The sequence below is a fragment of the Oncorhynchus masou genome, chromosome 10 (assembly GCF_036934945.1).
Source record: "Oncorhynchus masou masou isolate Uvic2021 chromosome 10, UVic_Omas_1.1, whole genome shotgun sequence".
Lineage (NCBI taxonomy): Eukaryota > Metazoa > Chordata > Actinopteri > Salmoniformes > Salmonidae > Oncorhynchus > Oncorhynchus masou.
The window spans coordinates 26,068,215-26,140,303 of NC_088221.1; the positions used below are offsets into that span (position 1 = coordinate 26,068,215).

Consider the following 72,089-nt stretch of genomic DNA (forward strand, 5'->3'; position numbering starts at 1 on the left):
TTTTAAAATGTCTCAAGGTAAGGTATCTAGTATTAGTGTAACAAGTTTGATAGTTGTCATAAAATTGAACAATTATCAGCTGGACTACTAGGAGTAAACCGAAGCTACTGTATATGCCTTTGAACTTTCAATATGCAGCACCAAAGGGCAGCCTGCCCACACCACAAGCTGTTGAGTGATAGCTGTGCCTTTTTGTCAGCACCACTATTATGCACACAAGTGCGGTAAAATGACATGCAATTATTTTACCCGAAGCATGACCAGTGTTGGCACCAAGACATAAACCTACAATTTTGTTGGCACCATGACTTAAACCTACAATTTCATGCATTACGACAAAACCGGTAGATTCCTCTGTTGCCCAGTGGCCTTTCATATAGATGGGTTAGCGGACAACGTCACGAAAACAATGTCTGCGCTTCCATGGGACAGCATGTTTCTGTGATTCTGGATGGCCAGATTACAAGCAAGATTGACAAAACTCCCATGTGGGGAATTGTAAGTAGCTCCTTTCATATTGTTCTTGATACTATAGCTTGTTTTGACGGATGTCATGTAATTGTTCAAATGTGTTTGTTTAAAAAAAGATATTGGAGACGAAATATAGTTTACATGTTGTCAACAATTTAAACCAATTTGTTTTGCCCCATAGCTGGGCAAGTAGACAATGGACCTGATCGGACAGTTTAGAGCCTCTGCTCTTTTCTGTCCATAAGAAACATAGTTGCGCACGCGTCGGTTTAGTTTTGTAACAACTAACCCGTCCATTCACTCGGTCCTGATTTGAGTAGACTCTCACAGGTAGGCGGGATTTTACCCGGACCAGCTCTAAATACACCCGTAATAGACACGCAATGATATACACGGACCGTGAGAGTAAAAGTGTGCAATCTAGCTATCAAAGTAACGCCCGCAGACTCCACCACACAGAGAGAGGTAAACTATGAAATGTATTGTATAAGACAACGTTTCAGGGTGATGCAGTCGATCCACGAAATGGCCGCGTTTTACATCGCTGTGATATTTAAAGTAGAAATTGACCACCAATATTGAATTTTAAAAGCTTTTATTAAATGAAGTGCACTTTAATATAGACCACACGGAGAGTCGTTTTTTTATGTGAATAAGGATTCTGCATTTTGACTTGTCCCTTGGTGCACCCTCTGTGGCATCTAGGAAGATTTCAACCACAAAATGTCTCAAGTTTTTACCATCATTGTAAAGCTAGTTATTTTGTTGCTTTGACAAATTAATTTCTGAATATTATTTAATGTGATTCATTTACTTTTGTCTCTCATTTTAAGGTAAACCCTGTTTTGTGAACTGAACTCATCTTAATATGGTGAAACTATTGCCTTTTTTAAATATTCGTTTCAAAAGAAACATTGAAGATATAATAGTCAAATCATAGTGTAAAAGCAGATGAGCTGGTTCTACTCTTTGTGGTCATTTGCTGGTGTCTCTTTGTGGCCATTTGCTGGTGTTTCGTGATGGGGAAACGAATTGATTCTAGCATAACATGTCAACGCTGTTATGCATAGACAGGCTAGACATGATAACCAAACTTTGCATCTGCACTGTTTTTGTAAAGTGTCTGTACATTGTTAAAAGTCCTCCTTGTGGATAGAGTTGCATGGTTTGTTTAACTTTAATCATTGGTGTTTGTTTGGCTTACATTTTAAAGTGAAAAATCTGAGTCTCAGCATCACTCTGTTACCTTGGAATTGGCCTCGCACTTAATAAGCACATAGTGTTGTTCTTTATTTGACCTCTTGAGATGGGAACTTTAAAAAAAATGAATATAATGGTCAAATCAAGGTTTTTTTCTCCATTTTTTCACCTCCCTGTACCTCTGAACCCCTTCCTGACGAATCTGATAGTGGGGGTGCAGCCCAAAGTTTTGAAAGCACTGGTCTAAGTGTTCATAGGATAACAGGTTATTTTTCACAATAACTATTTCAAAGCTGGCAAGTGGCATAAACTTATTCAAGAAAGTGAAGTGATTGCATTTTACAACACACCCCTTTCCATTTTAGGCAAAACTCAAAACAGCCTTTGTTTTTCTTTGAGGTGGGCTTTATTCAATTGGATATTTCAAAAGCAAAGGCTGTTCATGATCATTTATCCTCAATGGACTCAATTGTAGCCTCGGTCTGGTAGAGCATGGCAACCATTGAATCAAAGGAAAGGCTTGTGTGTAATGGGCGTGGCTGATCCCTTGATGATGGAACGATGCCCTGCATTTTGCCTTAAAATTTCTAATTTAGTTAACTGATCCTATATCTGCACTTCAAAGGCAGATTTCAATACTGGCTTATCCCAAATTCATGTGTGTCATCTTTCCTAGGAGACAGAGCGTAAGATGAGACTCCTATAAACCACTCAAGAAGCGTGTTCAGACCGTAAGTTACATTTTTTTGTATGATGGAACAGACCGAGGTTACTTGGAACTATTTTAGTTAGTGACTTACCCTGGTCTTGGAGCTTTGAACTTTGAACCCAGTCCCCCAGTCCAATGCCTCTCTACTCTGCCCAAAGCAGACTATGATGTGTGAGTCCTCCCTGTTGCGATGCCTGCAGCTGTGTGTGTCCCTACTGATGGTGGTCAGACTGCAGTGTGAGTGGACATAGCACACGAAATATTGACACATTTTTATTAGGAAGTTCACATATATTGTGGCAATGCACGTTTCCACCAACCAATATGTTGTATACAGTGCTAGACATTTTACATGCCACAAGTGCATGAGTTGTTTGACTGATCTGTGAACCCTGTTGTCCCCACCCCTATCCGTGTCCCAGGCAAGGTAACGGCTCCTGAGCGCGTGGAGGCCCCAGTGGAGCTCCCCTTCACTCTGTCCTGCATGGTATCCAAGGGGCGTGGGGACACCCTTAAACAGGTGCGCTGGCTGGATGTCCAGAACAAGACTCTGTTGACCTACGAGCCCAGCCAGAAGGACAGCGTGAGCGGTCAGCAGCATGTCGAGCTGGCTCCCTCCCACAAGGACACCTCAGCCATCACCATCCGCAGGGTGGGCTTCAGAGACGAGGGCTGCTACACATGCATTTTTGACCTGTACCCGGCGGGATCGCAGGAGGGACACACCTGCCTCACCGTCACATGTAAGTAGAGGAGACCATTCAGATTGACTCTGTGCCATTGCGGTGTCACTCTTTGATAGTAGTCTAAGGGTTACACCTGAGTACATGAGCATGTGCCAATCATTGTTTCATCATTTTCCCTTCCTGTGTGCCTCTTTCCTGCCCTCCTTCCCTCCCTCCTTCTGAATTGGTGATCTTAGAGGAGTTAATATGACTGAGAGGAACAGAAAGAAAGGACTGAATGTTCTGGTCAGCAGCTTCGGCACTCTGATAAAGTTTAAGAGGAGCCTGTTATTGTTTCTGAATAAAATGTAGACTTTATTTTCTCCACATCCTTTTTTCTTTTTCTTTGGTGCCCTACGTTGTTCTCAGTGAACTCTCAGTGCATGCTACTTATCTGCGGATTACAAAACAAATCACACGCCTTTCCCTATTCACTCCTCTTTTGATAAACCTCTGTACCAGGGTTCCCAAACTGGCGGGTGATTTTTATTTAATTGTTGGACATAAAAGACTGAAAACACCAACATGCAACATTTTCTCTAGCGTGCCAGTGGCCATCGAAGGTGAGCATTTTCCCACTGAAGTCTGTTACAACGGCGAACTGCAGTCAGGTCAAGACTCTTGCAAGGACGACGAGCACGCAGATCAGCTTCCCTGAGCCAGTTTCTGACAGTTTGTGCAGAAATTATTTGGTGTTGCACACCCACCATTTCATCAGCTGTCTGGGTGGCTAGTCTCAGACAATCCCGCAGGTGTAGAAGCTGGATGTGGAGGTCCTGGCCTGGTTACAGGTGGTCTGCGGTTGGGAGGCCGGATGTATGTACTGTTAAATTCTCTAAAACAACGTTGGAGGCAGCTTATGGTAGAGAAATGAACATTCAATGTTCTGGCATCAGCTCTGGTGGACATTCCTGCAGTCAGCATGCCAATTGCACGCTCCTTCAAAACTTGAGACATCTGTGGCATTCTGTTGTGTGACAAGTCTGCACATTTTACTGGCCTTTTATTGTCCCTGGCACAAGGTGCACCTGTGTAATGATCGTGCTGTTTAATCAGCATCTTGATATGCCACACCTGTTAGGTGGATGGATTATTTTGACAAAGGAGAAATAAAATTATATTTGTCACATGCGCCGAGTAAAACAGGTGTAGACTTTACCGTGAAATCCTTACTTAAGAGCCCTTAACCAAAAATGCAGTTCAAGAAATAGAGTTAAGAAAATATTTACTAAATAAAAAGTAACCAATAAAATAACAATAATGAGGCAGGGGGTACCGGTACAGACTCAATGTGCGGGTGTACAGGTTAGTCGAGGTCATTTGTACATGTAGGTAGGGGTAAAGTGACTATACATGTATAATAAATGCTCACTAACAGGGGTGTAAAAAAAATTGAGCGAAGTGAGCTTTAGATGCGTATGGGAAATTTCTGTAATCTTTTATTTCAGCTCATGAAACATAGGATCAACACTTCAAATGTTGAATTTATATTTTTGTTCAGTGTAGTTTATGATCCCTGTTCTATACTATAGAGATGTCAAGACTCCCATCCCCATGTGTTTGGTTTTATGTTCCCATATCAGCATTTTAAGTAGAAGCTGTGGGAGCATACTCATGTGTTATTGATGGGTCATGTGTGGTTACTAACCACTGACTGAGGAGGGGAGGGGATGCACATACTGACAATCAGAAACAGCTGTTCCAGACAGAAAGTTAGACGTACAGATGGCATACCATAGTGCGTGTGTGTGTACTTGTCTGTCTGCCCGTCTCTCTGTCTGTGTGTCTGCCCTTTTAATCTTGTGTTAGCGTGTTCTTTCCCCCTTCCTCCAGCCCGTGTGACTGCAGAGGGTAACAAGACAGCAGTGAGTGGTAAGGCGGCAGCCCTGTCTTGCTCCTATGGCCTGCCAGAGAAGGTACAGCAAGTGCTGTGGAGACATACAGCAAAGCAGCGGGACTCAAGCGGAGTAGCCTCCTATGCCAAATACAGCGACCCCATGATAGAGCCACCCTACCAGGAGAGGGCCTGGCTGACCCCCTCCCTCTCCCACAGCCAGCTGTCCATCAGACCAGTCATCATCCAGGATGAGGGCTGCTACACCTGCGAGTACCACACCTACCCAGAGGGCACCAAGAGTGCTACCGTCTGCCTCACTGTCTTTGGTAGGGTTAAATTAAACATCCTCCTCACTGTCTATAGTAATGAGATTAAGCTATAGTAATGATACTAGATTATAATGCCAGCATACCTACCTTCAGGTGCTTGTGTTTTACACTCTGCTGTATGGGTGTAACTCAGTGTCAGCCTGAGTAGTGCATGATGTTTGAATCCCCAGCATGATAGTTAATATGATACAGACCTGACTGCTGAACGAACCAGACTGGTGAATGCTCTTTCACTCCATAGAGTACAGACCCTGAGGTGAGGAATAATATGATATGCTGCTATTGTGTTTGGCTGATGGTGGTCAATGTATTCTGAAATATGAGATTACAGCAGTGTTTTTGTTTGCTTTTGCATAGTTTCACCTAGTGAAGAGGGGGAGATAATTTGATGTGGGTGTGAATGTATGTGCTTGTATGGGCTCTGACCTCTGTGTTCACTGACAGCATTCAGTCTTAAATGATGGAAACTATAGTAATGACAGTGAAAGAGGCAGTATAACAATATGCAGCTCCTCCTAGTTTGATTACTGCTGCTACAGTATGCTATAGCATCGAGGTGCTCCCTGAACAGCCATATATTATATATGTGGGCTGGGACTGGGTAGGTCAGGAGTACTGCACCTGCAGTCAGCTCTGAAGGGATCGAGGTAGAAAGGAGTGTCTCTAGACACTGCTTTTCCTGACATGGTTATGGCTGAGATGGAGAGGTACAGTATGTAGGGCTGTGTAATTAATGGATGTTGCTGGTAATGACTCTTCAGTGATGAGATTCAGATGGGATTACATCCAGGTGGATGATTTCCCTGATTTACTGTAAAAAGCATGACACCCATGCACACGTACGCATGCATGCACATACAGTACACACACACACACACACACACATATTGTTCATTTCTGTGTCAAATCAGTGTTTGATTATCATTAGGTTTCTGTCTGTTTAAAGTGGTGTTTGTGTGATTAAGTGAAACAAAAACCCAGGCTGGTGGTGTCTGCCTGAGGGAGCACTGCCAGAGAGTTTACATTAGCACTGAAGAATGGATCTATTAAAGGGAGAGGGGGGAGTAAATTGTGACACCCAAAGTCATGACTGTATTACTGTTTCACACAGACAGTGATCCCTACTGTCTCATCAACTCTCCCTCTTTTGTGGCTTTCACCTTTCTATCTCTCCCTTTTTCTCTCACTCACTCCATCTTTCAGCCCAGTCAAACAGCAAGGCTTTTGTCTCAAATGTAACTGCCAACGATTCCAGCAAAAAAGCGTGAGAGATGCCAGAGATAACAATTGTCTTGCATTTTCTTCACCACTGCCATCTCGCTTTCTCTCTCACACTCTACTTCTATCTCGCTTTCTCTCTCACACTCTCTACTTCTATCTCGCTTTCTCTCTCACACTCTCTACTTCTCTCTCGCTTTCTCTCTCACACTCTCTACTTCTATCTCGCTTTCTCTCTCACACTCTCTACTTCTCTCTCGCTTTCTCTCTCACACTCTCTACTTCTCTCTCACTTTTTTTCTCTCTCTCTCTTTCTCATATTAATGTACCCTATGATATCACAGTGCAAAGTTCCGTTGTTTGAATTCCTCCAGGGTTTGCCCAACTTCTACCACAGATCTTCTCCAGGTTGTTGGTTCATATGATTAAGTGTAGAAGTGCCTGTGAAGACACTGCTGCTGTCAGGGCCATATATCTGAGGCCAATTCCACTGAGTAGCATTCCTTCCACAGCTCTGAGGACACAACATTTTAAACAGAGGCGATGTGTTGCTTATGGAGCTCAAGTACACACGTACAGTGCATTTGGAAAGTATTTAGACCCCCTCGCTTTTTCCACATTTTGTTACCTTACAGCTTATTCTAAAATGGATTTTAAAAATCCATCAAATTCCCTCAGAAATAACCTTGTTTCCATAAGTATTCAGAGCCTTTGCTATGAGACTCGAAATTGAGCTCAGGTGCATCCTGTTTCCATTGATCATCCTTGATCTTTCTACAACTTGATTGGAGTCCACCTGTGGTGAATTCTATTGTTTTGGAAAGGCACACGCCTGTCTGTAAAAGGTCCCACTGTTGACCGTGCTTGTCAGAGCAAAAACCAAGCCATGAGGTTGAAGGAATTGTCCATAGAGCTCCTAGACAGGATTGTGTCGAGGCACAGATCTGGGAAAGCGTAACAAAACATTTCTGCAGCATTTGCATTTATTAGGGATCCCCATTAGCTACTGCTCTTCCTGGGGTCCAAACGCATTAAAGCACTTACATTACATATAAAACAAAAGATACAACAGTACATCATAACATTATTACACCACTACATATCTATACAATACAACATGTTTAATACCACCATGCAACAATTTCACAATGTGTCTCCTCACAATCCACAAGGTGTATTTTTACCTGTTTTTTTAATTGATTCTACTGCTTGCATCAAATCAAATCAAATCAAATTTTATTTGTCACATACACATGGTTAGCAGATGTTAATGCGAGTCTTCAATCTTGTTTCTCATGGTCTGGGAGTCCTTTAGGTGCCTTTTGGCAAACTGCAAGTGGGGTGTCATGTGCCTTTTACAGAGGAGTGTCCTCCGTCTAGCCAGTCTACCATAAAGGCCTGATTGGTGGAGTGCTGCAGAGATGGGAGAACCTTCCAGAAAGACAACCATCTCCACAGAGGAACTCTGGAGCTCCATCAGAGTGACCATTGGGTTCTTGGTCAAATCAAATTCAAATCAAATTTTATTTGTCACATACACATGGTTAGCAGATGTTCATGCGAGTGTAGCGAAATGCTTGTGCTTCTAGTTCCGACAATGCAGTAATAACCAACAAGTAATCTAACTAACAATTCCTAAACTACTGTCTTATACACAGTGTAAGGGGATAAAGAATATGTACATAAGGATATATGAATGAGTGATGGTACAGAGCAGCATAGGCAAGATACAGTAGATGGTATCGAGTACAGTATATACATATGAGATGAGTATGTAAACAAAGTGGCATAGTTAAAGTGGCTAGTGATACATGTATTACATAAGGATGCAGTCGATGATATAGAGTACAGTATATACGTATGCATATGAGATGAATACTGTAGGGTAAGTAACATTATATAAGGTAGCATTGTTTAAAGTGGCTAGTGATATATTTACATCATTTCCCATCAATTCCCATTATTAAAGTGGCTGGAGTTGAGTCAGTGTCAGTGTGTTGGCAGCAGCCACTCAATGTTAGTGGTGGCTGTTTAACAGTCTGATGGCCTTGAGATAGAAGCTGTTTTTCAGTCTCTCGGTCCCAGCTTTGATGCACCTGTACTGACCTCGCCTTCTGGATGATAGCGGGGTGAACAGGCAGTGGCTCCGGTGGTTGATGTCCTTGATGATCTTTATGGCCTTCCTGTAACATCGGGTGGTGTAGGTGTCCTGGAGGGCAGGTAGTTTGCCCCCGGTGATGCGTTGTGCAGACCTCACTACCCTCTGGAGAGCCTTACGGTTGAGGGCGGAGCAGTTGCCGTACCAGGCGGTGATACAGCCCGCCAGGATGCTCTCGATTGTGCATCTGTAGAAGTTTGTGAGTGCTTTTGGTGACAACCCGAATTTCTTCAGCCTCCTGAGGTTGAAGAGGCACTGCTGCGCCTTCTTCACGATGCTGTCTGTGTGAGTGGACCAATTCAGTTTGTCTGTGATGTGTATGCCGAGGAACTTAAAACTTGCTACTCTCTCCACTACTGTTCCATCGATGTGGATAGGGGGGTGTTCCCTCTGCTGTTTCCTGAAGTCCACAATCATCTCCTTAGTTTTGTTGACGTTGAGTGTGAGGTTATTTTCCTGACACCACACTCTGAGGGCCCTCACCTCCTCCCTGTAGGCCGTCTCGTCGTTGTTGGTAATCAAGCCTACCACTGTTGTGTCGTCCGCAAACTTGATGATTGAGTTGGAGGCGTGCGTGGCCACGCAGTCGTGGGTGAACAGGGAGTACAGGAGAGGGCTCAGAACGCACCCTTGTGGGGCCCCAGTGTTTAGGATCAGCGGGGAGGAGATGTTGTTACCTACCCTCACCACCTGGGGGCGGCCCGTCAGGAAGTCCAGTACCCAGTTGCACAGGGCGGGGTCGAGACCCAGGGTCTCGAGCTTGATGACGAGCTTGGAGGGTACTATGGTGTTGAATGCCGAGCTGTAGTCGATGAACAGCATTCTCACATAGGTATTCCTCTTGTCCAGATGGGTTAGGGCAGTGTGCAGTGTGGTTGAGATTGCATCGTCTGTGGACCTATTTGGGCGGTAAGCAAATTGGAGTGGGTCAAGGGTGTCAGGTAGGGTGGAGGTAATATGGTCCTTGACTAGTCTCTCAAAGCACTTCATGATGACGGAAGTGAGTGCTACGGGGCGGTAGTCGTTTAGCTCAGTTACCTTAGCTTTCTTGGGAACAGGAACAATGGTGGCCCTCTTGAAGCATGTGGGAACGGCAGACTGGTATAGGGATTGATTGAATATGTCCGTAAACACACCAGCCAGCTGGTCTGCGCATGCTCTGAGGGCGCGGCTGGGGATGCCGTCTGGGCCTGCAGCCTTGCGAGGGTTAACACGTTTAAATGTTTTACTCACCTCGGCTGCAGTGAAGGAGAGACCGCATGTTTCCGTTGCAGGCCGTGTCAGTGGCACTGTATTGTCCTCAAAGCGGGCAAAAAAGTTATTTAGTCTGCCTGGGAGCAAGACATCCTGGTCCGTGACTGGGCTGGATTTCTTCCTGTAGTCCGTGATTGACTGTAGACCCTGCCACATGCCTCTTGTGTCTGAGCCGTTGAATTGAGATTCTACTTTGTCTTTGTACTGACGCTTAGCTTGTTTGATAGCCTTGCGGAGGGAATAGCTGCACTGTTTGTACTCGGTCATGTTACCAGACACCTTGCCCTGATTAAAAGCAGTGGTTTGCGCTTTCAGTTTCACGCGAATGCTGCCATCAATCCACGGTTTCTGGTTAGGGAATGTTTTAATCGTTGCTATGGGAACGACATCTTCAACGCACGTTCTAATGAACTCGCACACCGAATCAGCGTATTCGTCAATGTTGTTATCTGACGCAATACGAAACATGTCCCAGTCCACGTGATGGAAGCAGTCTTGGAGTGTGGAGTCAGCTTGGTTGGACCAGCGTTGGACAGACCTCAGCGTGGGAGCTTCTTGTTTTAGTTTTTGTCTGTAGGCAGGTATCAGCAAAATGGAGTCGTGGTCAGCTTTTCCGAAAGGGGGCCGGGGCAAAGCCTTATATGCGTCGCGGAAGTTAGAGTAACAGTGATCCAAGGTTTTTCCATCCCTGGTTGCGCAATCGATATGCTGATAAAATTTAGGTAGTCTTGTTTTCAGATTAGCCTTGTTAAAATCCCCAGCAACAATGAATGCAGCCTCCGGATAAATGGTTTCCAGTTTGCAAAGAGTTAAATAAAGTTCGTTCAGAGCCATCAATGTGTCTGCTTGGGGGGGGGGGGATATATACGGCTGTGATTATAATCGAAGAGAATTCTCTTGGTAGATAATGCGGTCTACATTTGATTGTGAGGAATTCTAAATCAGGTGAACAGAAGGATTTGAGTTCCTGTATGTTTCATTCATCGCACCATGTCTCGTTAGCCATAAGGCATACGCCCCCACCCCTCTTCTTACCAGAAAGGTGTTTTGTTTCTGTCGTCGCGATGCGTGGAGAAACCCGTTGGCTGCACCGCTTCGGATAGCGTCTCTCCAGTGAGCCATGTTTCCGTGAAGCACAGAACGTTAGTCTCTGATGTCCCTCTGGAATGCTACCCTTGCTCGGATTTCATCAACCTTGTTGTCAAGAGACTGGACATTGGCAAGAGGATGCTAGGGAGTGGTGCACGGTGTGCCCGTCTCCGGAGTCTGACTAGAAGACCGCCTCGTTTCCCTCTTTTTCGGAATCGTTTTTTTGGGTCGCTGCATGCGATCCATTCCGTTGTCCTGTTTGTAAGGCAGAACACAGGATCCGCGTCGCGAAAAACATATTCTTGGTCGTACTGATGGTGAGTTGACGCTGATCTTATATACAGTAGTTCTTCTCGACTGTATGTAATGAAACCTAAGATGACCTGGGGTACTAATGTAAGAAATAACACGTAAAAAAAAAAACTGCATAGTTTCCTAGGAACGCGAAGCGAGGCGGCCATCTCTGTCGGCGCCGGAAGTAAAGAATCACTTACCTGATGTGGAATAGAGTTCATTCAGCTTGTCAACAGCTCTTACAAAAACAAGTAGTGATGAAGTCAATCTCTCTTCCACTTTGAGCCATGAGAGATTGACATGCATGTCATTAATGTTCACTCTCCGTCTACTTTTAAGGGCCAGCAGTGCTGCCCTGTTCTGAGCCAACTGCATTTTTCCTAAGTCCCACTTTGTGGCACCTGACCAAACTACTGAACAGGGCTTGTAGGATTTGCCTTGTTGATAGTATTGTTAAGAAGGCAGGGCAGCGCTTTATTATGGAGAAACCCTTTATTATGGACCGACTTCTCCCCATTTTAGCTACTGTTGTATCTATGTTATGCCCATGATAGTTTACAATCCATGGTTACTCCAAGCAGTTTAGTCACCTCAACTTTCAAAATGTCTACATTATTCATTATGAGATGTAGTTGATGTTTAGGGTTTAGTGAATGATTTGTCCCAAATACAATGCTTTTAGTTTTGGAAATATTTAGGACTAACTTATTCCTTGCTACCCATTCCGAAACTAACTGCAGCACTTTTAAGTGTTGCAGTCATTTCAGTTGCTGTAGTAGCTGACTTGTATAGTGTTGAGTCATCCGCATACATAGACATACTGGCTTTATTCAATTTGCGCTATTGCGCCTTCTTCACCACACTGTCTGTGTGGGTGGACCTTTTCAGTTTGTCTGTGATGTACAGTGAGGGAAAAGAGTATTTGATCCCCTGCGGATTTTTGTATGTTTGCCCACTGACAAAGAAATGGTCAGTCTATAATTTTAATGGTAGGTTTATTTGAACAGTGAGAGACAGAATAACAACAACAAAAAATCCAGAAAAACGCATGTCAAAAATGTTATAAACTGATTTGCATTTTAATGAGGGAAATAAGTATTTGACCCATCTCAATCAGAAAGATTTCTGTTTCCCAGGTCTATTTTATACAGGTAACGAGCTGAGATTAGGAGCACACTCTTAAAGGGAGTGCTCCTAATCGCAGCTTGTTACCTGTATAAAAGACACCTGTCCACAGAAGCAATCAATCAATCAGATTCCAAACTCTCCACCATGGCCAAGACCAAAGAGTTCTCCAACGATGTCAGGGACAAGATTATAGACCTACACAAGGCTGGAATGGGCTACAAGACCATCGTCAAGCAGATTGGTGAGAAGGTGACAACAGTTGGTGCGATTATTCGCAAATGGAAGAAACACAAAAGAACTGTCAATCTCCCTCGGCCTGGGGCTCCATGCAAGGTCTCACCTCGTGGAGTTGCAATGATCATGAGAACAGTCAGGAATCAGCCCAGACCTACACAGGAGGATCTTGTCAATGATCTCAAGGCAGCTGGGACCATGGTCACCAATAAAACAATTGGTAACACACTACTCTGTGAATGACTGAAATCCTGCAGCGCCTGCAAGGTCCCCCTGCTCAAGAAAGCACATATACATGCCCATCTGAAGTTTGCCAATGAACGTCTGAATGATTCAGAGGACAACTGGGTGAAAGTGTTGTGGTCAGATGAGACCAAAATGGAGCTCTTTGGCATCAACTCAACTCGCCGTGTTTGGAAGAGGATGAATGCTGCCTATGACCCCAAGAACACCATCCCCACTGTCAAAAATGGAGGTGGAAACATTATGCTTTGGGGGTGTTTTTCTGCTAAGGGGACAGGACAACTAGGCCGCATCAAAGGGACGATGGACGGGGCCATGTATCGTCAAATCTTGGGTGAGAACCTCCTTCCCTCAGCCAGGGCATTGAAAATGGGTCGTGGATGGGTATTCCAGCATGACAATGACAAAAAACACACGGCCAAGGCAACAAAGGAGTGGCTCAAGAAGACACACATTAAGGTCCTGGAGTGGCCTAGCCAGTCTCCAGACCTTAATCCCATAGAAAATCTGTGGAGGGAGCTGAAGGTTCGAGTTGCTAAACGTCAGCCTAAAAACCTCAATGACTTGGAGAAGATCTGCAAAGAGGAGTGGGACAAAATCCCTCCTGAGATGTGTGCAAACCTGGTGGCCAACTACAAGAAACATGTGACCTCTGATTGCCAACAAGGGTTTTGCCACCAAGTACTAAGTCATGTTTTGCAGAGGGGTCAAATACTTATTTCCCTCATTAAAATGCAAATCAATTTAACATTTTTGACGTGTTTTTCTGGATTTTTTTTGTTATTCTGTCTCTCACTGTTCAAGTAAACCTACCATTAAAATTATAGACTGATTATTTCTTTGTCCGTGGGCAAACGTACAAAATCAGCAGGGGATCAAAGACTCAAGGCTGTAATCGCTGCCAAAGCTGCTTAAACAAAGTACTGACTAAAGGGTCTGAATACTTATGTAAATGTGATATTTCCATTTATTTTTAATACATTTTCACAAATGTCTAAACCTGTTTTTGCTTTTGTCATTATGGGGTATTGTGTGTAGATTGAGGGGGGGAAACAATTTTATCCGTTTTAGAATGAGGCTGTAACGTAACAGAATGTGAAAGTCAAGGGGTCTAAATACTTTACGAATGCACTGTATTCACAAGCTTAATGTATTCACACATTGATATCATCTGTGACATTGATTCTCTGCCCAAATAAGTTTGGATATCCTCTTTATCTTTCTTAAGTGTACTCCGTTATTGACATCAGAATCACAAAACTAGACACGACAGTGGTTAACTTGGTGTAACCCAACTAAAGCTTTTAGATTTTCTTTTGTGTTCCAGGTAATCAAAAAGAGTCTCTATCCAGGACCTAGTCATAATAACAGTAGATCACCCACCTGAAAAACATTGATTCAGTAAACCCAATATTGATTTTTGGTTGCATCTGTGTCTTCCCCAGTACTGCCCAAACCCCAGGTGAGCTACAAGAGCACATCTCCAGGGGTTATTGAGGCCAACTGTACAGCTGTGTCCCGGCCCCCGGCGGAGATAGTGTGGAACGTGGAGAGGGACAACCGAACTATGGGACCCCCTGTGACATCACAGCTCCAGCAGGGGGATGGGACCACCCTGGTCATCAGCACCCTCACTGTCCAATCAGGGCTGCTGAAGGATGTGTCCGTCAAATGTCTTGTCCACCATAAGGGTCTGGAGTCACCCATCGCTGTTTCGATGAACACCAAGAGTGAGTGAGACACGCACACACACTGGAAGGATGCAAATATCTCAATTTTTATTTGCTCCGAGCTTACACTTGTTTTTAAGTTAGCTACTTTTGGAAAATGTAGCCTGACCAAACCAGACCAAAGCCAAGAATACTGATCTCTGAGGGATGGATGAACATTGTCTGGCAAACAATAATGACTTATCGTAAACAGTGTGTAAGAGTTTAGATCTGTTCTGTTGAAGTCATTGCCAAGCAGGTTTAGTTTACACACCCAAAGGGTCTCCTCCAAAATGATTGTCTCCCTTGATAAAGATGAGCAAAAAGGACTATGAAATAAATGATACAAATACTGAGATGTATTGCTATTTCGTTTAACAAGTCATTTTTTCTCTCTCAAAAAGATAAGGGTCAAAATGATTGGCACCCCTGTTTCATTACTTTATGCAACTTCCCTTGTGAGGATAACGGCACTGAGCCTTTTTCTACAGTTTTATGAGATTGGAGAACACATTGGGAGGGATCTTAGACCATTCCTCCATACAAAATCTTTACAAACCCTTTAAATTCTTTGGTCTGCGCTTGTGCCCTCTTCAATTCAAACCCCAGGTTTTCAATGGGATTGAAGTCTGGAAACTGATTTGGCCACTGCGAAATTTAGATTTTGTGGTGAAAGTACCATTTATTTGGGGATTCTGACTTGTGCTTGGGGTCGTTGTCTTGCAAGTTTCAGCTTCCTTTCAGAGGCAACCAGCCCAATAAGATAAAAAAAATCATCACCATATTTTATTGTAGATATTAGGATATTTCCTGCACAGGCATCCTTTTCGATGCCAAATCCACTGCTGGTGTACGTGACCAAAACTATATTTTCGACTTATCTGACCATTGCACCGAGTTCCCATCCTAGTGCAAGTGCCGTTTTGCAAACTCAAAGCGTTTTACATTCTTGGTTGCTCCCAATTAAGCCTTTTTTTCTGACAACCCTTCCAGAAAGACTATTGGTGTGCAGGTTGCGTCTAATTGTAGATTTGGAGACCCCAATATGCGACAAGTTCTGTAGTTCTCAAAGCTCTCCCCCCATTTGGCAAATCTGATTACAATTCTATCCTCCTGATTCTTGCTTACAATTAAAGCAGGAAGCACCAGTTACTCGGTCTATAAAAAGTGGTCAGATGAAGATGCTAAACTACAGGACTGTTTTGCTAGCACAGACTGGAATATGTTCCGGGATTCTTCCGATGGCATTGAGGAGTACACCGCATCAGTCACTGGCTTTATCAAGAAGTTCATCGATGACGTCATCCCCACAGTGACTGTAAATACATACCCCAACCAGAAGCAATGGATTACAGGCAACATTCTCACAGAGCTGCCGCTTTCAAGGAGTGGGACTCTAACCCGGACGCTTATAAGAAATCCCGCTATGCCCTCCGATGAACCATCAAACAGGCAAGCTTCAATACAGGACTAAGATCGAATCATACTACACTGGCTCCGACACTCGTCGGATGTGGCAGGGCTTGCAAACTATTACAGACTACAAAGGGAAGCACAGCCGAGAGCTGCCCAGTGACACGAGCCGACCAGACGAGCTAAATAACTTCTTTGCTCGCGTCGAGGCAAGTAACACTGAAACATGCTTGAGAGCATCAGCTGTTCCGCATGACTGTGATCACGCTCTCCGCAGCCGATGTGAATAAGACATTCAAACAGGTCAACGTTCACAAGGCCGCTGGGCCTCATGGATTACCAGGACGTGTACTCCGAGCATGCGCTGAGCAACTGGCAGGTGTCTTCACTGACATTTTCAGCCTCTCCACGTCTGTCTGTAATACCAACATGTTTCAAGCAGACCACCATAGTGTTCTTGGGCACAGGGACTAAGGTAACCTGCCAAAATGTCTACCAACCCATAGCACTCACGTCTGTAGCCATGAAATGCTTTGAAAGGCAGTTCTATGGTTCACATCAACCCCATTATCCCAGAAAGCCTAGACCCATTCCAATTTGCATACCACACCAACAGATCCACAGATGATGCAATCCCTATTGCTCTCCACACTGCCCTTTCCCACCTGGACAAAATGAACACCTATATGAGAATGCTATTCATTGACTACAGCTTAGCATTCAACACCATAGTGCACTCAAAGCTCATCACTAAGCTAAGGATCCTGGGACTAAACACTTTCCTCTGCAACCTGGATCCTAGACTTCCTGACGGGCCGCCCCCCAGGTGGTAAGGGTAGGTAACAACATCCGCCACGCTGATCCTCAACACGGGGGCCCCTCAGGGGTGCATGCTCAGTCCCCTCCTGTACTCCCTGTTCACTCATGACTGTCCGGCAAGGCACGACTCCAACACCACCATTAAGTTTGCCGATGACACAACAGTGGTAGGCCTGATCACCGGCAACAACGAGACAGCCTATAGGGAGGAGGTCAGAGACCTGACCATGTGCTGCAAGGACCACAACCTCTCACTCAATGTGATCAAGTATAAGGATATGATTGTGGACTACAGGAAAAGGAGGGCTGAGCACGCCTCCATTCTCATCGATGGGGCTTTGGCGTCCTTGGCGTCCACATCACCGACAAACCAAGCACACCAAGACAGTCGTGAAGAGGGCATGACAAAACCTATTCTTCCTAAAGTCTGAAAAGATTTGGCATGGTTCCTCAAATCATCAAAAGGTTTTACAGCTGCACCATCGAGAGCATCCTGACTGATTGCATCCCTGCCTGGTATGGCAACTGCTCGGCCTCTGACTGCAAGGCACTACAGAGGGTAGTGCGTACGGTCCAGTACATAACTGGGGTCAAGCTTCCTGCCATCCAGGGCCTATATATTCCAGGCAGTGTCAGAGGAAGGACCTAACAATTGTCAAGGACTCCAGCCACATTTGTCATAGACTGTTCTCTCTGCTGTACCGGAGCGCCAAATCTAGGTCCAAGAGGCTTCTAAACAGCTTCTACCCCCAAGCCATAAGACTCCTGAACATCTAATCAAATGGCTACATCGACATTTTGCACCCCCCTACACTGCTGCTACTCTTGTATTATCTATGAATAGCCACTTTAATAATACTACCTGCATTGTACATAATTGCTTCAATTACCTCTCCACCGGTGCCCCCACATTATTTACTGCTCTTTAATTATTTGTTTTTCTTTTTGGTATTTTATTAAAACTGCATTGTTGCTTAAGGGCTTGTAAGTAAGCATTTCACTATAAGGTCTACACCTGTTGTATTCTGTGCATTTGACAAATACAATTTGATTTTATTTGTATCTGTAGCCCTTGGATATCCTTTGCCTCCTAAACCACCTTCCGAACTGTGTGAGGACAAGATACTGTACATATGCGTCCTTTTACAGCAAGTTTACCACGGTTCCAGTGGTTTAAATTTCATATTATTACCCTAGTATTGGTAAGTGGTATATTTATTTACATCAAAACATTTTTTTTTACCCATTGTTGGATTTTTGAAGGCCATGTAAACCTAGCTGTTAAGAGTGTTGAGCCAGTAATCGAAAGATTGCTGGTTAGAATCCCCAAGCCGACTACGTGAAGAATCTGTCTATGCCTTTGAGCAGAGCACTTAACCCTCATTGCTCCTGTAAGTTGCTTTGGATAAGAGCGTCTGCAAAATTACTTAAATGTAATGTAAATGTCTAAAAAAAATTGTTCTTTGCCTTTCCCCATGGTAATGGATGACAAAGGGTTTTATACCCCAGTGAAACGGGAAGCCATGGAAGGCCACAATTCTGCTGTTTCTTAAACTGAGATTAATTTAAACTACTATGTTATTACTGATTTTATTTTATTAATATGAATATTTAGGGGTGCTGATAATGACACCTATCTGTTTGAGATTAGTTGTATTAGTTGTTCAACAAAATCTCTCTCAAAGTAATTGTATTAATGTAAAATAATATAATTTCCCATTATTTTGTTGTTGCATACAATATACCGTAGCTCAGTATTTGTTTTGTTTATTTTTGTACTTTTTGCTCCATCTTTATCAATTGTACCAATAATTTGGGAGGAGACTGTACATAATGAAATAAAAACTATGTTAATCTGAAGCTGTTTAAACCAATTAACATTCTTGATACTTTTATGAAGTTTGATTTGTTGCCAGATTTTTTTCCTCTCTCAATTCTCTCTCGCGCACTGAATCTGTCTCTCGATCCTCTGTCTCACCTGTTTCACTCTATCGCTGTTCTTTCTCCCTCCCTCCCTGTCTAGTTGGGACAGCTTTGACCATCCTGATCTCGGTGACCACTGTAGCTGCTCTGCTGGTCATAAGTCTCTGCTTCTGCCTCTGGAAGTGTTTCTTGCGGAAAGAAGACGGTGAGTGTGTGTGTCCCCCTCCATCGACCGATCTCAATGGACAGCCATAAGAGTCCTTATCCAATAACAATACTTTTTAACTCTGTCCCAGAGGAAAGCGGGAGAAAGGTCCTCCTCGGTTTCTGTATGAGAAATGTTCTGACCTCATTGACCTTGCTGGCTATTTTTGAGCGCTCAGGCTAATAGTTGTCACCAACATGATTCCATGCAGCTGCGATAAGGTTTTTCTCCAGGAATCAATCAGGGTGTGTTTCCGTGGGAATTGTGTAACTACAGTGTGTTTGTCCTGTGTGTTTCTCATGAGTGAGTGCTACAGTATATTGTTCCGGGTCCTTCAGTTTCCTGGTATGTTCTTGCATGTGTTGGAAGTTTTCCTAACTGCCTCACCACCTTGACATTCATTTCAAAGGAAGTTGATCTTGAATGACCTGGTCGCTGCTGTTTGGATGAGAGGTTAATGATACCACGGTGTGTGTGTGGCTGGTGCCACCCTCATAATACAATACTACTGTTTGGATGAGAGGTTTATTGTGTGTGTGTGTGTGTGTGTGGAAACACCCTCATAGTACAATAGAAGATGGATATGAGGTCATTATTACCTTCATTAATTGTGTGTGTTTGAGCATGTACAGTAGGCATGGAAACACCCTGGGATTTAAGTGAACCAATTGTGTGCCAGATGGCAAAAGGAAGTGTGATACCGGGGGACAAAAGGGTTATGGAATTATGCATCCTTGAAAATATTGAACCTGTGGTTGGCATTTGTATGATTTATGATGCTATAAAGTAAAGAGGACCATTGTTTGCTAAATATAACCAGAAACGGGGACAAAGGTGTATACATTCCTGGCTCTTAAAATTGCCAGGCATGACTTGTGAGTTGGAGGAATTGAACTCTGTCCATGTCCCTATGCTGACAGCTGTTTCCAGTCACTAGAGTAAATACAAATATGAAACATTGCAGCTGGCCAGATAGAGCTGTTTTAACTCATCTGTTTTAGATGCTATAGTTCTTCTAAATGGTACAGAGAACCAATACAAGAAGCTACCATCCCAACTCCACATGGGGGGAATTGAGTCTGCTTGCCAATTACCTGCACTCAACCTGAAAAGCTACCGAGGATGGTAGGAGTGTCCATAGTGTCAGCTATGTGCCATACTGTATCTTTAATCTGAGTCTAGAGGAAGGTGTTTGTCCTCAGGCCTTGAGGGAAGCCAAAGTCATTCCGCTACACAAGAGGTGTAAAGCGGCCCTTACTGATTCTAACAGCAGACTTATCAGCTCGTTGCCTGCTCTTAGCAAACTTTTGGAAAAAATGGTGTTTGACCAAATACAATGACATTTCTCTGTAAAAAAAATTACTACAGGCTTTTGGCATGCTTATATAGAAGGGCACTCAATATGTACTGCCCTAACACAAATGACTGATGATTGGTTGAAAGAAATATATAATAAGAAGATTGTGGGAGCTGTACTGTTAGATTTCAGTGCAGCCTTTGATATTAATGACCATTACCTGTTTTTGAGAGAATATGTTTTATGGTTTTCAAACCTCTGCTCTGAATCCAATCTAAGAACTCAGGTTTTCTTTCATGAAAGACTCTCTGTCAAACATGTAAGGTGTGGTGTACCGCAGGGCAGCACTTAAGGCCCTTCACTCTTTTAAATATTTTTTTCAATGACCTGGCATTAAACAAAGCCTGTGTGTTCATGTATGCTGATGACTCAACCATATACCTGTCAGCAACCACAGCTAATGAAGTCACTTAAACCCTTAACTTCACTAGGGTAGGGGGCAGCATTCAGAATTTTGGATGAGAAGCATGCCCAAATTAAACAGCCTTCTACTCCGGCCCAGAAGATATGATATGCATATACCTGGTAGATTTGGATAGAAAACATTCTAAAGTTTCCAAAACTATTAAAATGGTGTCTGAGTATAACAGAACTGATTTGGCAGGCGAAAACCTGAGAAAAATCCATTCAGGAAGTGGTTTATTTTTGTAGTTTTCTATTCAATGCCATTACAGTATCCATTGACTTGGGACTCAATTTGCAGAAATTGTTTCAGGCTTGTATTCTTATAAATGAGGGTGTAAGACCAGTCTGAATGAGTGGACCCTACCGTGTCGCAGAGCTTTTTCATGTGCAATCTCGAGAGAGTGCATTTCTTGTTTACCTTTTATATTGACAAAGTTATTGTCCGGTTGAAATATTATAGATCATTTAGGCTATAAACAACCTGAGGATTGAATATAAACATCGTTTGACATGTTTCTATGAACTTTACGGATACAATTTGGATTTTTTTGTCTGCCTGATTTGACTGCGTTTGAGCCTGTGGATTACTGAAGAAAACGCATGAACAAAACGGAGGTTTCTGGATATAAAGAGACTTTTTATCGAACAAAAGGAACATTTATTGAGTAAATGAATGTCTTCTGATTTCCACCATATAAAGATCATCAAAGGTAAGGGATTAATTTTATCTCTATTTCTGAGTTTTGTAACGCTTTTTATTTGTCTGGTTACTGTTTGTAATAATTTGTCAACTGGGCTATGTTCTGGGCTAGGTAAGCTTTTGCCGAAAAGCATTTTATAAATCTGACACCGTGGTTGGATTAACAAGAAATTCATCTTTAAACCTATGTAAAATATGTTTTGTTTTCTGAAATTTTGAAATGAGCATTTTTGTATTTGAATTTGGCGCTCTCCAATCTCATTGGATGATGGCCAGATGGGACGCTAGCGTCTCACATACCCTAGAGAGGTTAACAAGAGGTTGCGTTCAATTCTGGAATGGGTGGCCAGTAATAAACTTATCCTTGACATCTCTAAAACTAAGAATTATATTTGGTACAAATCATTCCGTAAACTCTAGACCTCAGCTGAATCTGGTAATTAATGGTGTGGCTGTTAAACAAGTTTTGGAAACTCAATTACTTGGTATTACTTTAGATTATAATCTGTCATGGTCAAAACATAGATTCAATGGTTGTACAAATGGGGAGAGGTAGTGCATTCAGAAAGTATTCAGACCCCTTAATTTTTTCACATTTTGTTAGGTTAATGCCTTGTTCTAAAATACCGCATAATGACAAAGCAAAACAGGTTTTTATACATTTTTGTTCATTTATAATAAATAACAATCTGAAATCACATTTACATAAGAATTCTGACCTTTTACTCAGTACTTTGTTGAAGCACCTTTGGCAGCGATTACGGCTTTGAGTTTCATTGGGTATGATGCTACAAGCTTGGCACACCTGTGTCATGACTCTCCTATGAGGATCCAAATATCAGGTTACCATGGATCAACTTCTACCAGATCCCTCTCACCCGCAGAGGTGAGGAGTGATGTGGGGGTTTTGTGACACCTCACACCCGGTCGTAAACTTAACAAATGCACTATGTCCATAATAGAAATACTCTACCTTTTTGACACACCACTTCAAAATACAAGTCCGACAGGCTCTAGTTTTGACTTACCTTGATTATTGTCACATCGTGTGGTCAAGTGCTGCAAAAAAATACCTAGTTAAGCTGCAGCTGGCCCAGAACAGAGTGAGATGTCTTGCTCTTCATTGTAATCAGAGGGCTAATATAAATACTATGCATGCCAGTCTCTCTTGACTAAGAGTTGAGGAAAGACAGACTGCATCACCTATTTTTATAAGAAACATTCATGTGTTGAAAATTCCAAACTTACACACATTTCTGACACACACACACTTACCCCACCATAGGTCTTTTCACAGTCCCCAAATCCAGAATAAATTCAAGAAAGTGTTCAGTATTATGTACAGTCGTTATCTCATGGAACTCCCATCTCATATTGCTCAAATGAACAGCAGACCTGGTAAAAAAAAAACAGATGAACCAACATCTCACGGCACAACGTCTCTCCCCTATTTCACCTTGATAGTTGTCTCTGTTATGTAGGCTGTGCTGTTTTTTAAAATTGTATTCATGTAGGTCTGTCCTTGAGCTGTTCTTGATAATCAATGTTCTGTATTATGTCATGTTTTTTGTGGACCCCAGGAGGAGCAGCTGCTGCTTTCGGAACAGCTAATGGGGATCCTAATAAAGTACCTGTAGTGTACTTGCTGCCCTACCTGTGGCCTCTTTCTGTGGGGTAAACTAAATGAACCTGTTTCATCGCTGGTTTTAGCATTGCCACTTTATGGCTCTATGGAGAATGGAGGTATTATACACAAAGGATCGTATGGGGACAATAACAAATAACTGTGGGTACAAGTATAAGACAGACATTTGTGGTGGAGAACCATGGTCAGTCTGCCAGCCAGGTTTAGATGGGTTTAACACTGTATAACACGTTTAATTGAGCACAATATTCTGATTTTAAAATGAGACAGAATAAGTCTCCGAAATCTTCCCAGAGTCCTCACACAGTGCCAGTAAATTAGAGGGGAGAATTTGAGTTATGTGTTGATTGTCTGTGTGTTTCCTTGATACTTGTTAACACACTTTCAGAGGCAGTTATAGGCCTGAAGTGCAAACTTGATTTAAATGCTTGGTTGGTCTCACTGCGTTATGGAGCCTCTATTACACATTGACCATCTGAACCCAATGACCCAGCACTGACTTCTATCTGACCTTGTTCATTTCATTTACAGTTATTATATAATGTAATTTTGGTCTACTTGTGTCAGGACCCGGTTACGAACCTGGGTCTCCGGAGTGAGAAACAGTCACTTAACCAACTGAGCCACAAATAGTCAGCAGAACCCAGAAGATGAGGCAGACACAGCAGTACTTAAGACGGTGTATTTAATAAAGTAAAAAGGAGAAGTCCTTCAATACAAAATGGCAAATCCAAAAGGTGGTAGGTATAGCTCAAAAAAGCCTCAAGAGATACTCAAAAAACAGAATTCCACAAGAGCGTCCACCGGAATCGACAAGAATACACAGAACACTAGGGCTGGGTGCTAACATACAAACACAGAGCACAGAACTGAGGGAAACTAAGGGTTTAAATACAATCAGGGGAAACGAGGCACAGGTGCAAATAATAATGGGAATCAAGGGAAAAAACATAAGGTCAAAAAGCACAATGGGGGCATCTAGTGACCAAAACCCGGAACAACCCTGGCCAAATCCTGACAACTTGCTTTAGTGTATCGTATCTCTCTCTTTCCTCTCTCACCCTCGCTCTCTCCTCTGCACAGATGGAGTCTAAAAGGAGGAAGTGAAACTCAGCCACTCAACGACTGTTCCTCAACATTCTACTGCACTTTCAGAAGTGAAGCAAGGCCAACCTCAAGGCACACAGAATACAATCTGTCGTGACCAACATCACAGGGTCACTGAGAAACTGAATCCATCAACACAACATCTTTTGTTTAGTCACAATGGTTCGTATACACGAGTTTGAAGTGTTTCAGAATAGAAGTGCTGATATGCATTCAGATTTCCCTTTTAGATCGTAATGAATAAGATAATAGTGACTGAGGAGACCTGATTCTAGATCTGCACACCCACTCAGACTATTTTGTGAATACTGGACAGTATGATCACCACAGATCCTAACAGAACAGATCTGAACCTAACCTTGTCCTCCGCAACCCTAATTGTTATCCATATCTATCATGAAGTATTTTGTTCTTGGAACTGCCTTGGTTTCATTGTGCCATTTTAAAGTATGTTCCCAAGATGAATGTGGTTTTCACGACCTAATGGACCGAGGTTGTGGGAAAACTCTGAATGAAGTGAAAATACATTTTAGTATTCAGTGATCCTAATGTCTTACAATGCACTGAATGCAGATGAGTAAAATTGTGTTGGATTTTACACTTTAATGTCCCACTTTAGACCACTGCAACGCAGCACCTGTGGAAGACCTACCCTGTTTGAATCCCCCAGAATACATTATTTTGATTCTACTCTTAATGTACTCTTAATTTATCATAGCCTATGAGGCTATCTGTAAGCTTTCAACCCCAGGGCCCAGATTCACAAAACACTTCAAACGCAAAACTTAAGAAGCTTCTTAAGAAAAAAAACAGGTTTGTTAGTACAAATCCTTAAGATTCATGCTTTTCTTACGAACGTCTCATATCTTTTACAAACTTTCTTTTTAAGATGATTGTCGCTAAGCAACTGAACTAGCTCGCTATCTTGCCGGCAAGGGCAATCTTATTAGCATATTTCTTACTGCAATAACTGGAGAGAAAATTGGGGGTGGGGTATTTAAAAACAATCAATACTGGAACTTTCAGATGAAGTTTGAGTCAAGTTCAAATGCTTTCATTATCTTATTTTCTCACTGCCATCCATTTATGAGCAGGCTTTAGCAATCTCGGAATTATTAAGAACATTTCCAAGAAGAAATCCACTGACTTTATTTTCAAGAATCACATTTCTTAACAATTTTCTTAGGAAGAAACTTAAGAACATTTTCAATAACTTTATTGAGGAATAGCAACTTTTTGTAAAAAAAATTCAGTATAAAGTGAAGAAAAAATGCACTTAAGAATACATTTCCTTTTAAAGATTGTTTTGTGAATCTGGGCCCAAATCTCAGACATACTGTAGACCTCTTACTCAGAACTGTAGCAGGGTTGGAGAGTGTGTGGTAGACTATGGTCAGATAAAATTATTTTATAGCCATTTGAGGGTGAATAAATGTGGGTATAAGTAAGAATGTCAGCGTGTGTGTGTTTTCATATCAATCAATCAAATGTATTTATAAAGCCCTTTTCAGATGAGCTGATGTCACAAAGTGACAAAGTCACAAAGTGTCACAAATGTCACAAATACTTTTAAACTCAGTTTTTCACAATTCCTGACATTTAATCCTAGTAAATTTCCCTGTTTTAGGTCACTTAGGATCACCACTTTATTTTAAGAATGTGAAATGTCAGAATAATTGTAAAGAGATTTATTTCAGCTTTTTATTTCTTTCATCACATTCCCAGTGGATCAGAAGTTTACATTCAATTAGTATTTGGTAGCATTCCCTTTAACTTGGGTCAAACATTTAGGTTAGTTAGCCTTCCACAAGCTTCCCACAATAAGTAGGGAGAATTTTGACCCATTCCTCATGACCAAGCTAGTGTAACTGAGTCAGGTTTGTAGGCCTCCTTGCTCGCACATGCTTTTTCAGTTCTGCCCATGTAGCCGATGTGAAATTGCTAGCTCGTTAGCGGTGGTGCGCGCTAGTGGCGTTTCAATCAGTGACGTCACTTGCTCTGAGACCTTGAAGTAGTGGTTCCCCTTGCTCTGCAAGGGCCGCGGCTTTTGTGGAGTGATGGGCAACGATGCTTCGACGGTGACTGTTGGCGTGTGCAGAGCATCCCTGGTTCGCGCTCAGGTCGGGGCGAGGGGACGGGCGTAAAGTCTGTACTGTTGCACCCACACATTTTCTATAGGATTGAGGTCAGGGCATTGTGATGGCCACTCCAATACCTTTACTTTGTTGTCCTTAAGCCATTTTGCCACAACTTGGAAGTATGCTTGGGATCACTGTCCATTTTGAAGACCCATATGCGACCAAGCTTTAACTTCCTGACTGATTTCTTGATGTTGCTTCAATATACCACATTTTGTTTCCTCGTGATGCCATCTATTTTGTGAAGTACACCAGACCCTCCTGCAGCAAAGCACCCCAACAACATGATGCTGCCCCCCCCCCGTGCTTCACGGTTGGGATGGTGTTCTCCGGGTTGCAAGCCTCCCCTTTTTCCACTAAACATAACTATGGTCATTATGGCCAAACAGTTCTATTTTTGTTTCATCAGACCAGAGGACATTTCTCTAAAAAGTTTTATCTTTTTCCCCATGTGCAGTTGCAATCTGTAGTCTGTTTTTTTATGGCGGTTTTGGAGCAGTGGCTTCTTCCTTGCTGAGTAGCCTTTCAGGTTATGTCGATTTTTATAGGACTCGTTTTACTGTGGATATAGATGCTTTTGTACCTGATTGCTCCTGCATTTTCACAGGGTCCTTTGCTGTTGTTCTGGGATTGATTTGCATTTTTCGCACCAAAGTACATTCATCTCTAGGAGACAGAACCCGTCTCCTTCCTGAGCGGTATGACGGCTGAGTGTTCCCATGGTGTTTATACTTGCGTACTATTGTTTGTACAGATGAACGTGGTGCCCACATGCATTTGGAAATTGCTCCCAAAAATGAACCAGACTTGTGGAGGTCTACAGTTATTTTTCTGAGGTCTTGCCTGATTTCTTTTGATTTTCCCATGATGTCAAGCAAAGAGGGACTGAGTTTGAACGTAGACCTTGAAATGCATCCACGGGTAAACCTCTAATTGACTCAAATGATGTCAATTAGCCTATAAGAAGCTTCTAAAGCAATGACATAGTTTTCTGGAATTTTCCAAGCTGTTTAAAGGCACAGTCTACTTAGGGTATGTAAACTTCTGAACCACTGGAATTGTGATACAGTGAATTGTAAGTGAAATAATCTGTAAACAATTGTTGGAAAAATGACTTGTCATGCACAAAGTAGATGTCCTAACTGACTTGCCAGAATTATAGTTTGTTAATAACAAGAAATTCGTGGACTGGTTGAAAAATGAGTTTTAATGACTCCAACCTAAGTGTATGTAAACTTTCGACTTCAACTGTAGGAAGAATCCAAGAGAGGAACCAGGCTCTGAGGGGTGGCCAGTCCTTTTCTGGCTGCGCCGGGTGGAGATTATAACAGTACATGGCCAAGATGTTCAAACATTAGATATAGATGACCAGCAGGGTCAAATAATAATAATCACAGCGGTTGTAGAATGTGCAACAGGTCAGCACCTCCAGGAGTAAATGTCAGTTGGCTTTTCATAGCCGATCATTCAGAGTTAGAGAGAGAGTCGAAAACAGAAGGTCCGGGACAAGGTAGCACGTCTGGTAAACAGGTCAGGGTTCCATACCCACAAGCAGAACAGTTGACCTGGGGACAGCCACGACCAGGTGGCCTGGGGACAGCGATCTGTTTTCAGATTCAATGGTCAGATGTTTTGATGTGATTTTTAGTAGAATATGCAATGGTGAGATTCTGTGGGTGCCTTCTGAGGAATTCATTATGGCTGGTTGGCTGCCAGTACTGCTATGTTTTTTTTATAAAATGTGTTTGTGGAGGGGGGGGGGCTTTCCTTCTGAATCCCAGCCACCAACACATTTTAAAGTGGCCAGGTCATCAGTATTATTAGGTCTCTGCAGATTCAAGCTTCATGAAATACTGACCTTATTTCATTAACTTGTATAAGCGTAGGACATGAAGCAGTCAAGGTTGATTTGCTTTTTAGGAGAACTGTCATGGTTTGCTATCATATTGCATCGTCTGGTATTTCTCTGAATCGTCATACACATCACTACTTGTTCGGATGTTTATTTCTACTCCATACATTGACTGCTGTGATCCGGGATGTAAGCAATGAATACGTGTGTGGAGGGCTGTCTTACCAGATAACATGCTTTTCATAATGTCAGTCACTTCACATGCAGAAATGCAACTAACCACATTAAAGTTTAACACAGCTCCCCCTGTATGAAGGAAGATGCTGTTGCTTGGAAATGTATGATGTCATGAAATGCAAAATAAAGAAATTAGAAATAGGTGTAGTGTCTTATTGCTTATTGAATACATTTGCAATTCACAAGGAAAATGTCAAGTTGAAATATTTTCTGGAGGTTTTTGATTATGTGCCTCGAATGGAATTCTGAGTGCAGTCTCTGTACACCTGTATTAACCTTAGAGGAAAAAGGTGGAGGTATTCTCTTGGCTGCTGTTTGTTCAGATCTGGCTTCCATATGCACTTTGTTTCAAGTCTGTTTTATCCTGAGCCAGGGGTTCGAGAGGGGTACGGAGCTTTGGAGAACACAGTCACAGCTGCAAATCGTCCAGCATCAATCTGTAAGGCCAGTTCTACAGTGAAGGTGGGTTGGAGTGTTTTAGTTCTGCACCCTTTTCCAATGTTTGTAATAGAGCCTCTAGCATGGCTGGGGATATGATTGTGTGTCTTCAGAACTAAATCAAACATAATAATAATAATAATAATAATCAAACTTGTAATCTGCTGTAACAGTTTTCACAGGCTCATTGTAGACACAAGAAGATTGGATACTTGCTCCACCAGTATAAGGTTTGGAATCTGCCAAGATTCTCATGTTTTCCTCCCATTATGCTGCACTGGCCTCCAGTGACGCAAACAGCTCTTACACTAAGAGATTTATTCTAATGTGCTGCTTGGATTGATTATGTACTAAACCCACAGTAATACGCCTCCCACACACCTTTTCTGCTCTGTCATAAAGAATGACTTCAGTCCGGTTCCAGTCTGCCTTGTCTCTCCAGCTGTCCCCATCTACCACCCCTCCCTCCATCTCTCCCTCCGACGGTGCATTCTCTCCATCCTTCTGGTGGCTGAAAGAGGGCTTTGTCCACTAAATAAAACACACACAGCCACTAGTGTGTCCAGGCCTGCAGATAAGACCAACAGCCAGATATTAGAGCATGGGCCAATTTTATGTATGTGTTTGTTACAAGGGAGAAGGTCAGAGGCAGTGATTGACATACGCTCATATTTGGAGGATGAATTCCATTCAGCCCGATATAAAGGGAGATTCATTAACGCTTTGATGGTCTTTTTAATTACACTATAATATAAACCCCCTTAATTTATATATGTCCTCATGTCTCAGCAGGTCCTAATGTCCTTGTTTTTATCTAAATAAATTATGATTATGGAGCCTTATGCTGTAATAACCAATACGTCCACATGGCGCAGGCAATGGCTTAGTCAGTGACACCGAATGAGAAGGCTGTCGTTTTACGATGCCGTAACATATTCTGTACGTTTTTTCGTTTTTCGTGTTTTTTTACATAATGTGTCTGCCACCGTGCAAGACGGAGCTGATAGAGACGCCCGACAAGGCCCTGTCAAATGGTGATGCTTACTTCTTCCATCCTCGCAGGAGGGAAGGACTGCCCGATCCATGATCTCGCCATCACGGATAATAAAATTGACAACTCCATTGTAATATCTTATGTCTCACCGAGTTGTGGCTCCAAATCAGAGCGCTAAGAACCTTACAGCGTGATCCTGACAACATCCTGTGTGTGTGTGTGTATCCTGTCAGGTGAAAATCATCACTCCCCAATCAATCATCAATTCTCAACTAAACATCACAGTTCTTTCCCCATGGTTTAAAAACCCCATCATTTGTTTGTTCTAGAGCCCAGGCCTCTGTAAATGCCATGTCTGTAGGTTCATGCTTTGTGTCTTAACAACATCCTTTGTCATCACCTGTGAGTATTGTTTTTGGTTATGGTGTTTGTGTTTGAGTGGAAAAGGGGGAAACCAAGACGCGCCCTGCCGTAGGTGAACTTTGTTAAATACACAGGAACTGGGCGGCTGTATTTTTGGTTAGTTAGTTCTGTTGTTAATCCAGGCACTGGGTGTCATCTCCCGTGTGTCTGGATTACTGCAACTTTTCCTTTGTCACAATAATAATTTGCATGGCTGGGCATCCCCCTGCCTGTGCCATTAAACCCCGGGATATGTCATAACTCATCCAGAACGTCATAGCTGAAGTAGCAGCTATTTCCGCACTTCTGGTGTTCAACTTTTTTTTCCCAAAAGATTTTCTGGCTGACCATTATTCAGTATCGATTCCCCCGGATAGTATTAAATGTATTGTTGGAAGAGCAGGTCCTCCGCTGAGCCTCTCCACTGGCTTAAGACCAGATAATGAAGGCTAAAACACCAGACACATCCATTTTGCTCCCCACTGTCAAAGACCATGGTGCTTGCCAGTTCCAACGGAGCTGTGAGTTTGAGATGGAACAGGCGAGAACCGCATGTACCTCCAGGCTCTGATCAGGCCCTGGAACACCCAAACACCTGCTGTGTCCTCAAACACGTTTGAAGGGCACTGCGTTCATCCACCTCTGGCCTGCTCGCCTCCCCACCACTGAGCATTGAAGCCTGAACAGTTCCCTGGTAAAGCCCAAGAGGTTTTGTCAGCCCAGTTTGAATTATGAAGTGGTCAAAACTGTTCGTGCTATGAGCTTGTGCCTGGCCCGACAGAGATTTAGGTCTCATAGAAAATGGTGGAACAAACAAGGGAAATCTGTTTGATAAATGGCCTGCTAGTAAGGTAACGACTCTCTCCGGGAGTTAATCTTGTTGGAAGGACAGCGCATTGAGTCAATCACCACCTTCCGGAGACACCTGAAACCCCACCAGTAGTATCTTCAAGGAATATTGTCATAAAGTAGGACATATGATTAATGATAGGATAAAGGTCTGCAATCCTTCTCAGTCCCCCCCAGTTATGAAAATGATTTAGATGCGGTTAAAACTAGAGATACTGTAATATTGTGGCTGTTCCACTGATGTCAGAAGGTGAATGGGTTTTGTCCCAGTGCCATTGCACTTTGTGAAAGTCTGAGTTAATCAGTGGAATAAGAGCGCCCTATGTTGCCAGTGAAATGACTTAAATGTAAATGTAAATGTTATTTGTAAGTTATTTTGTACATAATGTGTTCTGCTGTCACCGTGTCAGACCAAGAGGGTGAAAAGACTGTTCCAAAGAGGTTTCAAGAGGATGGAGATTCCATGGACAGGTGCGCCCTGTTAATGCCAAGGTCTTGGCTATAACTGCATTCCCTGCACCTACCACCCCACACTGGAGGAATACTTTTCCAGTTGTAAGGATTTTTACTAGATCATTTGAGTGGTCCGCCCGACAAGGCCCTCATCCCCTGCTCTGATTTTGAACAACCGTTCAAACTTGAGGAGAAAGAGAAGGTGGTAAATTTAATAAATTTTGGACAAAGATCTGGGTGTCTTGTATATATTGGATCCGTGATTGTGAATCTACCTTTACCATCGTTGGGTCCTATTTAACCAAAAAGGGTTCGTTGGCAGATGCTTTGTCTCGTGTGTGAAAATGAATGTTTTCAATGGATAATAAAATAGAGGGTTGCTCTTTTAAGGGTGGGAGTGTTACGGATACAGTTATCACCTTTATCCTCAACATCAATCAGAAGACAATAAAAACTGTTTAATATCTTATGTCTCTGTAAATGCCATGTCTGTAGGTCTCTGTGTTTCACTTGCTTTGTGCTTTTGTTTAAACAACTTTGTCATCACATGAATAAATCAAATCAGAGTTTATTTATCACTGTATTTTTGGTTAGTTAGTTAGCTGTTGTTAAAGTAGGCTAGTCTAGCTTAGGGGTGTTTTTGAAAACAACATTAGTGTTTATAAATGTTTAGGTAGACCTTACAGTGAAATGCTTACTTATAGGCCCTAACCAAAAGTGCAATTTTTAAGTAAAAAATTGGTATTAGGTTTACAATAGATAAGTAAAGAAATAAAAACAACAGTAATAAGACTGAAAAATAACAGTAGCGAGGCTATATACACTAGCGAGGCTATATACAGGAATCGGTTAGTCGGGCTAATTGAGGTAGTATGTACATGTAGGTATGGTTAAAGTGACTATGCATATATGATAAACAGAGAGTAGCAGTAGCGTAAAAGAGGGGTTGGCGGGTGGTGGGTGGCGTGACACAATGTAGATAGTCTGGGTAGCCAATGTGCGGGGGCACCGGTTAGTCGGGCTAAACGAGGTAGTATCTACATGAATGTATAGTTAAAGTGACTATGCATATATGATAAACAGAGAGTAGCAGCAGTGTAAAAGAGGGTTTGGGGGGACACAATGCAAATAGTCCGGGTAGCCATTTGATTACCTGTTCAGGAGTCTTATGGCTTGGGGGTAGAAGCTGTTGAGAAGCCTTTTGGACCTAGACTTGGCGCTCCGGTACCACTTGCCATGCGGTAGTAGAGAGAACAGTCTATGACTGGGGTGTCTGGGGTCTTTGACATTTTTAGGGCCTTCATCTGACACCGCCTAGTGTAGAGGTTCTGGATAGCAGGCAGCTTAGCCCCAGTGATGTACTGGGCCGTACGCACTACCCTCTGTAGTGCCTTGTGGTCGGAGGCCGAGCAGTTGCCGTACCAGGCAGTGATGCAACCAGTCAGGATGCTCTCGATGGTGCAGCTGTAGAACCTTTTGAGGATCTGAGTACCCATGCCAAATCTTTTTAGTTTCCTGAGGGGAATAGGCTTTGTCATGCACTCTTTACAACAGTCTTGGTGTGTTTTGACCATTCTAGTTTGTTGGTGATGTGAACACGAAGGAACTTGAAGCTCTCAACTTGCTCCACTACATCCCCGTCGATGAGAATGGGGGCATGCTTGGTCCTTCTTTTCCTGTAGTCCACAATCATCTCCTTAGCCTTGGTAACGTTGAGGGATAGTTTAATTTTCTGGCACCACCCTGCCCACCAGGCTGATTACCAGGACGTGTACTCCGAGCATGTGCTGACCAACTGGCAAGTGTCTTCACTGATATTTTCAACCTGTTCCTGACTGAGTCTGTAATACCAACATGTATCAAACAGACCACCATAGTCTCTGTGCCCAAGAACACTAAGATAACCTGCCTGAATGACTACTGACCCGTAGCACTCACGTCTGTAGCCATGAAGTGCTTTGAAAGACTGGTCATGGCTAACATCAACACCATTATCCCAGAAACCCTAGACCTATTCTAATTTGCATACCACCCCAACAGATTCACAGATGATGCAATCTCTTTGGGCACTCAACACTGCCCGTTCCCACCTGGACAAAAGGAACACTTATGTGAGAATGCTATTCATTGACTTTAGGTTAGCGTTCAACACCATAGTGCCCTCAAAGCTCATCACTAATCTAAGGACCCTGGGACTAAACACCTCCCTCTGCAACTGGATCCTAGACTTCCTGATGGGCCGGGGTGCGTGCTTAGTCCCCTCCTGTACTCCTTGTTCACTCATGACTGCATGGCCAGGCACAACTCCAACACCATCATCAAGTTTGCCAATGACACTGCAGTGGTATGCCTGATAACCAACAACAATGAGACAGCCTATAGGGAGGAGGTCAAAGACCTGGCCGTGTGGTGCCAGGACAACAACCTCTCCCTGAACGTGATCAAGACATGAGTTGATTGTGGGCCATAGGAAAAGAAGGACCAAGCATGCCCCCATTCTCATCGATGGGGCTGCAGTGGTGCAGGTTGAGAGCTTTAAGTTCCTTGATGTCATCAATAGAGAGGAAGGCACTAAAAATTGTCAACGACTCCAGCCATAGACTGTTCTCTCTGCTACTGCATGGCTAGCGGTACCAGAGGCCCAAGTCTAGGTCCAAAATGCATCTTAACAGCTTCTAGTCCAAGCCATAAGACTCCTGAACAGCTAATAAAAAAGCTACCCAGACCCCTTTTACGCTGCTACTCTCTGTTTATGATCTATGCATGGTCACTTTAACTCTACCTACATGTACATATTACCTCAATTACCTCGACTAACCGGTGCCCCCGCATATTTACTCTGTACCGGTACCCCCTGTATATAGCCGTGCTATTGTTATTTTAATGCTGCTTTTTAATTATTTGTTACTTTTATTTTCAATTTTACTTTTATTTTTTTTTCTTAAGTTTTTCTTCTTAACTTCTTTAAGCTTTGCTTGTTAAGGGCTTGTAAGTAAACAATTCACTGTTAGGTCTACACCTGTTATATTTGGCGCATGTGACAAATAGTGAGTAGTGAGTTGCTTTGAATACAAATTACCATCTTGTTGTGGTGGTGGTCTGTTCCCAGCACTTCTTTTAAACTAGGTTACACCACAGTACTTTACAGTAACCTCTCGCTCAGGGTTTTACCAGAACACAACAAGCAGAAGCAGTGTTGGACCAAAGACATTAGACCCAAGCTTTATTTCACATTCTCAAAAACTAGCCACTCTTGCTTCAAGTGGTAATAATGGTCTATGTCGCAATTTCATAATAAAATTAGGGACATTTCTCTGGCACTATTCTCTGTTGAAGGATACTGTATTGTAATTGAGTTGTTGCATAGTAATCATGTAACCTTAACTTGCAGAATTGTTTATTTTGAGGTGTTAAACGAGCATGTTTCAAGTTAATTGACAATAACTTAGACTGGAATTTGTCACTGAAAAAATGTCGCTATTACAATCATGCCACACCCACATCATTTTGCAGTTATGCAAACTATTACCTCTGTCTTCCTATGACCATAGAGACAGTCATATGCACTCACATTACATTCAAATTGAATTTCCATACTGTCTCAAGAGGGAGAACATCTATTTACAGGGACTCACTCAACATTTTACATAAACCATGGAAAGCCCCCAACCTGTAGCCAGCACAAGCATACTAACACCTGCATCTGTGCATATACATACATTCACTCACTCACTCACTCACTCATACTGAGTAAGTCATATACAGGCATATAGACACAGGCACACACACTTAGTCACACACAGGGATATAAAATGTTCGGTATGAGTTATTTTTCCCTGTTATATCCCCAAATCATCACTAATAATCACCAAAGTGTCTCAGTGGTTTCTTCATTAAAATATATATTTTGATAGTCAATAACAAATTATGGTTTATCATCATTATGTGTGAGATAATCTTTGTGATACACACTGCTAATGGGTGTTATTTTGCTCCTCTAACTCTGAGGTGTGACGTGAAGGAGGGTTCACACTCAGAAGAACATATTCTCTAGCTCTAACCCTTGCCCACCTGTCTCACCCCGATCCCCCTACCCCCCCATCTTTAAACCACATTTTATTCTCTGAAATACTGCTGCACTGCGGTTAACACACTGCTCAACATTTCCATGACACCAGGAAGAGTGTGTGTGAGTTACATATATATATGAAAAAATATGAATCTCCCCAAGGAGTAACATTTTCATCCACAAAATCTGTTCAGCTTTCCTCTTTTTCAGTGAGAAGATCCAACAAAGAAGACAAATTAAACAGTAAAACAGTCAGCAGCACTCTGCCGTTATGGTCTGGATGAGGTCTCTTCCAGAGCCTATGGGCTCAGTGGACTCGGATGGCTGCATACTCTGAGCATTCATCATGGGGGGTTGGAATATGGGGGGGGGACCCTCTAGGGGTCTGGTGGTTCAGGCTAGCGTACACAAGGTGGTTTGACCCTTGACCTCCAGCTGTGATATCCGAGGAAGGCAGAGTTCCGTTTGTCATCAGGAGGTTGTGTGCCGATGCCCTGATGATGTGTTTGGCATAGGGACCATTGTTGTAGAGATTGTCGGAGTGGGCAGGGTTTGGTGTGAATGGTGATGATGGAAAGGTTCCCTTAGAGCAGGAGGAGAGGTCTGGACATGGTACTGCCTGTGTGGACATTTCCATTAAACACAGAGAAAAACAATTAGACAAAGTCAGGACAGCAAGGCTTCCATTTTGTACAAATTTAGTGTATTGAGGACAAGTTTTGTCATGATAGTAAATGACACAGTGGTTAATAGTAAGATGATATAAAATTTCCTTACCTGCTCCTTTATGCCGTTATTTGTTGACCTTGTTGGTCCTGTATAACGTGTATATTTTAGAAAGTTAAAGTGACATGTTTGCTGTATTTCAACCTTGTACACAATAAAAGTTTTCAGTATTAAATGGGTCTAATAAATAACATGAGCTGGCGCACACCAAGAGAATATGATTTAGTGTAGAGGTGCTGACTAACGGTGAATAAAGTTATAAAAACAAAGAAAGTCACACACTCCACATGTATAACCTTCCAGTAATGTATTGGGTAAAAGAAACACCAATGTTTCACTGTGCCTTCTTCACCACTTCTTCATCACTGTGCCTTCTTCACCCTGATTACTGGGAGGTTATACATATGGAGTCTGCGACTCTCTTTGTTTTTATAGTACAGTGCCTTGCGAAAGTATTCGGCCCCCTTGAACTTTGCGACCTTTTGCCACATTTCAGGCTTCAAACATTAAGATATAAAACTGTATTTTGTTGTGAAGAATCAACAACAAGTGGGACACAATCAAGGCACTGTATCAAATGGGTAACAGCATTAACAAATGAACATGAAGACCTGTCATATTCAAGTTGCGGTTGAGAAGTTACGCTTTGACGGTGTCCATCACCCATCTCTGACTGACTTTGGTTGATCAATAAGTACATTCAGAAAGTATTCAGACCCCTTGAATTTTTCCACATTCTGTTACGGTACAGCCTCATTCTAAAATAGATTACATTATTTCCCCTCCATAATTCTACACACAATACCCCATAATGACAAAGCAAAAAAAGATTTCCCCCCCAAAAACTGAAATATCACATTCACTTAAGTCTTCAGACCCTTTACTCAGTACAATGTTGAATCACCTTTGGCAGCGATTACAGCCAAGTGTCTTCTTGGATATGATGCTACAAGCTTGGCACCTGTATTTGTGGAGTTTCTCCCATTCTTCTCTGTGTAACGGGTTTCTTCCAACTCCTCCTCTGACGAAGAGGTGGAACAAGGATCGGACCAAAATGCAGCGTGGTTAGTTAGATACATCTTTAATGAAGATGAAACACAAACAATACAAAACAACAAACGTGGAAAACCGAAACAGCGCTATCTGGTGCAACAAACACAGAGACAGGAACAATCACCCACAAACACACAGTGAAACCCAGGCTACCTAAATATGGTTCCCAATCAGAGACAATGACTAACACCTGCCTCTGATTGAGAACCATATCAGGCCAGACATAGAACTGGACAAACAAGACATCCAACATAGAATGCCCACTCAGATCACACCCTGACCAACCAAAACATAGGAACATACAAATAAACTATGGTCAGGGTGTGACAGTACCCCCCCCCAGGTGCGGACTCCGGCCGCAAAACCTGAACCTATCGGGGAGGGTCTGGGTGGGCATCTGGCCGCGGTGGCGGCTCCGGTGCTGGACGTGGCCCACACTTCACCGTAGTCCTCCCCCACCTTGTCCGCTTCTGTGACCTCCTCGCCACGGCAACCCTACTAAATAACACGGGACAGATGGGCAGCTCGGGACAGAGTGGCAGCTCGGGACAGAGGGGCAGCTCGGGACTGAGGGGCAGCTCGGGACTGAGGGGCAGCTCGGGACTGAGGAGCAGCTCGGGACTGAGGAGCAGCTTGGGACAGAGGGGCAGCTCGGGACAGGGGCAGCTCAGCACTGAGGTGCAGCTCAGCACTGAGGGGAAGCTCGGGGCTGAGAGGAAGCCCAGCACTGAGAGGAAGCCCAGTACCGAGAGGAAGCTCAGCCAGGCAGTTGAATCCAGCAGATCCCGGCTGGCTGGCAGTTCTGGCAGATCCTGGCTGACTGACGAATCTGGAAGAGTCTCGTTGACTGGCGGATCTGGAAGAGTCTGGTTGACTAGCAGATATGGAAGAATCTGGTTGACTGGCAGATCTGGAAGAGTCTGGCTGTCCGGCAGATCTGGAAGAGTCCGGCTGACTGGCAGATCTGGAAGAGTCTGGTTGACTGGCAGATCTGGAAGAGTCTGGTTGACTGGCAGATCTGGAAGAGTCTGGTTGACTGGCAGATCTGGAAGAGTCTGGTTGACTGGCAGATCTGGAAGAGTCTGGTTGACTGGTGTGACAGGTTAAAGGAAATATTCATAGCCTGTTATACATTAAAAAGTATTAGTAAATTCATAGTATGTGAGGATCTTAAACCTCTTGAAACTCCCCATCCCGGATCCGGGATTGTGACTAAGCCTCAGGCTCATTAGCATAACGCAACGTTAACGATTTCTGAAAATCGCAAATAAAATTAAAATAATGCGTTTGCTCTCAAGCTTAGCCTTTTCTTAACAACACTGTCATCTCAGATTTTCAAAATATGCTTTTGAACCATAGAAATTGACTAATTTGTGTAAGAGTATGCAAAGCTAGCATAGCATTTTGTGTAGCATGTAGCACGCAACATTTTCACAAAAGCCAGATAACCAAATAAATAAAATCATTTACCTTTGAAGAGCTTCTGATGTTTTCAATGAGGAGACTCCCAGCCACATACCAGATGCGCAGTGTTTCCTGAAAGCGTCTGTGTGTAGGAGAAATCGTTCCGTTTTCTACATTGCGCCTGGCTACCGAAACGAACCGAAAATGCAGTCACCTACAACGTGAAACTTTTTCCGGATTAACTACATAATATCGACCGAAACATGGCAAACGTTGTTTGGAATCAATCCTCAAGGTGTTTTTTCACATATCTCTTCATTGACATGCAGTTCGTGGAAGCTTGCTTCTCTCTCTGTGCCCCATGGAAAAATACTGGCAGGTGACTTTTGCGCACCAATTTCGGCGCAGGACACCGGGCGGACACGTGGTAAATGTGGTCTCTTATGGTCAATCTTCCAATGATCTGCCTACAAATACGTCACAATGCTGCAGACACCTTGGGGAAACGACAGAAAGGGCAGACTCATTCCTCTTGCGTTCACAGCCATATAAGGAGATCATGAAAGACAGAGCCTCAAAAATCCTTGTCATTTCCTGGATGCCAAGTCATCTTGGTTTTGCCTGAAGCTCACGTTAAAGGGCACGCACAGAGAAGATATTTGTATTTCTGGACACGTCAGAGTGTTTTCTTTCGAACAGTAGCAATTATATGCATAGTCGAGCATCTTTTTGTGACAAAATATCTTGTTTAAAACGGGAACGTTTTTCTTCCAAAAATGAAATAGCGCCACCATAGGTGTAAGAGGTTAAAACATCTAAGGTTAAAAAGATGCATTCAGTATTAGTTGATAGAGATTGATAACATTCATATAATTGTGTTAAAGTTCAAATCTGTCAAAGTGTACGAATTGTGAGAGTAATGTGTAAACGTTATATTGATTACCTTATTTTGTAGTGCCTAAAAGTGTTAATCTGTGATCTACGAAATGCTCTTAATCTATGAGCCGGAGATCGATTGCTCTGGTCTCCACCCATATTCCTGGGGAAAATCGCGGTCTTTTCTCATTACACTAAACGTTGAATAGAGAATACAACACCGTATCACTCTCATGATTATTTCTCCCCTGTTTTCAGGGGCGTAACACTGGCAGATCCGGAAGAGTCTGGCTGACTGGCAGATCTGGAAGAGTCTAGCTGACTGGCAGATCTGGAAGAGTCTGGTTGACTGGCAGATCTGGAAGAGTCTGGTTGACTGGCAGATCTGGAAGAGTCTGGTTGTCTGGCAGATCTGGAAGAGTCTGGTTGACTGGCAGATCTGGAAGAGTCTGGATCTGACTGGCAGATCTGGAAGAGTCTGGTTGTCTGGAAGATGTGGAAGAGTCTGGTAGACTGGCAGATCTGGAAGAGTCTGGTTGACTGGCAGATCTGGAAGAGTCTGGTTGACTGGCAGATCTGGAAGAGTCTGGTTGTCTGGCAGATCTGGAAGAGTCTGGTTGACTGGCAGATCTGGAAGAGTCTGGTTGACTGGCAGATCTGGATCCTGGCTGAAGAGATCTGGAAGAGTCTGGCTGACTGGCAGATCTGGAAGAGTCTGGCTGGGCAGATCCGGAAGAGTCTGGCTGACTGGCAGATCCGGAAGAGTCTGGCTGACTGGCAGATCTGGAAGAGTCTGGTTGACTGGCAGATCTGGAAGAGTCTGGCTGACTGGTGGATCCTGGCAGACTGACGGCTCTGGCTGCACCATGCTGACGGACAGCTCTGGCTGCTTCATGCTGACTGGCGGCTCTGGCTGCTCCATGCAGATTGGCAGCTCTGGCGGCTTCTTGCAGACTGGCAGCTCTGGCTGCTCCATGCAGACTAGAAGCTCTGGCAGCTCCCTGCAGACTGGCTGCTCCTTGCAGACTGACAGCTCCTTGCAGACTGGCAGCTCCTTGCAGACTGGCAGCTCCTTGCAGACTGGCAGCTCCATGCAGACTGGCAGCTCCAGCTGCTCCATGCAGACTGACAGCTCTGGCTGCTCTATGCAGACTGACAGCTCTGGCTGCTCCCTGCAGACTGGCAGCCCTGGCTGCGCTAAACAGGCGGGAGACTTCAACAACGCAGGAGAGGAGGAAGGCTCTGGCTGCGCTGAACAGGCGGGAGACTCCAGCAGCGCAGGAGAGGAGGAAGGCTCCGGCAGCGCTGGAGAGGCTAGGCGCACAGTAGGACTGATGCGTGGTGCTGGCACTGGTGGTACTGGGCTGAGGACACGCACAGGAAGCCTGGTGCGGGGAGCTGCCACCAGAGGGCTGGGGTGTGGAGGTGGTACTAGGTAGACCGGACCGTACAGGCGCACTGGAGCTCTTGAGCACCGAGCCTGCCCAACCTTACCTGGTTGAATACTCCCGGTCGCTCTGCCAGTGCGGCAAGGTGGAATAGCCCGCACTGTGCTATGCAGGCGAACCGTGGACACCGAGCGTAAGGCTGGTGCCATGTAAGCCGGCCCAAGGAGACGCACTGGGGACCAGATGCGTACTCCCTGTGAGCCCCCCCCTAGAAATTTTTGGGGCTGACTCTCGGGCTTCCAACCGTGTCGCCGTGCTGCCTCTTCAAACCAGCGCCTCTCCGCTTTCTTCGCCTCCAGTTCTTCCTTGGGACGGCGATATTCTCCAGGCTGTGCCCAGGGTCCTTTTTCGTCCAATGTCTCCTCCCAAGTCCAGAAGTCCTGTTGTCGCTGCTCCTGCTGCCGCAGCTTGTCACCACGCCGCTTGGTCCTGTTGTGGTGGGTGATTCTGTAACGGGTTTCTTCCAACTCCTCCTCTGACGAAGAGGTAGAACAAGGATCGGACCAAGATGCAGCGTGTTTAGTTAGATACATCTTTAATGAAGATGAAACATGAACAATACAAAACAACAAACGTGGAAAACCGAAACAGCCCTATCTGGTGCAACAAACACAGAGACAGGAACAATCACCCACAAACACACAGTGAAACCCAGGCTACCTAAATATGGTTCCCAATCAGAGACAATGACTAACACCTGCCTCTGATTGAGAATCATATCAGGCCAGACATAGAACTAGACAAACAAGACATCCAACATAGAATGCCCACTCAGATCACACCCTGACCAACCAAAACATAGAAACAAATAAACTATGGTCAGGGTGTGACACTCTGCAGATCTTAAGCTCTGTCAGGGTGGATGGGGAGCGTCGCTGCCAGCTATTTTCAGGTCTACCCAGATATGTTAGATTGGGTTCAAGTCCGGGCTCTGGCTGGGCCACTCAAGGACATTCAGAGACTTGTCCTGAAGTCACTCCTTCCTTGTCTTGGCTGTGTGCTTAGGGACGTTGTCCTGTTGGAAGATGAAACTTCGCCCCCGTCTGAGTTCGTGAGTGCTTTGGAACAGGTTTTAATCAAATATCTCTCAGTACTTTGCTCCGTAGGGATGGTGCCAGGTTCCTCCAGATGTGACGCTTGACATTAAGGTCCAATAGTTCAATATTGGTTTCATCAGACCAGAGAATCTTGTTTCTTATGGTCTGAGAGTCCTTTAGGTGCCTTTTGGCAAACCCATATCCACAGAGGAACTCTGGAGCTCTGTCAGAGTGACCATTGGGTTCTTGGTTACCTCCCTGACCAAGGCCCTTCTCCCCAGATTGCTCAGTTTGGTCGGGCGGCTAGCTATAGGAAGGGTCTTGTTGGTGCCAAACTTCTACAATTTAAGAATAGTGGAGGTGACTGTGTTCTTAGGGACTCCCCAGATCTGTGCCTCGACACAATCCTGTCTCGGAGCTCTACGGACAATTCCTTCAACCTCATGGCTTGGTTTTTGTTCTGACATGCACTGTCAACTGTGGGACATTATATAGACTGGTGTGTGCCTTTCCAAATCATGTCCAATCAATTTAATGTACCACAGATGGACTCCAATCAAGTTGTAGAAATATCTGAATGGATGATCAATGGAAAAAGGATGTACCTGAGCTCAATTTTTGAATCTCATAGCAAAAGGTTAATTAAATAATGTATTTTTTTTACTAATTTTATAATTTTGTGTGTAGATTGATGGGGATCATTTTTTAACTAATCAATTTTAGAATAAGGCTGTAATGTAACAAAATGTGGAAAAAGTAAAATGGGCTGAATACTTCCGAATGCACTGTACATAGCATACTGTTGAAGGAAATGTTAAGTAAATTGCCAAAATTAGCAAATATCAATCCCTTTCAAATGTAACACAAAAAGTATGTGTGACAAGATATGAAACATCTTGCCTTGAGCATTGCCATGGATGCACCAGGAAGAGGAGACAGAGGACCAGCAGGATGTGGTCAGACCACTGTGGGTCCATCAGGGCAAAGATGCAATGTCTTATGAGATCTCAAGACAGGTCATACTTGTGTCACTCAGTTAGAGCAAACCGCCTGTGATTACACACGCGAGTTGAGTGGTGACACTGAAGATATGTTCTGAATATTTCTCTCTCTCTCTTTCTCGCTATAGGGTTTTTCCACTTCCTGCACTCCTACATATGAGCATACCTACCATAGCTCTCTTGTCTGTTGCTTCTACTTTTGAGCTCTGTTTCCTCTCCCTCACACCTGTGTTGGACTATGATGTATATATATTTTTTAATTCAGTCTCTGCAAGGGTTACCATTGGAGGACTCTGCTCAGTCAATTGATTTATTAATAGTTCACATCCATATGTCCTCTATTATGTGAGACTCATGATGAGGTCCAGTGGGTTACAGTATATTATAGCTATAGGTGCTTTAACTGACAATGAGCTTCAGTGCTCGTGTCACTCAGTTAGAGCAAACCCTCTGTGATTACAAACGTGAGTTGAGTGGAGACACTGAGGATATGTTCTGAATATTTCTCTCTCTCTCTCTCTCTCTCTCTTCTCTCTCTCTCTTCTCTCTCCTCTGCATCTACAGGGTTTTTCCACTTCCTGTCCTCCTACATATGAGCCTACCAACCATAGCTCTCTTGTCTATTGCTTCTACTTTAGAGGTCTGTTCCCTCTCTCTCACACATAGTAGGCCAACACGTATATGTATTTTTAGTGGGTTACAGTATATTATTGTAGGTAATTTTTATGCTCAGTTAAAAATGAAACTTTGCACACTTTTACATGTTAGTAATTTAGCACACACTCTTATCCAGTGCATACATTTTCAATCTTGTCTCCCCGTGGGGATTAAACCCATAACCCTGGCATTGCAAACGCCATGCTCTACCAACTGAGCTACACTTAACAGTTGTATGGTAATCCATGTAGAGGTGTGTGTGTGTGTGGGGGGAGGGGTCCTCTTTGGTTCTCTATTGCTCCTCTATTGTGCGTCAAGCAAGAGGGAACCTGACCATCAGAACAGCTCCTTGAATCCCTACTTCTTGAAGTTTGCTGATGTGTCTAAAAAACACTTGTTTACCCTTTGGTGTGTGTAATTTACTATATTTATACTTGGAATGTTGCTTTTCATCAGCTGCAGCACCCCCTGAAAAATCACACATTCTTAGTAATAACAAAGATTTTTTACATTATTTTTTTCCGCAAAAGTAGGGCACCGGACCTTTACTAGTCCTTTATTAGCAGACCGATATAGGCATTTGTAGAACAGGCAAATAAAAAAAGGTCTGTGCTGGGCCTCCCGAGTGACATAGCCGTCTAAGACATTGCATCGCAGTGTTGCGGCATCACTACAGCCTGTGGTTCGATCCCAGGCTTTGTCACAACTGGCCGTGACCGGGAGTCCTATAGGGTGGTGCACAATTGGCCCAGCGTCTTCCGGGTTAGGGGCGGGTTTGGCGGTTGGGGGGCTTCACTTGGCTCTTTGCGCTCTAGCGACACCTTGTGGCTGGCCGGGCAATTTTTGTGGCTTGTTGTGGATGAACAATGTTTCCTCCGACACATTGGTGCAGCTGGCTTCTGGGTTAACATGTCACATCATGTTTCTGGGGACGCATGACTTGATCTTTCCCTCTCCCGAGCCTGTTGGGGAGTTACAGCGATGAGACAAGATCGTAATTGGTTCTCTAAATATCACGAAATTGGGGTGAAAAGGGGTAGAATTACCCCAGAAATGTAATAACAAAGGTCTGCGCTATGAACACGTGTGTGTGTGTGTGTGTGTGTGTGTGTGCATGCGTGCGTATTACTGTAATTCACCTTGTATTTGTATTTGTTAAGGATCCCCATAACCTGCTACCTTTCTTCATGGGATAAAACAACATTAAGGCAGTTATATAAAATTAAAAATATTATATTTCATAACACTTTTAACAACACATTAAGTTGGTGCCCTCAGGCCACTACTCTACTACCACATATCTACTATTCAAAATATATGTGTGTGTAGAGTGTATGTGTGTGTGTCTCTTTACAGTCCCAACAGTTCCATAAAGTGTATTTTTATCTGTTTCTTAAATCTGATTCTACTGCTTGTATCAGTTACCTGATTGTGAATAGAGTTCCATGTATCCATGGCTCTATGTAGTACTGTGTACCTCCCAGAGTCATTTCTGGACTTGCTAGTAGTTTAAACAGACAGCTCGGTTCATTCAGCATAATAGCATAATCATCTCTACAAAATCAACTAGTGATGAAGTCAGTATCTCTGCTACTTTGAGCCACGAGAGAATGACATGCATATTATTAATGTTAGCTCTCCCTGTACATTTAAGGCCAGCCGTTCTGACTGTTCTGAGCCAATTGTAATTGTCCTATGTCCCTCTTTGTGACACCTGACCACATGATTAGGAAGTAGTCCAGGTGCGACAAAAATAGGGCCTATAGGACTTGCTTTTTTGTAGTGTTATTAAGATACCATAGCAACACTTTATTATGGATAGACTTCTCACCATCTTAATTACTGTTGCATTAACATGTTTTGACCACGACACTTTACAATCCAGCGTTACACCAAGCAGTTTAGTCAGCTCAATTTCTACATTATTCATTACAATATTTAGTTGAGGTTTCGGGATTAGTGAATGATTTGTCCCAAATACAATGATTTCAGTTTTTGAAATATTTAGGACTAACTTATTCTTTGCCACCCATTCTGAAACTGACTGCAGCTCTTTGTTAACTGTTGCAGTAATTTCACTCGCTGTAGCAGCTGACATATATAGCATTGAGTCATCCGCAAACATAGACACACAACTTTACTCAAAGCAAGTTGCATGTCATTAGTAAAGAATGAAAAAAGCAAGGGTCCTAGACAGCTGCCTGGGGAATTCCTGATTCTACCTGTATTATGGTTAAGAGGCTTCAATTAAAGAACACCCACTGTGTTAGACAGGTAACTCTTTATCCACAATATGTGACCGACCGCCTTGATTCGGTCTTAAGTAGCAACATTTTTAATTGTGTGGGTTTTTTTTAACGTTGGATGAAAGCAAAGACAGCTACAAAATTATATATTATACACTGCCTTTGAGGAACAATGGGAAAGTCATTCTGCTTTAAAAGGTTGATAAACTTGTAACCTCACTTTTGAGAAAATGGCCATTGAATGTTTTGGTACCTACTGGAGAGCCCATCTTTGTCTACACCCATTCATCATTGTTCACACCCTCTTAAGCCCCACCCATCTCTTTAAGGGTTGATCTGTCAGTTATTCTGTCAAACTTTCTGTCGAAATTAGAAACGTATAATATCTGAAAATGTAGCTAGACCAACTTACACGTATACATCATGGATGGATGATCTGTCAGTTATTCTGTCAAACTTTCTTTCAAAATTAGAAACGTATAATATCTGAAAATGTAGCTAGACTATCTTACCCGTATACATCATGGATGGATGCTTCTCCCTGTCACAGATGCCATGGTTGCCCTTAGTTTGAAGATGTAATCTGGAGTTGTTTTCTCCATCTCCTTAGCTCCCATACTCTTATTCCACTGATTTCAAAACTCGGTCCTTCAGAAAGTCTAGAGCAACACTTATGCAGTTGTACTACGTGATATATTTCAAAACAAGCCCCGTTAGACAGGATTACCTACAGATACTGACCAGATCAAATAGAGAGAAGTGTGCAATATGGCAGACCTATCCAAACTCATCACTCAGTTCTCTCTCAAAGTTAAATATAAAGGTTATTCCAACAGAGCTACAGTAAACTTTTAGCCAGGTGTGTAACGCCATTAGCCTGCTGAATCTTTTATACCCGCGGCCCAACAAGCTAGAATCAAATCCATTTTTAGCAGTTCCAAGCTAGCCCTCCTAATGTCGTTTGACCCCACATGGACTATGACAGCGTCAGCTCCCGTCAGCTGTCGTAGAACGGTCGGAAGCAGCCTTGTAATGTCCTGTAATCGTGCTCCAGGATAGCACAGGGTTCTTGCCACGGGACCAAGATGTTTCTTACCATAGAGCTGCCAATGATAACAGCTGGTGCAATGGCTGAGGTGGTCTGGCCATTCTTTAGCCTTGAGTGGTTTCACAGACCCCTCGAGGAACAAAGGGTGGCTGGGCCCGATGGACCGGAGCCAGCTGTAGTATCCATCGTGGATGATGAATGGGCCAGAGTCTTAGACAGCCTCACTGTCCGATGAGGGGGAGCTCTGAGGATCTGAACCTGAGGTAGAAGCCAGAACAGAGGAATTAGGCTCAGATACCTCTGGATCAGATCTCGAATTGGAAGCCCCCAGGGAAGAAGATGCCAGAACCTCTGTATTCAAGGCAGTGAAGCTGTTTCTAGTCTGTGTCTGGTCCGGGCTTACCTTTGCCAAGGAGGCCCCTATCTCCATGACTAGTTGTTAGGATCGAGAACAGGAACATCCCCCAAGACATATTCCTTCTCAATGCAATTGTAATATTCTGTGGCCCTGATTCCTCATCTCACTACACTCCCCTCACTACACATGTGATGGTCAGGAGGATAGGAATGGTACAGATGCCTGCAATCGTCAGGATATGAGCGATGTTCATCCCCAAATTACCAGACTGCTTCTTGGTAGGAGCTATCATGGTTCTGTACTGTCTCTATAATGCTGACCAGGGGTGAAGCAGAGTTCAATGTGTTCTTTCACGAGATGGAGGCAGATGGTTTCCCCCCTTCAGCTAAACACACAGCCACCCTCCTACTCCCCTCCAACTGCAGCCAGACAGACACACTGGGAGGGGGTGCACACATGTGGGAAGTACGAATCAGGGCCACTGAATATTACAATTGTATTATGAAGGAATATGTCACAGAAAAGATATAAGCATAGGCACAAACGGAATAAAGCTAACAAATACACTAAAGCTTAAAAAAAGGTATGATGAAGACCAGGGCCGGCCTTAGGCGAGACCAAAAATTGCTGCCCCCCAAAAAACTACAATAGTCCCAGTAAACAAAAGTATGTTGAAAAGACGCATAAACTTCCAGACGTTGAAGTTAGGTTTAATGTAGGTTTTGAATGAAAGGTGAAAGGTTCTAGAAATAAGGTTAATTTTTGGTTCCTGAATTAAATGCTTATTTTCCTGATGTTGAAAATATGTATTTTCCAAATGTTGAAATTAGGCTCATTTTTGGTTCTGAATGAAAGTTGAAAATAAGTCATTTATAGAAATCTTGAAAGTTGCCCAAAAGGCGTTGGCGTCGGTCCGTGCTTATTGAGGTGTAGCCTACAGTGTTGTCTGAAATGTAATTTTATGAATGCCCATCTGTGTGGTAAGCCAACCATTTGTAAAAAAAAATAAATAAATAAAAAACTAGACCCAATAGCTGTCGGCTCTGCTTACTGGGGTGTAGCCTACTGGGGTGTAGCCTAATTTTATGAATGCCCATCTATGTGGTAGGCCCACAGTTTGTAAAACAGGCTGTTGCATTATTTTTTATTAGTCCTGATTCCTGTGAGTAATCAATTTGTCTATTTAAGCTCTGAATATCAGCTACCCAACTTCATCAGGAGTTATCCTGATCCTATTTACAATATTTTTACACAGCGGGAAATGCAGAAGTATACTATTTTTCACTGTGATCATCGAGTCAATAGTTGATGGACATAAACTTGAAACTACTGCTCGTGACAATGGGGTGAAGCTCAAATCAAATCAAATGTTTTATTTGTCACATACACATGGTTAGCAGATGTTAATGCGAGTGTAGCGAAATGCTTGTGGGAAGCTCCTGGACAAGTTGTGATTGTCCCATTCCAAATTGTCCATTTTACTTTGACCTGTCCTGTTTTTAGGATGTGTTGTCTGTTAAAATGACAGCTCATTTTTTATTTGACTGAGCACCATTTAGGTTAGGCTATTTGATCGGAGAAACCTGCATGATGTAAAAAGTATCTGTCTCATTACATTGTAATACAGCCTGCCATTTTAGTGGAGTCTGCCACTAGCATAGTCAGTGTAGTCAGCTCAGCTAACCCCATTGAGAACATATCTGTGCCTAAATCTAGGTTTGGCAAAGCTAATTAGCAATCTCACAGGAAAAAAAGACCTCCTCCATCCCTGTCATTATTGAAAGAGATTGTGATATCTCACATCTCAAAATAGGGCTACCTAATGTTAGATCCATCACTTACACGATAGTTATTGTCAATGCACTAATCACTGATCATAATCTTGATGTGATTGGCCTGACTGAAACATGGCTTAAGCCTGATGAATTTACTGTGTTAAAAAAGGCCTCTCCTCCTGGTTACACTAGTTAACATATCCCCCGCGCATCCCGCAAAGGCGGAAGTGTTGCTAACATTTATGATAGCAGATTTCAATCTACAAAAAAATTACTACGTTTTCCTATTTTGATTTTGAGCTTCTAACAATGAAATATATACAGCCTACTCAATCACTTTTTATAGCTACGGTTTACAGGCCTCCTGTGCCGTATACAGCGTTGCTCACTAAGTTCCCTGAATTTCTATCAGACCTTGTAGTCATGGCAGATAATATTCACATTTTTGGTGACTTTAATATTCACATGAAAAAGTCCACAGACACACTCAAAAAGGCTTTCGCAGCCATCATGGACTCAGTGGGATTTGTCCAACATGTCTCTGGACCTACTCACTGAAATAGTCATGCTCTAGACCTAGTTTTATCCTGTGTAATAAATATTGGGGATCTTAATGTTTTCCCCCATAATCCTGTACTATCGGACCATCATTTTATTACGTTTGCAATCACAACAAATAATCTGCTTTGACCCCAAACAAGGAGCATCAAAGCCATGCTATGCATTCTCGGACAACCCAAAGATTCCTAGATGCCCTTCCAGACTCCCTGCACCCACCCAAGGATGTCAGAGTACAAAAATCAGTTAACAGCTTAACCGAGGAACTAAATATAACCTTGTGTAATACCCTGGATGCAGTCGCACCACTAAAAACAAAAACATTTGTCACAAGAAACTAGATCCCTGGTATACAGAAAATACCAGAGCCCTGAAGCAAGCTTCCAGAAAATTGGAACGGAAATGGCGTTCCACCAAACTGGAAGTCTTCTAACTAGCTTGGAAAGACAGTACCGTGCAATACCGAAGAGCCCTCAGTGTTGCTCGATCGTCCTATTTTTCCAACTTAACTGAGGAGAATAAGAACAATCTCAAATTTATTTTTGATACTGTTGCAAGGCTAATTAAAAGGCAGCATTCCCCAAGAGAAGGTGGCCTTCGCTTCAGCAGTGATTAATTCATGAATTTCTTTGATGAAAAGATCATGATCATTAGAAAGCAAATGATGGACTCCCCCTCCTTCTCCAAAGCTCAGTTGTCCTGAGTCTGCACAACCCTGCCAGGACCTAGGATCAATGGAGACATTCAACTTTTTTAATCCTAAAGTATATCTATTGACACATTCATGAAAATAGTAACAGCTTCTAAACCTTCAAGCTGCATACTAGACCCTATTCCAACTCAACTACTGAAAGAGCTGTGCTTCTTCCTGTGCTTGGCCCTCCTATGTTGAACATAATAAATGGCTCTCTATCCACCGGATGTGTACCAAACTCATTAAAAGTGGCAGTAATAAAGCCTCTCTTGAAAACGCCAAACCATGACCCAGAAAATGTAAAAATCTATCGGCCTATATCGAATCTCGCATTCCTCTCAAACATTTTTGAAAAAGCTGTTGCACAGCAACTCACTATCTTCCTGAAGACACACAATGTATACGAAACACATCAGTCTGGTTTTAGACCTCATCCTAGCACTGAGACTGCACTTGTGAAGATGGTAAATTACCTTTTAGTGGCGTCAGACCAAGGCTCTGCATCTGTCCTTGTGCTCCTAGACCTTAGGGCTGCTTTTGACACAATTGGTCAACACGGCAGTGCACAATGGGCCCAGTGCCGTCCAGGTTTAGCAGTCATTGTATTTAAAAATTTGTTCTGAACTGACTTGCCTAGTTAAATGAAACTTGTTTTTGACAGTATGGAGGACAATAGCACAAGGGAGTTTAGAAGGCAGGAATTCAAACTTTTATTCCATAGGCTGGGATCCATACTATGCAGCTGTTCCAAGAGCACATTTTTCACTGGCTGTCCACTGGGTCGTAGGCTATTCATTACACCGATTCTGTTGCAAAACGTTTCTTAATAAGGATCCTACCCTTTTTTTAAATTTTCACCTAAAATGAAATATCCAAAACTAACTGCCTGTAACTCAGGCCTTGAAGCAAGGATATGCATAATCTTGGTACTATTTGAAAGGAAACACTTTGAAGGTTTGTGGAAATGTGAAAGGAATGTAGGAGAATATAACACAATAGATCTGGTAAAAGATAATATACAAATAAAAATAAACGTTATTTTGTATTTTTTGTAACATCATCTTTGAAATGCAAGAGAAAGGCCATAATGTATTATTCCAGCCCAGATAAATTTTTAGATTTTGGCCACTAGATGACAGCAGTGTATATGCAAAGTTTTAGACTGATCCAATGAACCATTGCATTTCTGTTCAAAATTCTGTGTCAAGACTGCCAAAATGTCTCAAATAAAACTGTGAAGGACCTCTGCAATACTCTGGACCGTGATCTCTCTTTTGACGAACATATCAATAAACTTTTTGTCCAAAAATTATGCATAAAAGCTAATCCATGCTTTAGTCACTTCTAGATTAGACTACTGCAATGCTCTACTTTCCCGGCTACCCTGATAAAGCACTGAATAAAGTGCTAAACACTTCTGCTAGAATCTTGACTAGAACCAAAACAATTGATCATATTACAGTGCTAGCCTCTCTACTGGCTTCCTGTTAAGGCTAGGGTTGATTTCAAGGTTTTACTAATAACCTACAAAGCATTACATGGGCTTGCTCCTACCTATCTCTCCGATTTGGTCCACGGCGTACATACCTACATGTATGCTGCAGTCACAAGATGCAGGCCTCCTTATTGTCCCTAGAATTTCTAAACAAAAAGTTGGAGGCAGGGCTTTCTTCTATAGAGCACCATTCTTATGGAATGGTCTGCCTATCCATGTGAGAGACGCAGACATGTTCTCGACCTTTAAGTCTTTTTTGATGACTCATCTTTTCAGTAGGTGCTATGATTGAGTGTAGTCTGGCCCAGTGGTGCGAAGATGAATGAAAAGGCACTGGAGCGACGAACCGCCCTTGCTGTCTCTGCCTGTCCGGTTCCCCTCTCTCCACTGGGATTCTCTGCCTCTGCCTCTATTACGGGGGATGACATACTGGCTTACTAGTGCCCTTCCATGCCATCCCTAGGAGGGGTGCGTCACTTGAGTGGGTTGAGTCACTGACGTGATCTTCCTGTCCGGGTTGGCACCCCCTCTTGTTCGTGCCACGGGGGAGATCTTCGTGGGCTATACTCATCCTTGTCTCAAGGTAGTAAGTTGGTGGTTTGCGGATATCCCTCTAGTGGTGTGAGGACTGTGTTTTGGCAAAGTGGGTCGGGTCATATCCTGCCTGGTTGGCCCTGTCCGGGGGTATTGTCGGACGGGCCCACAGTGTCTCCCGACCCCTCAGCCTCCAGTATCTATGCTGCAATAGTTTATGTGTTGGGGGGCTAGGATCAATCTGTTAAATCTGGTGTAATTCTCCTGTCTTATCCAGTGTCCTCTGTGAATTTAAGTATGCTCCCTCTATGCCTCAGGACAGCCTGGCCCGATGATCCCTTGCTGTCCCCAGGCCACCTGGTCATGCTCCTGCTCCAGTTTCAACTTTTCTGCCTATGGCTATGGAACCCTGACCTGTTTACAGGATGTGCTACCTTGTCCCGAACCTGCTGTTTCGACTCTCTCTCTCTCTTCCACAGGGATGTTTAATTAATGGATGTTGCTGGAAAGGGCTCTTCAGAGACGAGGTTCAGTTGGAATTACTTCCAGGTGGATTCTTTCCCTGACTTACTGTAAAAAGCATGAGAACCATGCACACATACGCACACATGTGCATGCACATAGTACACACACATCGTTCATTTAAAATCCATGTCAAATCAGTTTTGGATTATTATTTGTTTTGTGTTTGAAGATGTGGTGTTTGTGTGATTAAGTGAAACACAAACCCAGGCTGGTGGTGTGTCTGCCTGAGGGAGCACTGACAGAGAGTTTACATTAGCACTGAAGAATGGATCTATTAAATAAAATAATGTCACATACGCCAAAAACAACAGGTGTAGATCTTACAGTGAAATGCTTACTTACAAGCCCTAAACCAACAATGCTGTTTTAAGAAAATACAAAAAAGTAACAAATAACAGTAATAAATCATTATAAAGCAGCAGTAAAATAACAATAATGAGGCTATACACAGGGCGTACCAGTAAGGAGTCAATGTGTGGGGGTACTGGTTAGTCGAGGTAATATGTACATGAAGGTAGAGTTATTAAAGTGACTATGCGTAGATAATAACAGAGAGTAGCAGCTTAGAAGGGGAGGGGGCAATGAAAATAGTCTGGGAAGCCATTTGATTAGATGTTCAGGAGTCTTATGGCTTGGGGGTAGCTGTTTAGAATCCTCTTGGACCTAGACTTGGCGCTCCAGTATTGCTTGCCACGCAGGTAGCAGGGAGAACAGTCTATGAGTGGAGTCTTTGAGGGGGGAAAAGCAAATAGCAGAGAGTACAGTCTATGACTAGGGTGGCTGAAGTTTTTGACCATTTTTAGGGCCTTCCTCTGACACCCCTGGTATAGAGGTCCTGGATGGCAGGAAGCTTCGGCCCCGGTGATGTACTGGGCCGTACGCACTACCCTCTGTAGTGCCTTGCAGTCGGAGGCTGAGCAGTTGCCATACCAGGCAGTGATGCAACAAGTCAGTATGGTCTCGATGGTGAGCTGTAGAACCTTTTGAGGATCTGAGGACCCATGACAAATCTTTTCAGTCTCCTGAGGAGGAGTAGGTTTTGTCATGTCCTCTTCACAACTGTCTTGGTGTGCTTGGACCATATTAGTTTGTTGGTGATGTGGACGCCAAGGAACTTGAAGCTCTCAACCTGCTCCACTACAGCCCCGTCGATGAGAATGGGGGCATTCTCAGTCTTCCTTTTCCTGTAGTCAACAATCATCTCCTTTGTCTTGATCACGTTGAGGGAGAGGTTGTTGTCCTTGCACCACATGGTCACGTCTCTGACCCCCTCCCTATAGGCTGTCTCATCGTTGTCGGTGATCAGCCTATCAGCCTGAACACTGTACTGAGATTATTGCATGGTTTGCTTTTTCCGTAAAGTTTTTTTGAAATCTGACATAGCGGTTGCATTAAGGAGAAGCATATCTCTAATTCCATGTGTAACACTTGTATTTTCATCAACATTTATGATGAGTGTTTCTGTAAATTGATGTGGCTCTGCAAAATCACTGGATGATCACTGGTCATCGGCCAACTTAATGATGTTCTTGGAATCCTGCCTGGTCGGGCAGCCATAAGTGAACTTGGAGTACAGGAGGGGACTGAGCACGCACCCCTGAGGGGCCCATGTGTTGAGGATAAGCGTGGCGGATGTGTTCTTACCTGCCCTTGGGGCACCACCTGGGGGCGGCCCTTCAGGAAATCCAGGATCCAGTTGCAAAGAGAGGTGTTTAGTCCCAGGGTCCTTAGCTTAGTGATGAGCTTTGACTGCACTATGGTGTTGAATGCTGAGCTAATGAATCGCATTCTCACATAGGTGTTCCTTTTGTCTAGGTGTGAAAGGGCAGTGTAGAGTGCAATAGAGATTGCATCATCTGTGGATCTGTTGGGGCGGTATGCTAATTGGAGTGGGTCTAGTGTTTCTGGGAGGATGCTGTTGATGTGAGCCATGACTAGCCTTTCAAAGCACTTCATGGCTTCAGATGTGAGTGCTACTGGGCGGTAGTCATTTTGGCAGGTTACCTTAGTGTTATTGGGCACAGGGACTATGGTTGTCTGCTTGAAACATGCTGGTATTTCAGACTCAGACAGGGAGAGGTTGAAAATGTCAGTGAAGACACTTGCCAGTTGTTCAGCACATGCTCGGAGTACACATTCTGGTAATCCGTCTGGCCCTGTGGCCTTGTGAATGTTGACCTGTTGAAAGGTCTTACTCACATTGGCTGCGGAGAGCGTGATCACACAGTTCTCCTGAATGTTTCAGTGTTACTTGCCTCGAAGTGAGCATAGAATATATTTAGCTTGTCTGGTAGGTTTGTGTCGATGGGCAGCTCTCGGCTGTGCTTCCCTTAGTAGTCTGTAATAGTTTGCAAGCCCTGCCACATCCAACGAGTGTCGGAGCCGGTGTAGTACGATTCGGTCTTAGTCCTATATTGTGGCTTTGCCTGATGGTTTATCGGAGGGCATAGCGAGATTTCTTATAAGCTTCCGGTTTAGAGTTCCACTACCTTGAAAGCTGCAGCTCTATCCATGGCTTTTGATTGGGGTATGTACGTTCAGTCACTGTGGGGGGACGTCATTGATGCACTTATTGATGAAGCGAGTGACTGATGTGGTGTACTCCTCAATGCCATTGGAAGAATCCTGGAACATATTCCAGTCTGTGCTAGCAAAACAGTCCCGTAGTTTAGCATCTGCTTTATCTGACCACTTTATATTGAATGATTCACTGGTGCTTCCTGATTTAATTTTTGCTTGTGAGCAGGAATCAGTAGGATAGAATTGTTGTCAGATTTGCCAAATGGAGGGAGAGGGAGAGCTTTATACATGTCTCTGTGTGTGGAGTAAATGTGGTCGAGAGTTGATTCCCTCTGGTTGCACAATTAACATGCTGATAGAAATGAGGTAAAACTGATTTAAGTTTCCCTGCATTGAAGTCCCCGGCCACTAGGAGTCCCCAGCCACTGAACATTTTCCTGTTTGCTTATGGCGGTATACAGCTATTTGAGTGCTGTCTTAGTGCCAGCATCGGTCTGTGGTGGTATGTAGACAGCTACGAAAGATACAGATGAAAACTCTCAATGTAGATTTTGCTGTCTACAGTTTATCATGAGATACTCTACCTCAGAGGAGCAAAAATCTCAAGACTTCCATAGATATTGTCCACCAGCTGTTTTTTTTACAAATATATATAGACCGCCACCCCTTGTCTTACCAGAGGCTGCTGTTCTATATAGTGTATAACCCACCAGCTGTATGTTATTCATGTCGTTCAGGTACGAAACATAAGATATTACATTTTTTAATGTCCTGTTTGTAGGATATACATGCTTTTTGTTCGTCCCATTTAATTTCCAGCGATTGTGCGTTGGCTAGTAGTACGGATGGCAAATTCAGATTATCCACTCGTTGCCTGATCCTCATAAGGCACCCGATCTCCTTCCGTGAAATCTCTCTCTCTTTCTCCTGTGAATGACGGGAACGAGGGCCTGTTCGGGTGTCTGGAGAAAATCCCTATCGTCCGACTCATTAAAGAAAAATTATATGTCCAATGAAAGGTGAGTTATCTTTGTTCTGATGTTCAGAAGCTGTTTTCGGTCATAAGAGAGGGTAGCAGCAACATTATGTACAAACTACGTTACGAAAAACGCAACAAAAACAAACAAAATAGCACGGTTGGTTAACTTCTTGGTGACAGGGGGGTAGTATTGAGTAGCTTGGATGAATAAGGTGCCCAGAGTAAACTGCCTGCTACTCTGTCCCAGATGCTAATGTATACATATTATAAGTAGTATTGGATAGAAAACACTCTGGCGTTTATAAAACTGTTTGAATGATGTCTGTGAGTATAACAGAACTCATATGGCAGGTGAAAACCTGAGAAAAATCCAACCAGGAAGTGGGAAATCTGAGGTTTGTAGTTTTTCAACTCTTTGCCATTAAAATATACAGTGTAAATGGGCTCATATTGCACTTCCTAAGGCTTCCACTAGATGTCAACAGTCTTTAGAACGTTGTTTGAGACTTCTACTGTGTAGTGGTGGCGAATGAGAGGATTGAGCCAGGTGTCTGGCAGAGTGCCACAGGCTCTGACGCGCGGTCACGAGAGAGTTAGCTGTCGTTCCATTGCTTTTCTATAGACATAGGAATTCTCCGGTTGGAACAATATTGAATATTTATTTTAAAAAACATCCTAAAGATTGATTCTATACTTAGTTTGACAAGTTTCTACAGGCTGTAACGGAACTTTTTGAACTTTTCGTCTGACGTTCGGCTGGACCTGAACGTGCGTTTGAATTTGTTTACCAAGCGCCCTTAACAAAAGAAGCTATTTGGACATAAATTATGAACTTTATCGAACAAATCAAACATTTATTGTGGAACTGGGATTCCTGGGAGTGCATTCTGATGAAGATCATCAAAGGTAAGTGAATATTTATAATGCTATTTCTGACTAATGTTCCCCAATATGGCGGATATCTTTTTGGCTGCTTTGTTGTCTGAACGCTGTACTCAGATTATTGCATGGTTTGCTTTTTCCGTAAAGTTTTTTTGAAATCTGACATAGCGGTTGCATTAAGGAGAAGCATATCTCTAATTCCACGTGTAACACTTGTATTTTCATCAACATTTATGATGAGTGTTTCTGTAAATTGATGTGGCTCTGCAAAATCACTGGATGTTTTAGAACTACTGAACGTAATTTTTTTTTTTTACATAAATATGCATTTTAGCGAACAAAACATACATGTATTGTGTAACATGAAGTCCTATGAGTGTCATCTGATGAAGATCATCAAAGGTTAGTGATTAATTTTATCTCTATTTGTGCTTTTTGTGACTCCTCTCTTTGGCTGGAAAAATGGCTGGGTTTTTCTGTGACTTGGTGGTGACCTAACATAATCGTTTGTAGCGCTCTTGCTGTAAATAATTTTTGAAATCAGACACTGTGGCTGGATTAACAATAATGTTATCTTTAGAATGGTGTAAAATACTTGTATGCTTGAGGAATTTTAATTATGAGATTTTTGTTGTTTTGAATTTGGCGCCCTGCACTTTCACTGGCTGTTGGCGAGGTGGGACGCTTACCGTCCCAGCCAATGAAAAGGCAGCCATCCTCTCCGGCATCATCATACAGAGCGGGGGGTAAAGTGTGACACCCAAAGTCATGACTGTATTACTGTATTGCAGACAGAGCTCCCTACTGTCTCATCAACTCTCCCTCTCTCTCTCTTTCCGTTTTTCTCTCATTCTCACTCTCCCTCACTCTCTCTGTCTTTTCCCTATCAGCCCAGTCAAACAGCAAGGCTTTTGTCTCAAATGGAACTGCCAAGGATTCCAGCAGAAAAGCGTGAGAGATCCCAGAGATACAAATTTTATTGCACTTTCTTCACCACTGCCATCTTACTCTCTCACTTTCAATCTCACACTCTCTACTTCTGTCACTATCACTGTCTCTAGTTCTATTGCTCTCTGTCTGTCTCTCTCTCTCACTCTCTCACTAATGTACTGTATGATATCAAAGTGCAATGTTCTGTTGTCTAAATTCCTCCGGGTCTGCCCAACTTCTACCACAAATCTTCTACAGATTGGTAGTTCATAAATGCCTGTGAAGACACTGCTGCTGTCAGGGCCAAATATCTGTGGCCAATTCCACTGAATTGCAATCTGTCTCAATTCCAATGAATAACATTCTTTCCACAGCTCTGAGAACAGAACATTTTAAACAGAGGCGATATGTTGGTTATGGAACTCAAGAACACAAGTATAGTGCATTTGGAAAGTATTTAGACCCCTTCACTTTTTCCAAATTTTGTTACCTTACAGCCTTATTCGAAAATGTATTACATTTTTTTTAAATCCCTCAAAAATTCCATTAGAAATAACCTTGTTTCCATAAGTATTCAGAGCCTTTGCTATGAGACTTAAAATTGAGCTCAGGTGCATCCTGTTTGCATTGATCATCCTTGAGAGGTTTCTACAACTTGATTGGAGTCCACCTATGGTACATTCAATTGATTGGACATGACTTGGAAAGGCACACACCTGTTGCATAATGTCCCACAGTTAACAAAGCTTGTTAGAGCAAAAACCAAACCGAAGGAATTGTCCGTAGACGTCCGAGACAGGATTGTGTTAAGGCACAGATCTGGGGAAGGGTACCAAAACATTTCTGCAGCATTGAAGGTCCCCAAGAACACAGTGGCCTCCATCATTCTTAAATGGAAGAAGTTGGGAACCACCAAGACTCTTCCTAGAGCTGGCTGCCCTGCCAAACTGAGCAATCGGGGGAGAAGGGCCTTGGTCAGGGAGGTGACGAAGAACCCGATGGTCACTCTGACAGAGCTCCAGAGTTCCTCTGTAGAGATGGGAGAACCTTCCAGTAGGAAAACCCTCTGCAGCACTCCACTAATCAGGCCTTTATGACAGAGTGGCCAGATGGAAACCACTCCTCAGTAAAAGGCACATGAAAGCCCGCTTGCAGTTTGCCAAAAGGCACCTAAAAGACTCTCATACCATGAGAAACAAGATTCTCTGGTCTGATGAAACCAAGATTGAACTATTTGACGTTAATGCCAAGCGTCACGTCTGGAGGAAACCTGGCACCATCCCTACGGTAAAGCATGCTTTTGGCAGCAGCACGCTGTGGGGATGTTTTATCAGCAGCAGGGACTGGTAGACTAGTCAAGATCGAGGGAAAGATGAACGGAGTAAAGTTAAGAGAGATCCTTGATGAAAACCTGCTCAGGACCTCAGACTGGGGCGAAGGTTCACCTTCCAACAGGACAACAACCCTAAGCACAAAGCCAAGACAAAGCAGGAGTGGCTTCGGGACAAGGCTCTGAATGTCATTGAGTGGCCCAGCAAGAGCCCAGACTTGAACCCGATCAAACATTTCTAGAGAGACCTGAAAAGAGATGTGCAGTGATGCTCCCCATCCAGCCTGACAGAGCTTGAGAGGGTCTGCAGAGGCCAATGGGAGAAACTCCCCAAATACATGTGTGCCAAGCTTGTAACATCATACCCAAGAAGACTCAAGGCTATAATCGCTGCCAAAGATGCTTCAACAAAGTTCTGAGTAAAGGGTCTGAATACTTAAATAAATGTGATATTTCAGTTTTTTATTTTAAAATCTGTTTTTGCTTTGTCATTATGGGGTATTGTGTATTGATCAGGGGGAAAAGAATGTAATCCATTTTAGAATGAGGCTGTACCGTAACAGAATGTGGAAAAAGTCAAGGGGTCTGAATACTTTCCAAATGCAATGTATTCACAAGTTTAGTGTATTCACACATTGGTTTTACCTGTGACATTGATTCTCTGCCCAAATAAGTTTGGATATCTTGTACTCCTTCTGTTCATCTTTCTTAACTACACTGAGTTATCGATGTCAGAATCACAAAACTCCCTGTGGAACAGGGAGAGGGACAACCGAACTATGGTACCCCTGTGACATCATAGTTACAGTAGGGGGATGGGACCACCCTGGTCATCAGCACCCTCACTGTCCAATCAGGGCTGCTGAAGGACGTGTCCGTCAAATACCTTGTCCACCATAAGGGTCTGGAGTCACCCATCGCTGTTTCTATGAACACCAAGAGTGAGTGAGACACGCACACACATTGAGAGGATGCAAATATCAAATTTTTTCTTGGCTCAGAGCTTACACTTGTTTTTAAATTAGCTGCTTTTGGAAAAGCGGCCTGACCAAACCAATCCAAAGCTAAGAATATTGATCCCTGAGGGATGGAGGAACGTTGTCGGCCAAACAATAATGACTTATCGTAAACAGTGTGTAAGCGTTTAGATCTGTTTTTGTTGAAGTCATTGCCAAGCAGGTTTCGGTTACACGCCCAAACGGTCACCTTTGAAAAGACGGTCACCAAAAAAGACTATGAAATCAATTATACAAATACTGAGCTATATTGCTATTTCGTTTAACTTCTTGATGCACCCATCCTGTAAGCGGGATAATTTTCATCAACATCCGCTGAATTGCAGAGTGCCAAATTAAAATTAAATTACTAAAAATATAACATTTTCATAAAATCACAAGTGCAATATAGCAAAACACAGCTTAGCTTGTTGTTAATCCACCTGGCGTGTCAGATTTGAAAAAAAAACTTTTCGGCGAAAGCATACCAAGCATTTATGTAAGAACATCTCTCTCAGCAGACAAAACATTACAAACAGCTAGCATCAGGAAGTTTGGTCACGAAAGTCAGAAAAGCAATAAAATGAATCGCTTACCTTTGATGATCTTCGGATGTTTGCACTCCCAGTTACACAATAAATGTTCCTTTTGTTCCATAAAGATTATTTTAATAACGCGCCAACCAAATGGAGGTATTTTGGATGTGTTCAGAAATCCACACGCTCGAGCGGTCACTGCCGGGCAGACGAAAATTCCAAATAGTATCCGCAAAGTTCGTAGAAACATGTCAAACATGTTTTATAATCAATCCTCAGATTGTTTTTACAATATACAATCAATAATATTCCAACTGGACTGTACCTTCTTCAATAGGAGAGAGAAAGAAAAATGTCTGCTCCAAACTGTTGCTCATGAAAATGCTGCTGGCACCCTGCTGGCACGCTGCTGACGCGATGTGATCTTTTTGCTAATTTTTCAAAATAAAAGCTTGAAACTATGTATAAAGACTGTTTAGGAATAGGAAAAGGATTCTGGTTGATATCCATTTAAATGGAGTGAAAGGCAGGCAATGGAACAGAGAACTTTCAGGAAAAACAGCACTTCCGGGTGGATTTTCCTCAGGTTTTCGCCTGCAATATCAGTTCTCTTATACTCACAGACAATATTTTGGCAGTTTTGGAAACTTTTGAGTATTTTTTTATCTGCATATTCTACATTCTGGGGCTGAGAAAATAGGCAGTTTCATTTGGGTACATTTTTCATCCAAACATCAAAATAGTGCCCCGTACACTCAACAGGTTTTAACAAATAATGTTTTTTCTTTGAGAAAGATGAGGGTCAAAATGATTGGCACCCCTGTTTCAATAGTTTTTGCGACTTCCCTTGTGATTATAACTGCGCTGAGCCTTTTTGTATGTTTTATGAGATTGGAGAACACATTGGGAGGGATCTTAGACCATTCCTCCATACAAAATCTTTTTCAAACCCTTGAAATCCTTTGGTCTGCTCTTATGAACTGCCCTCCTCAATTCAAAACCCAATTTTCAATGGGTTTGAAGTCTGGAAACTGAGATGGCTATTGTCAAAATGTTGATTTTGTAGCCAAATAACTTTTTGTTTTGTTTTTTTGACGTGTACTTGGGGTTATTGTCTTGCTGGAAGATCCACTTGCAGCTACGTTTCAGCTTCATGGCAGAGGCAACCAGCCCAATAAGATAAAAAATCATCACCATATTTCACAGGAGATATGAGGTTATTTTCTGCGTAGGCATCCTTTTCGATGCCAAACCCACTGCTGGGGTACATGGCCCAAAAACTATATTTTTGACTAATCTGACCATAGCGCCCGGTTCCCATCCTAGTGCCAGTGCCGTTCAGCAAACTCAAGGCGTTTACATTCTTGGTTGCTCTCAATTAAGCCTTTTTTTCTGGCAACACTTCCAAAAAGCCTATTGGTATGGAGGTCGTGTCTAATTGTAGATTTGGAGACTCCCTCAATCTGTGGCTTTTGGATTTCCTTTGCCTCCTGAACCATCTTTCTTAGTGTGTGGGGACAAGATACTGTATATACACTACCGCTCAAACGTTTGGGCTCACATAAAAATGTCCTTGTTTTTGTACCCACAAAACACCAGTCTCAACGTCAACAGTGAAGAGGCGACTCTGGGACGCTGGCCTTCTAGGCAGAGTTGCGAAGATAAAGCCATATCTCTGACTGGCCAACAAAAAGTAAAGATTAAAATGGGCAAAAGAACACAGACACTGGACCTCTGCCTAGAAGGCCAGGATCCCGGAGTCGCCTCTTCACTGTTGGCGTTGAGACTGGTGTTTTGAGGGTACTATTTAATGAAGCTGACAGTTGAGGACTTGTGAGGCATCTTTCTCAAACTAGACACTCCAATGTACTTGTCCTCTTGCTTACTTGTGCACTGGGGACTCCCAACCCTCTTTCAATTCTGGTTAAAGCCAGTTTGCGCTGTTCTGTGAAGGGAGTAGCACACAGCATTGTACATTGTTTCTTGGCAATTTCTTGCAGGGAATAGCCTTAATTTCTCAGAACAAGAATAGACTGACGAGTTTCAGAAGAAAGTCCTTTGTTTCGGGCCATTTTGAGCCTGCAATCAAACCCACAGATGCTGATGCTCCAGATACTCAACTAGTTTAAAGAAGGCAAGTTTTACTGCTTCTTTCAGCACAACAACAGTTTCCAGCTGTGCTAACATAATTGCAAAAGGGTTTTCTAATGATCAATGAACCTTTTAAAATTATAAACTTGGATTAGCTAACACAACGTGCCAGTCTAAACAAAGGAGTGATGGTTGCTGATAATGGAGCGCTGTACGCCTATGTAGATATTGCATTAAAAATCCAGCTACAATAGTAATTTACAACATTAACAATGTCTACACTGTATTTTTGATCTATTTGATGTTACTTTACTGGACAAAAAAATTGGCTTTTCTTTCAAAAACAAGGACATTTCTAAGTGACCCCAAACTTTTGAACAGTGGTGTGTGTCCTTTTCCAACACATTTACAACTGTTCCAGTGGTTTTAAATGTCTTAATTATTGCCCTAAGTGGTATATTTATTTCTAACAAAAAAAATGTCCCTCTCCATCGACCGATCTCAATGGAGGTGTCCACTTCCCCCATACGAGTCCTTATCCAAGAACAATAATCCAAGAACAATACTTTTTAACTTTGGCCCAGAGGAAAGCAGGACTAATTTCCTCTTTGGTTTCTGTATGAGAAATGTTCAGAACTCATTGACCTTGCTGGCTATTTTTGAGCTCTCTGGCTAATAGTTGTCACCACCTTGATTCCATGCAGCTGGGATGGGTTTTTTCTCCAGGAATCATTCAGGGTGTGTTTCTGTGTGTGCCATGGGAACTGTGTAACTACAGCGTGTTTGTCCTGTGTATGTCTCTTGGGTGAGTGCTACAGTATATTGTTCCGGTTCCTTCAGTTTCCTGGAATGTTCTGGCATGTGTTGAAGTTTTCCTGACTGCCTCACCACTTTGAAATTAATATCAATGGAAGTTAATCGTGTGTGTGTGTGTGTGTGTGTGTGTGGAACCACCCTCATAGTACAATACTACTGTTTGGATGAGCGGTTTATGGTGCCACAGTGTGGTGTGTGTGTGGATACACCCTCATAGTACAATAGTGGGTGGATCTGAGGTCATTATCACCCTCATTAATTGTGTGTGCTTGTGCATGTACCGTAGGCATGGAAACACCCTGGGATTTACCAGTGACACAATTTTGTGTTGGCGCCTTGGTCTCAGTGATGCCAGAAGGCAGAAGGAAGTGTGATACCAGGAGACAAATGGGTTATGGAATTATGCATAATTGGAAATATTGAACCTGTGGTTGGCATTTGTATGATGTATGATGCTCGAAAGACAAAAGTACCATTGTTTTCTAAATATAACCAGAAACCCTCAAAGACCTATTCCTGGCTCTTACAATTCACAGCCAGCATTTATGTTCATTGAAGGAATTGAACTCTCTGTCCATGTCACTCTGCTGACAGCTGTCTCCAGTCACTACAGAGGAATTACAAACATGAAACATTGCTGCTGGCCAGATAGAGCTGTTTTAACTCATCTGTTTTAGATGCTATAGTTCTTCTAAATGGTACAGAGAACCAATACTAGAAGCTACCATCCCAACTCCACATGGGGGAATTGAGTCTGCTTGCCCATTACCTGCACTCAACCTAGAAAGCTACTGAGGATGGGAGCTGACTCTATGGCCACTCCTACAGTATCTGTCATACTGTATCTTTAATCTGAGTCTAGAGGAAGGTATTTCTCCTCAGGCCTGGAGGGAAGCCAAAGTCATTCCACTACCCAGAGGGGTAAAGCAGCCTTTACTGATTCCAACAGCAGACCTATCAGCTTGCTGCCTGCTCTTAGCAAACTGTTGATTGGAAAAAATGGTGTTTGACCAAATACAATGACATTTCTCTGTAAACAAATTGTCAACAGACATTCGGCATGCTTATAGAGAACGGCACTCAATATGTACTGCCCTAACACAAACAAACTGATGATTGGTTGAACGAAATGTATAATAAGAAGATTGTGGAAGCTGTACTGTTAGATTTCAGAGCAGGCTTTGATATTATTAACCATAGCCTGTTGAGAACATTTTATGGCTTTTCAACCGCTACCATGTCATGGATTCAGAGCTATCTATATAATAGAACTCAGAGGGTTTCCGTTCATGCAAGCCTCTGTCAAACATGTAGGGTGTGGTGTACCACAGGGCAGCACTCAAGGCCCTCCACTCTTTTCACCAATGACCTGCCACTGGCATTAAACAAAGCCTGTGTGTTCATGTATGCTGATGACTCAACCATATCACTACTATTCAAAAGTTGTGGGTCACTTAGAAATGAAAACATGAAAACATACATGAAATTAGTTGCAAAATGAATAGGAAATATAGTCAAGACGTTGACAAGATTATAAATAATGATTTTTAATTTAAACAAGTGTCCTTCAAACTTTGCTTTCGTCAAATAATCCATTTGCAACAATTACAGCCTTGCAGACATTTGTGCATTCTAGTTGTCAATTTGTTGAGGTAATCTGAAGAGATTTCACCCCATGCTTCCTGAAGCACCTCCCACAAATTGGATTGGCTTAATGGGCACCAATTGGCTTGATTGGCTCCAATTAAGCTCAGTCCACAGGGTATGGCATGGTGTTACAAAATGGAGTGATAGCCTTCCTTCAAGATCCCTTTTACCCTGTACAAATCTCTCACTTTACCACCACCAAAGCACCCCTAGACCATCACATTGCCTCCACCATGCTTTACAGATGGCGTCAAGCACTCCTCCAGCATCTTTTAACTTTTTATGCATCTCACAAATGTTTTTCTTTATGATCCGAACACCTCAAACGTAGATTTGTCTGTCCATAACACTTTTTTCCAATCTTCCTGTGTCCAGTGTCTGTTATTTTGCCCATCTTTTATTTTTATTGACCAGTCTGAGATATTGCTTTTTTTTGCAACTGTGCCTAGAAGCATCCCGGAGTCACCTCTTCACTCTTGACGTTGAGACTGGTGTTTTGCGGGTACTATTTAATGAAGCTGCCAGTTGAGGACTTGTGAGGCGTCTGTTTCTCAAACTAGACACTGTCCTTTTGCTCAGTTGTGAACTCCCCCAAAATAAATTATTAAATACATTTGTGTGGTACGGAATGATCAGTAAAGCTGGGGTTTGTGGAGGAACAAGTAGCACGTTTAGAATTATGAGACTGATATGAGGTAATGATTAGTAAATTACTTATTGACATATCTGATATATCATCTAGAGTTTAATTTGGGAGATGGTAATTTGTTAAAAAAAAACATTTCCATGGTGCCCCAAATCCTAATGAGTTAATTGTTACATGATTAATTTAACTGAGTAACAATTAAACCTAGTTATTTGATTCGGTACATAAGTCATCAGATTAATGTTTAGTCACAACACCTGTGTTTGCAGAGTTTTTCCCATTCTTCTCTGCAGATCCTCTCAAGCTCTGTCAGGTTGGATGGGGAGCGTCGCTGCACAGCTATTTTCAGGTCTCTCCAGAGTTGTTCGATCGGGTTCAAATCCGGGCTCTGGCTGGGTCACTCAAGGACATTTAGAGACTTGTCCCAAAGTCACTTCTGCGTCTTGGCTGTGTACTTAGGGTCGTTGTCCTGTTGGAAGGAGAACCTTCGCCCCAGTCTGAATTCCTGAGCGCTCTGGAGCAGGTTTTCATCAAGGATCTCTCTGTACTTTGCTCCATTCATCTTTCCCTCAATCCTGACTGGTCTCCCAGTCCCTACCGCTGACAAACATCCCCACAGCATGATGCTGCCTCCCATACTTGGTGATTGTGCTCAGTTTGGCTGGGCGGCCAGCTCCTGGAAGAGTCTTGGTGGTTCCAAACTTCTTCCATTTAAGAATGATGGAGGCCACTTTGTTCTTGGGGACCTTCAGTTCTGCAGAAATGTTTTGGTACCTGTCTCCAGATCTGTGCCTCGACACAATCCTGTCTTGGAGCTCTATGCACAATTCCTTCGACCTCGTGGCTTGGTTTTGGCTCTGACATGTACTGTCAACTGTGGGACCTTTATATAGACAGGTATGTGACTTTCCAAATCATGTCCAATCAATTGAATTTACCACAGGTGCACTCTAATCAAGTTGTAGAAACATCTAACGGGTGATTAATGGAAACACGATGCACCTGAGCTGAATTTCGAGTCTCATAGTAAGGGTCTGAAATGTTATGGAAATAAGGTATTTCTGTTTTGGATTTTTAATACATTGGCAAGCATTTCTAAAAACTTGATTTTGCTTTGTCATTATGGTATATTATGTGTAGAGTGATGATGGGCAAAAAATAATTCAATACATTTTAGAATAAGTCTGTAACATAACAAAATGTGGAAAAAGTCATGGGTCTGAATACTTTCCGAACACACTGTTTGTCCATAATAAAAAATACGCTCTACTTTTTTGATACAACACTCCAAAAAGCAAGTCCTGCAGGCTTGCCTTACCTTGATTATTCTCCAGCCATGTGGTCAATTGCTGCAAAGAAATACCTAGTTAAGCTGCAGCTGGCCCAGAACAGAGCAGCACGTCTTGCTCTTCATTGTAATCAGAGGGCTAATATAAATACTATGCATGCCAGTCTCTCTTGGCTAAGAGTTGAGGAGAGACTGAAGACATTAAATATTTTTATAAGAAACATTTATGTGTTGAAAATTCCAAACTTACACACAGCTCTGACACACACACTTACCCCACTAGAGTCTTTCACAGTCCCCAAATCCAGAATAAATTCAAGAAAGTGTACAGTTTTATATGTAGGCATTATTGCATCGAACTCCTTTCCATCCCATCTCATGTAGGTCTGTCCTTGAGCTGTTCTTGATAATCAATGTTCTGTATTATGTCATGTTTTTTGTGGACCCCAGGAGGAGCAGCTGCTGCTTTCGGAACAGCTAATGGGGATCCTAATAAAGTACCTGTAGTGTACTTGCTGCCCTACCTTTGGCCTCTTTCTGTGGGGTAAACTAAATGAACCTCTGTTTCATCGCTGGTTTTAGCATTGCCACTTTATGGCTCTATGGAGAATGGAGGTATTATACACAAAGGATCGTATGGGGACAATAACAAATAACAGTGGGTACAAGTATAAGACAGACATTTGTGGTGGAGAACCATGGTCAGACTGCCAGCCAGGTTTGGGCGCAGTATAACACGTTTAATAGAGCACAATATTCTGATCCTAAAATGAGACAGATTTAAAACTCTTCCTGGAGTCCTCACACAGTGACACAAAATTGGAGGGGAGAATTTGAGTTATGTGTTGATCGTCTGTGTGTTTCCTAGATGCTGGTTAACATACTTTCAGAGGCAGTTCTAGGCCTGAAGTGGAAATGTGATTATATGCCTGGTTGGTCTCACTGCATTCTGGAGCCTCGATCACACGCTAACCATCTGAACCCAATGACCCAGCATTGACTTCTATCTGACCTTGTTCCTTTCAGTTACAGTTATTATAAAAATTCAAAAGGAACTTGCACATCTGAGCAAAAGTTTTTGCAGGTGCATGGTAACAGTTGAATAAAATGAGAAAAAATAAAAACCCGCTCTTGATATTAAAGAGCAGTGATACTAAACTTTACGTATCGGCCTCACGGCCTTCGTCAGAGCTTTTGTGAGTTTCTTAAATTAGCACCCTTACGTAGATAGCCCCACCCACATCCTTTCCACGCATTGCCTCGACTCCAACCCCATTCGATGTGTGTAACGGATATGGGTGGGGCAATGTCTACAAACTCACAAAAGCTCTGACGAAGGCCGCAAGGCCGATATGTAAAGCTTATTAAAGAGCAGTTACAGTTCATATAGAATGTAATTTTGCTCTACTTGCTTTAGTGTATCCGCTCTCTTTCACCCTCTTTACTCTGCACAGATGGAGTCGAAAAGGAGGAAGTGAAACTCAGCCACTCAACGACTGTTCCTGAACATTCTACTGCACTTTCAGAAGTGAAGCAAGGCCCACACCAAGAGGGCACAGAATACATTTCTGTCATGATCAACATCACAGGGTCACTGAGAAACTGATTCCATCAACACAACACCTCTTGTTTAATCACAATGGCTTTCAGAGTAGAGGTGCTGATATGCATTCAGATGTCCCTTTTACATCATAATGAATAAGATAGTATTGACTGAGGAGACCTGATCCTAGATCTGCAAACCCACTCAGACTTTTTTGTGAATACTGGCCAGTATGATCACAACACATCCTAACAGAACAGATCTGAACCTAACCGTGTCCTCTGGTAACCCCAATTATTATCCATATCTGTCATGAAGTGTGATGCTGACTGAGTATTTTGTTCTTGTAACTGCTTTGGTTTCTTTGTGCCATGCTAAAGTATGTTAGCAATATGAATGTGGTTTTCACGACCTAATGGACCTAGGTTGTAGGAAAACTCTGAATGAAGTGAAAATACATTTTAGTATTCAGTGATCCTAGTGTATTGTCATACACTGAATGCAGATGAGTAGTTATTGTTTGGGATTTCTTACTGAGATTACTGGTCAATTGTTTTGCGGGGGGATTTAAAATAAATCAGTACTGAAACTTTCAGATGAAGTTTGAGTCAACTTGTAATGGCTGCCATCCCGTTAACGGGATAAGTGTCATCAACAACTGCTGAATAGCATTCAATAAATATTACTACAAATATTTATATTCATGAAATCACAAGTGCAATATAGGAAAACACAGCTTAGCCTTTTGTTAATCCACCTGTTGTGTCAGATTTTGAAATTATGCTTCACAGCGAAGGCAATCCAAGCGTTTGTGTAAGTTTATCGATTGCAAGACAAAACATTAAGTACACTTAGCATCAGGAAGTTTGGTCACGAAAATCAGAAAAGCAATCAAATTAATCATTTAAATTTGATGATCTTCGGATGTTTTCACTCACGAGACTCCCAGTTACACAACAAATGTTCCTTTTGTTCCATAAAGATTATTTTTATATCCAAAATACCCCCATTTGTTTGTCGCGTTATGTTCAGAAATCCACAGGAAAGAGCGGTCACAACAACGCAAACGAAAATTCCAAATAGTTTCCATAATGTCCACAGAAACATGTCAAAGTTTTTTATAATCAATCCTCAGGTTGTTTTTAAAATATATAATCAATAATATATCTACCGCAAATGTATTTCACAGTAGGAGAGGGAATAGCAATACCTATCCAAACTCTGTTGCGCGAACAAAACTCATGTGACCACTTGACGAGATGTTATTGTTCTGGCTCATTTTTCAAAATAAAAGCCTGAAACTATGTCTGAAGACTGTTGACACCTTGAGGAAGCGATAGGAAAAGGAATCTGGTTCATATCCCTTTAAATCCAGCAAAGGGAGTCTATGGAACATGGAGTTTTCAAAATGGAAGCCACTTCTTGATTTGATTTTCCTCAGGGTTTCGCCTGCAATATCAGTTCTGTTATACCCACAGACAATATTTTGACAGTTTTGGAAACTTTAGAGTGTTTTCTATCCAATACTAATAATAATATGCATATATTAGCAACTGAGACTGAGGAGCTGGCCATTTACAATGGGGAACCTTTTCATCCAAGCTACTCAACACTGCCCCTGCAGCCACAAAAAGTAAAAAATGTTAAATTACTTAGCTTAGCTTATTTTCTCACTTCCATGTTTTTAAGACAAGGGTTTTTGAAATTAAGAACTTTTCCAAGAGGAAATCCAGTAACCTTATTTTCAAGAATCACATTTCTTCTTAACAATTTTCTGAGGAAGAAACTTTAAAATTTTCAAGAACTTTATTGAGGAATAGCAACTTTTGGTATGTTTCTTCAGTAAATAATAAAAATAATTGCACTTAAGAAAACATTTCTTTTTAAGATGGTTTTGTGAATCCGGGCCCAGGTCTCAGACATACTGTAGACCTCTTACTCAGAACTGTAGCAGGGTTGGAGAGAGTGTTAGACTCTATGGTCAGATACAATTATTTTATAAAGCATTATGATGATCAATGGTCTCATTGATTCCATTTGAGGAATAATAAATGTGGTTAGGAGTAAGAAAGTCAGCGTGTGTGTGTTTTTTCAGATTCCATGGTCAGATGGTTTGATGTGATTCCTAGTAGAATACGCCATGGTGAGATTCTGTGGGCACCTTCAGAGGAATTCATTATGAAGAGAGTTTGGCTGCTTGGGTATGTGTGTGTGTGTATTTTATGTTTGTGTGTGTGCGTCTGCTTGTGCGTGTGTGTGTATGCGTGTGCGTGTGTGTGTGTGGGGGGGGGGCTTTCCTTCTGAATCCCAGCCTCCAATACATTTTAAAGTGGCCAGGTCATCAGTATTATTAGGTCTCTGCAGATTCAAGCTTCATGAAATGCTGACCGTATTTTATCACTGCTCTCCCTTATGAAGGAAGATGCTGTTGCTTGGAAATGTATGATGTCATGAAATGTAAAATAAAGAACTTAGAAATAGGCGTAGTATGTTATTGCTTATTGAATACATTGGCAATTTACACGGAAAATTTCAAGTTGACTCATTTTCTGGAGGGTTTCGAGTTTGTGGCTTAGGAATGGAATTCTGGGTGCAGTCTCTGTACACCAGGAATTAACTTTAGAAAAAGTGGAAAAGGTGGAGGTATTCTCCTCTTGGCTGTTGTTTGTACAGATCTGGCTTCCATATGCACTTTGTTTCAAGTCTGTTTTATCCTGAGCCATGGGGTTTGAGAGGGGCACAGAATTTTGGAGAACACACTCACAGCTGCAAATAGTCCAGCATCAATCTGTAAGGCCAGTTCTACAGAGAAGGTGGGTTGGGGTGTTTATTAGTTCTGAGCCCTCT

At 42.7% G+C, this 72,089-nt stretch overlaps 1 protein-coding gene across 5 annotated transcripts; it reads left to right on the forward strand.

Moving 5' to 3' along the window:
• Positions 1-255: 255 nt before the first annotated feature.
• On the forward strand, positions 256-25,623 carry LOC135547413 (nectin-1-like). 5 transcript variants are annotated; one of them, XM_064976420.1, is made up of 8 exons: positions 256-498; positions 2,348-2,402; positions 2,539-2,617; positions 2,803-3,123; positions 4,915-5,268; positions 14,335-14,619; positions 18,854-18,958; positions 24,149-25,623. In XM_064976420.1, exons 3-8 carry the CDS (start codon positions 2,545-2,547, stop codon positions 24,157-24,159), a joined length of 1,149 nt encoding a protein of 382 aa, XP_064832492.1. In that variant the 5' UTR covers positions 256-498; positions 2,348-2,402; positions 2,539-2,544; the 3' UTR covers positions 24,160-25,623. The 5 variants fall into 5 exon arrangements, with proteins under 5 accessions (XP_064832492.1, XP_064832491.1, XP_064832490.1 ...); XM_064976419.1 differs by having other exon boundaries at positions 259-498; positions 2,542-2,617; XM_064976418.1 differs by lacking the exon at positions 256-498 and adding an exon at positions 762-936.
• Positions 25,624-72,089: the final 46,466 nt, after the last annotated feature.

Excerpts from the sequence above, each read along its gene's own strand:
- LOC135547413 (XM_064976420.1), top strand. The coding sequence starts at position 2,545 with ATGATGTGTGAGTCCTCCCTGTTGCGATGCCTGCAGCTGTGTGTGTCC. Across the intron at positions 2,618-2,802 it reads GATGGTGGTCAGACTGCAGT|GCAAGGTAACGGCTCCTGAG; the intron begins GTGAGTGGACAT and ends TCCGTGTCCCAG. Across the intron at positions 14,620-18,853 it reads TGTTTCGATGAACACCAAGA|TTGGGACAGCTTTGACCATC; the intron begins GTGAGTGAGACA and ends CTCCCTGTCTAG.